This window comes from Corylus avellana, chromosome 6, assembly GCF_965113065.1.
Source record: "Corylus avellana chromosome 6, dhCorAvel1.hap1.2, whole genome shotgun sequence".
NCBI lineage: Eukaryota > Viridiplantae > Streptophyta > Magnoliopsida > Fagales > Betulaceae > Corylus > Corylus avellana.
Window position 1 is genome coordinate 18,369,756 of NC_142495.1, and position 71,476 is coordinate 18,441,231.

At 34.3% G+C, this 71,476-nt stretch overlaps 5 protein-coding genes, 1 long non-coding RNA gene and 1 pseudogene across 9 annotated transcripts; 4 read left to right on the forward strand and 3 right to left on the reverse strand.

Moving 5' to 3' along the window:
* Positions 1–12,501: 12,501 nt before the first annotated feature.
* LOC132188710 (uncharacterized) lies at positions 12,502–13,058 on the forward strand. The gene is made up of 2 exons (XR_009440910.2): positions 12,502–12,621; positions 12,740–13,058. It is a non-coding gene; the product is annotated as an uncharacterized LOC132188710 (long non-coding RNA).
* Positions 13,059–24,181: 11,123 nt separating this feature from the next.
* LOC132188425 (Regulator of Vps4 activity in the MVB pathway protein) lies at positions 24,182–29,833 on the forward strand. The gene is made up of 6 exons (XM_059602870.2): positions 24,182–24,481; positions 24,618–24,750; positions 26,781–26,884; positions 28,191–28,335; positions 28,472–28,609; positions 28,933–29,833. Exons 1-6 carry the CDS (start codon positions 24,441–24,443, stop codon positions 29,809–29,811), a joined length of 1,440 nt encoding a protein of 479 aa, XP_059458853.2. The 5' UTR covers positions 24,182–24,440; the 3' UTR covers positions 29,812–29,833.
* An 849-nt stretch (positions 29,834–30,682) lies between these two features.
* Positions 30,683–33,899, forward strand: LOC132188844 (Putative methyltransferase family protein). 3 transcript variants are annotated; one of them, XM_059603410.2, is made up of 8 exons: positions 30,683–31,075; positions 31,192–31,265; positions 31,355–31,457; positions 31,718–31,768; positions 32,611–32,764; positions 33,021–33,159; positions 33,454–33,559; positions 33,656–33,899. In XM_059603410.2, exons 1-8 carry the CDS (start codon positions 30,865–30,867, stop codon positions 33,826–33,828), a joined length of 1,011 nt encoding a protein of 336 aa, XP_059459393.2. In that variant the 5' UTR covers positions 30,683–30,864; the 3' UTR covers positions 33,829–33,899. The 3 variants fall into 3 exon arrangements, with proteins under 3 accessions (XP_059459393.2, XP_059459392.2, XP_059459394.2); XM_059603409.2 differs by having other exon boundaries at positions 30,685–31,102; XM_059603411.2 differs by lacking the exon at positions 31,718–31,768 and having other exon boundaries at positions 30,685–31,102.
* An 8,779-nt stretch (positions 33,900–42,678) lies between these two features.
* LOC148584968 (uncharacterized) lies at positions 42,679–43,826 on the reverse strand (annotated as a pseudogene).
* A 3,978-nt stretch (positions 43,827–47,804) lies between these two features.
* Positions 47,805–49,820, reverse strand: LOC148584969 (uncharacterized). Its single transcript, XM_088517614.1, has one exon. It carries the CDS (start codon positions 49,818–49,820, stop codon positions 47,805–47,807), a length of 2,016 nt encoding a protein of 671 aa, XP_088373740.1.
* A 12,355-nt stretch (positions 49,821–62,175) lies between these two features.
* Positions 62,176–67,183, forward strand: LOC148584970 (protein ALTERED PHOSPHATE STARVATION RESPONSE 1-like). The gene is made up of 4 exons (XM_088517769.1): positions 62,176–63,291; positions 63,722–63,900; positions 65,169–65,392; positions 66,172–67,183. The coding sequence occupies exons 1-4, from the start codon at positions 62,307–62,309 to the stop codon at positions 66,971–66,973; spliced, it is 2,190 nt and encodes a 729-aa protein (XP_088373895.1). The 5' UTR covers positions 62,176–62,306; the 3' UTR covers positions 66,974–67,183.
* Positions 67,184–67,948: 765 nt separating this feature from the next.
* Positions 67,949–71,346, reverse strand: LOC148584971 (ras-related protein RHN1-like). 2 transcript variants are annotated; one of them, XM_088517280.1, is made up of 7 exons: positions 71,177–71,346; positions 70,554–70,631; positions 70,287–70,454; positions 69,640–69,688; positions 68,982–69,055; positions 68,578–68,671; positions 67,949–68,250 (listed from the first exon to the last, which is right to left on the reverse strand). In XM_088517280.1, exons 1-7 carry the CDS (start codon positions 71,213–71,215, stop codon positions 68,150–68,152), a joined length of 603 nt encoding a protein of 200 aa, XP_088373406.1. In that variant the 5' UTR covers positions 71,216–71,346; the 3' UTR covers positions 67,949–68,149. The 2 variants fall into 2 exon arrangements, with proteins under 2 accessions (XP_088373406.1, XP_088373407.1); XM_088517281.1 differs by having other exon boundaries at positions 71,173–71,345.
* Positions 71,347–71,476: the final 130 nt, after the last annotated feature.

Below are 71,476 nucleotides of genomic sequence, written 5' to 3' on the forward strand. Positions count from 1 at the left end.
GAGTAGTGGTGCTAGTGGCAATAACCTAATTATTGCTAAGTATTCTGAAAAAATTATTAGGGAGACACTTTGTGAAATGATCATTGTTGATGAATTTCTATTTTCAGTTGTGGAGAAGAGGGGTGTTAGGAAAATGTTTAGGGTTCTTGAGCCTCGATTTACGCTTCCTTCTCACTATACAGTGGTGAAGGATTGTGTTAAGTTGTTTATGACCAAAAGGGACCTAATCAAAAAAAAGTTGTTGATAGCTGGTCAAAGGATTTGTTTGACTACGGACACTTGGACTTCGATTCAGAATATGAATTATATGGTTGTAACTAGACATTTCATTGATCCTTCTTGGAAATATCACAAAAGAATATTGGCATTTCGCCAAGTGTCGGATCACAAGGCAATAACGATTACCAAGGAAATAGAGCAATGCTTGGTGGAATGGGGGATTAAAAATTTGTTGGTAATAACACTTGACAATGCAACTGCTAATGACAAGGCAATGACTGAGTTTCAAAAAAGAAATATGTCCAATACAAATGTTATTTGTCGCCATGACTTTGTCCATATAAGGTGTTGTGCGCATGTTTTAAATTTAATTGTGCAAGCAGGTACAAAGGATGTACATGATTCAATTGAAAGGATCCGAAATATGGTGAAGTATGTGAAGGGATCCCCCCAAAGATTGGCCCTCTTTAAGTCTTGTGTAGAAAGGAAGCAACTTGGGTGTAAATCTTCATTGAAACTTGATGTTTCCACTAGATGGAACTCTACTTATACCATGTTGGAGGTAGCACAAAAGTACGAAAGGGCATTTGATCTTATGTTAGATGAAGATTCGAATTTTTTCAACTATTTGAATGATGATGAGTTGGGGACTCCGACTCAAGATGATTGGAAGAAGGTTCGACACTTTGTTAAATTTTTGCATGTGTTTTATGAGGAGACAATAAGAATGTCGGGTTCCTCGTACTCAACCTCTAACTTGTTTTTTGATACACTCCAAAATGTTTATCATTGTTTGATGGAGTATTGTGAAAGTGATGATTATTCGTTGAGTAGCATGGCAACTAGGGCTGTAAACGAGCCGAGCTTGGGCGAGCTTTGCCTGTCCAAGCTCGGCTCATATAAGTTTAAGACAAGCTCGAGCTCGAGCCAAGCTCAAACACGAGCCTAACAATTGTGTTCGAGCTCGGCTCGCCAAGGAGTTACCCTTGCTCGAGCTCGACTCGCCAGCTCGCTTATTCAGCAAGTCGAGCCCCTCAAGCCAAGCTGACTCGACAAATTTAAACCTTTATTTTTCTATTGTAAAATTTATATTTTAAGCCACCTTGCCCAAGCTACTAGCTTAGGCAAGCTCCAACTAAGTGAGCCAAAAAGGCTCAACAAGTATTGTAAAGTGTGAAGGTGGGACCCTCACAAGCAATGCTTCACGTAAGCCAATGCTTTTGTTTTAATAATTATCTTCTTGTGAGGGGGATGCCCTTTTATAGATAACTGAAGGTGGGATTTCTGCTTTCTTGTCTATGTGGGATGGATGAGCTTCAATTCTTTCACCTTTTTTTCCCTTCTCATAAATTCTACTTCACAAGAATCACAACTCTCTTTCCCTCCGTGGACTCACACTGGACCATGGCAATTGTAGATTGCTTATTTCTTTTACTTATTTCCTCTATTCCATCCATCCCAGGTGTTCCAATCTGCAGTAAATCAAACAAAAGAATATATCTCAAAGAATATCTAGATATGAATTTGATTCAAGAAGGAAAATGGGAAGTGTGTAATGTGAAAAAAAAAAAACAAAAAATTGAGCCTTGGGGCTTTTCTTCTTCTTTTTTTCTTGTAGCAAAAATGAATTAATGTGAAAAAAAATCAGAATGTTTGGTATGAAAAAGATTAAAAAAAAAAACATTGTTTTATAATGAGAGCCCACAAGTTTTTTTTACCAAACAGAGGCCACAAAGTCTTTTTTTTTTTTTTTTGTTCCTCCTCTTGTTGTTTGACAAATTAGAGCTTAGAAAAATTTGTCATTCATCTCATATAAACTAAGAATAATTCTAGAAGTATTTTTGTGTCTTTCTTGTTTCCCTTCAAAAACAATTGTATAGAATATATAATTGTAGTTACTTGATATTATGAAGAACAACAATAAACGTAATAATTATTTTTTAGATCATTATCATTATTTATATGAATATGATCATATGATTTAAATTCAAATTGTTAAGTTTTTACTTACTGTAAATTGTGATTATAATGTATAAATTATAAGAAACATATTAGTTACTTAATTATTAATCATTTAATCTAATAGTAATACTCAAACTCTAAGTAATAAATTCATATGATCTAATGGTCGTATACTCATACTTAAATTTTATGATCATATTATCTTACAATTAATATTAATATTATCTTAGATCTAAGATCATGTGATACATCATATATGTTTTATAAGAATAAAGTATATAATTATAATGTATTGATTAAATAACACAATAACTTATGCAAATATACCATATGATTATATAATGATTAATGATTATGTGATATATACGATTCCAATTTCCAAAGTATAAACTATCTAATTATAATATTTGTATTAAATGACACAATAACTTGTGCGGTTGTACTATATGATTATATCATATGATAAAATGATTAATGATAATATCATATATTTCTTATATATATATATATATATATATATATATATATGTTTTTATATTAATATATGCATATATTATATATATAATATATATACACACATATACATGAATAACAAAAAAAAAACAAAGGTATATAATATATTTGTTATTATTGAATAAATGAGTAATGTTGATTATATATTGTTATTTGTTACTTAATAAAAAATATACGAACCGAGCTTAATAAGCGAGGCGAGCCTTAAACGAGCCAAGCTCACGAGCTGCACACGAGTTAGCCGAGTTGAGCCGAGCTTGCTTCGTTTAATATTCTAGCTAGGATTTGTGTTCACGAAATGTTTCATTTAATATTCGAGTCGAGCACGAGCCGAGCTTATGCGAGCCGAGCCCGAGCTTACTCGCGAGACGCTTCGCTCACTTAACAGCCCTAATGGCAACAAGTATGAAAGAGAAATATGATAAGTATTGGGGAGACTTTGAGGCTATTAACCCCCTGTTGTTTCTTGCTGCTGTGCTTGATCCACGTTACAAGATATCCGTCTTGGAATTTTGATTGCAGACAAATGTGGGTACATCAAAAGCATCAAGAATTATTATCAACTTAAAGAAGGTCTTGGACCAGTTTTATCAACATTATGCTAAAAATGTTGAAGGAAGTGGGAGTAGGGTTTCAAATGAGGGTGTGGATGTCGGTACAAGTTCCGAAGGTGTGGGTACTAATAAGAAAGATGCTTTAGCTATTTACCATTCCTTTCGAGCGTCCAAAAATGTGATGATGTGTCGGACAGAGATAGAGCAATATTGTACGGAGGAGGTCGAGTCACCAAGTAAGACCTTTGATATTTTAATGTGGTGGAGGGTAAATAAGTCGAAGTTTTCGGTTCTCGCCGAGATAGCACGGGATGTCCTTGCAATTCCACTTACCTCTGTTGCCTCTGAGTTGGCGTTTAGCACCGGAGGTCGCATCATAGATCATTTTCGGAGTTCTTTGGCTCCGAAAACAGTGGAAGCTCTTATTTGTTGTCAGAATTGGTTGAGATCTTCTCCCAATTTTGAGTGTGGTGAGCAACTCTTGCCTGATATTGAAGATGAAGAAAGCTACAAGCTTGAGTCGGGTAATATTTGTTAATTTCAAATTTGTTCATTGTTCTAATTATTTGATTAAATTATTTTTATTTTTTACTAATCCTTTAAAAATTTAATTGTAGTAGAAATTTTGTCTAATTCCCTCACATTTGATGAGGATTAAAGGTTTGATGGATGAACTTTGCGAGGTGATGTTTTGTTTAAAGTATTTGGTAAGTTTTTTGTATCATATATTTTTTTCTTACTTGATATTTATTTCTTACTATTTAATATTAATCACTAATAGCGATTAACTATGTTTATGTTTTGTCTATTGAATGAAGCAAATTTAAAGAATTGAAGATGATCCATGTTTGAGGTGGATCATGGAATTGGAAATTATTGTGTAACCTTGTTTATGTTTATCCATATTGATTACTATCTTTATGTTTTCTTTCTACTTTTGATATTTGTGTAATCGGTGTTGCCCTTTGTGTGGGTTAAACTTATTTTCTTTTTACTAAGTGACTTATTAACTTTACTTAGTTAATACTTTGTTTATTATTCTTGGATGGATTTCAATTTGGGTTTGAGTATGTTTGATTTTTTTTTTGAATTTTGTTAATTTGAGATTGCTTATTATCCACTGATCACTGTATGTAGGTTGAAGAGAGCCCCTGATACAAAATGTTTAAGGTCTTGAATTGGTTCAATGCTTTGAGTCTTTAACTACTAGATTTTGCATTTGTTAATTTTGTTTTATTGTGAGTGACTGCATTATATAATTTATATTTATGGGTAGAAATGTTGAATTTCCTTTCAATGAAGAATTTCAATTTTGCCTTTTTGAATCAGATAAAGCCCAATTTGTTGGTTGACAAGGACATATTTCTTTCATTGGAAATTTGGAACAAAATGAGCTTCCACTTCCAGAAGCTAGCTTGGCTAGAACCGATTATGCTCAAATATGCTCATGGTCCATGGAGCAATCTCATATGATTATTAATTTATTATATATCTATATTGGTCCATCCGTCCATGGAGCAAGCCTAGTAAGAGAAATTAGAAAGAGTTTATTAATTATTATATTAATACAAACTAAAAAAAAAAAGCTCAATAAAAAGCCCACAAAACTCAATCTGGCAATCTCAAATTAATTTTTGGCCCAATTAACAATCAGTAAAAGCCCAATTAAAAGCCCACAAAAGCCTAAACCGATTTAGCCGACCGGTTAACCGATTACCGATATGACCGATAATTTTCGGTTAATACTTCTTATCGGTCGGTAATCGGTTAAGACTTGGTTAACCGATAGCTTATCGGTTAACCGACCGATATGTCCATTAACCGGTTTAACCGACCGATACCCACCCCTAACACCGAGTTATACACTCCAGGAGGCACGAATCAACTTTTAAGGACAACGCTCTTGTGTGATTTTATAGCATTGTGAAATCTTTCCATACTTTACTTTTCATCTCTTGTAATGTATTTATTTTTATTGTTAATTTTCATAATGGTATTATTTTATATTAATGAGAATTTGTGCACCATCCAAAATTATTTCCAACAATCTTAAAGGTTGATTATGATTGTTGCACAAATATTTGGATTAGAGCATAATAATACTGTTTACACTTATGAGAAGTCAAATACTATAAGAGTTTGTAGTATGCAATTCGCATATAAGAAAGATGAAATCAAATCTTGAGTGGAAAGATTTTGTTGTGAATCTGATAATTGATTCATTTATCAAAATAAGAGTTTAATTTCATGTGTAGGTATTGAAAGTGAAAATATTTTGATTGAAAGAGTTTTCATTTATTTGAAATCAAATTTGTTGATTGTCAAATAATTTTTTTTATTGTTGGGTTATGAATCTTGAAACAAAAAGAGTTAAGCGTTTTATGGATTTTTAGAACTTAGCAATTTCTATTGTGATGTATTGAGTTTGTTAGAGATCATTCATGATGATTAATAAAAACAAAAGTGAGTGGTTACTCATGTTGTGATGGAGAAAATACATAGACATTGCTAATTGTGTGCATAGAATACCACTTTGCTAAAAATTCTTGCAGGATAGCACATGATAGGAAAAAAAGATGTGGTGCGCATATTGAGTCGATTGGTTCTCACGACACCTAATTAGTGTGTAATGGCAACAATCTATTTTTGGAGGATCTTGAGTAAAATCGTTAGCTCCACTGTGAGTTCTTAAATTATGATTCATAGGTCTTAATTTATTTTTTTCAAGACATGATATACGATTTCATTATTAAAAGCAAAAAAAAAAAAAAAATCAAGTGATGAAGGTACTACTTGATTGAATTGAAATTTATATTACATGAATATTGTAATTTGATAAGTGATGAATCTCTTTTGATTACTCTATTTCAAAATTGAAATAGCATCTAGCATTTTTATTAGCAATAGCATGCTAGATTAGCATAAATACTTTAAAAGAATTTGGTAATTCTTCATATATATCATTCAGCTTTCAAATTTATTTGACATAATAGTTCAGAATAAAATATATGTGATTATTGATGTTCTTATTGAGGTTCATTTGGTATTTGAGAAATTTATCATGTCATAAGAATGATACCAATGACACATTTATGACAGTGAGTCAATAATAGTTGATTGTTATATGATTGAGCTTGATACTTTACATATTTACTGAGATTTTAGTTGAGAGGATTTTCTTTTAATATCTTGATAGAGCTTGTAATATGCAACTTCTATTTATAAGAATAATGTTTAAACATCACAAGTGGTGATTTCTATTTTTTTAAAACAACTTTAGAAAACTGTCAATTGATAGAAAAGAAATAAGAGTAAATGACATATCACACTTAAAGAAAAATGAGCTCATAGAAGTCATTTCTTAAAGCATTTGTGTGCAATTATTGAAAATTTATTTTCTTGTGACTATTTGATTTATTCCATTAATATTTAGCGTAATAGATTTATACATGTAAATCTTGGTTACATCAAGAGAATGAAGAGAAATTAGAATACTGGAATAAATTATGAATGCTATGATTGTCAATTTTTAGGCTATCTACCAAAGTGTGGGGAGAAGCCATTATTTTTTTTTGTCACATTCATAAGCATTGTTTGAAATACCTCGAAGTGTAGGAGTATTTGACAAATGTTATATTACTCGAGCCTAAAAGGAGAAAACTTGGTTTTAAAACTTATGATTGCATTTTATTGGTTTTGCATGTAATAGTTCATGCTATAGATTCCTTATTATCAATAGTGATGTTTTAGATTACAATACTAGTATTAAATCTAAAAATGTTATTTTCCTTAAGCATGTGTTTCCTTTGAAAGGAAAAATTATTTTATGAACTTTCTGTTGCTTCTAATAAATTGTTGATGGTGTGGAAGAAGTGAGAAGAAGCAAGCGAGCTAGAACGAAAGGAATCTTGGTAATGATTTTATTGCTTATATTATTGATGATGGTCTAATGTGTTATAGTGAAGCAATTAAATCTATTTGATGCATTTTTTGGTTAGAAGCTATAAATAATGATTTGGAATAAATTATGTCTAACCATTATTGGGAACTTGTTGAGTTACCTTCTAAGACCAAACCAATTGGTTATAAATAGATGTTTAAGAAGAAGCTTAAACCGGATAATACAATAGATAAGTACATGGTAGACTTGGTAGCTAAAAGCTACAAATAAATGCAAAATGTTGATTATTTGATACTTATTTTCCGGTTACTAAAATTGCATCTATTGGAATGTTATTTGCCATTGCTTATATTTATAAACTTGTTGTACATCAAATGGATGTCAAAGTTATTTTTCTAAATGATGAAGAGATTTATATGGAGCAGCCCGAGGGACTAGTAATCCCCGGTCAAGAACATAAAGTGTGCAAACTAACGAAATCTTTGTATGGATTAAAGCAAACTCCTAAACAATGGCGTTTGACAAGGTGATATTGTCTAATTTATATTTAATTATTGGTACAAGTAAATGCATAGCAAGTTTTACAATAATGAATGTGTCATTATTTGTTTATATATATATTGACAACTAGCTTATTTTATTTTTTGTTTAGCTAGCATTGATGTTATGCATGATACTAAAATATTTCTTGCATCTAATTTTGATATGTAAGACATAGGTAAAGTTAATGTCATATTGGACATTAAAGTTATTAGAAATAATGATTGCAGTATTTTATCTCGGATATATTATGTCGAAAAGATGCTTAAAAGATTTAAACACTTTTATTATACACCTATGTCTACAGACTCTACACCATATGATTCAAAAATACACTTGGTTAAGAATCATGGTGATGGTGTTTTTGCAAGAAAAATATGCACAAATCATTGGTAGCTTGATGTTTCGACAAACTATATATGCCTTGGTATTACATATACTGTTAGTAAATGAGTATATATACTCATAATCATGGTATTGAGCCATTGTGATGCTATCTCTAAATTGTTGAGATTTTCAAAAGGCACAATTAATTTTGGTTTGTCTTATTGTGATTATCCTGCTATATTGAAAGGAATGCAACTGTATTATTGATTTAGATGAGCAAATCATACTAATGGCTATTATGTGTTTACTCTGGCTGGATGAGCTATCTCTTGAAAGTCCTCAAAAAGACTTGCATAGCAAAGTTTACTATGGAGTCAGAGTTAATTACCTTGGAGAAGACATGAATTGAAGATGAATGGCTAAAGAACCTATTGGTTAATTTATTTAATTTTCCTTTTATATGCTAACATAGCTAGATCTATATGTTTATTGTGATATTCATGCTACCAAAGCTCGAGCAAAGAATTTATAATGAGAAAGTGCACAATATTATGAGGCAGCTTATTGAGACCGGTATATGTCCATGGACTTTGTGAGGTCATAAAGAATTCTGCAGATTCTTTGACCAAGCCACTAGCAAGAAGGCTAGTGAGAAGAGCATCGAGGGGGATATGACTGATACCTAAATTATGATACTGTGATTGATACCCAACCTTTGTGATTGGAGATCCCATGAATGAGGTTTAATGGGAAACGAAGTCACATGTGATCACGGTATGGTACTGTCAATTTATGTTTATTAACTATCTTGTTGAGAATATTAGTTATGAGTCCATCCCAATGATGTAAGACAGTACAAGATACATAGTGATTAATGATGAGCTTAAAGCTCTTAATGGATCCATAGTCCCTACCTATTGGGATGGGGTGTTCCCTGCACATACTCTTGATAGATACCACCTATATGAGTGTGGAAGTGCTATCTCCTATGAGACTTGGGTAGGTCTCTAGAGCGCTCATGAAAGCCATTTTATAGTGTAACAACAAAAGATGCAGAGTGAGTAAGGATGAGTTTAAAAACTCTTAAGGGGTCCATCGTCCCTACTTGTTGGGATGTGATGTTCTCTGCACACATTCTTGATGGACGCCACCTATGTGAGTGTGGGGGTGGTGCCGCTTCCTATGAGACTTTGGTAAGTCTCTAGAACACTCATGAAATCCAGAGGCGCATGGCCTGTATAAGGCACTAACCCGCTATAGAACAACCCAATTTTCTTGATTTGATTTTATTGTTTGGAGAAAGTTATGTGGGTGATATGTTTGGTCAACTTGTGAATTTGGTTAAAAGAATTTAACCCTACCACGATTCATTAAGTTCCTACTTATTTATTCTAGATGCGGTTAAAACTTTCGGGTACCACATCGATGCATGCTTTTAATCTCAATTTTTTTAGTGTTTGTAACATGTGGGAGATTGTTGTACTATTACAAACACTTTTTTATTTGGTGGTCGTTAAAATTGCTTCAAACATTTTCCCCTTTGATATTAATTTTTTTTTTTTCTATGAGTTTTAATGAAGAAGAACAAAACTCTACTCTAATTTGTTTCATGGCTTTGACCGTTGGGTCATTAAACTTATTTTACAAACCGATTATCATTAAAGGTTTTCTTACAAGTCACATATTGATTTATGTTATATATGACCGTTGGTCATTAAATATTTTCATGACAGTTTTGTTTCTTCTAATTCATGACAGTTACAAGATCTTGTATATTCATGCGACAATTTAATAGCATGAATCAATAGCCACCAAAGAACACTGCAAAAATATATTCATATATATTTTTCCTGATTTGATTATTTAGATATATATACATTATAGCTGCATAGAATAAGGGGCAATGTCTACCTATTGTCTTCTATTCTTTGTATTTTCTCTATGTGGTTTTTTCATCAAGAAGATCAAAGGGTTGTTCTATTAGTTTTCGTTATTGGAAGTGCGTCCTTAACGAAGTTAGACGCTATAGTCTAATCTTGGGAGGTTGCGTGTTAAAAGATCCGATCGCACCGAGTTATACACTCCGGGAGGCACGAATTAACCTTTAAGGACAACATTCTTGCGTGATTCTATAGTATTGTGAGATCTTTCCATACTTTATTTTTCATCTCTTGTAATGTATTTATTTTTATTGTTAATTTTCATAATGGTATTATTTTATATCAATGAGAATTTGTGCACCATTCAAAATTATTTCCAACAGTTACAACTACACCTTAGGCTCTAAACAAGTTCATACCAACATAGTGAAGCATAATATACAAAAATACAACAAGTGCTTCTACCAAACATAATAGCTTTTGTTTAGCACAACTTTTTAGGTATTAAAAGTACTTTTTAAGCTCTCAAATACAATTTCAAATAGACTATTAATGATGAACAGTGTAAATATTTATGTTTTGTGATTGTTTATTTTTTATGTTCTTCTTATTTTCCGTATCTTACCGATTCTAAAAAAATAAAATAAATTTCATAACAATTATTTCAGCAACAGATCACTTATAATCATGTTGCTAATCAGTGTATTCCTCGATATTGGATCCTTGATAGAAAAAGAGTAGAAAACAAACTCAATCAAAAACTTGACTGTCTCGGGTAAACTGACTAATAGTAATTAAATTCTTATGAATTTGTGGAGCATGCACAATTTTATAGAGATGAAAATTTTTCTAAAGGTGAGAATAAATTCTAAGAGCCAATGTGAGATATTTTCAAACCTTGATCGTTGCCCACTCTTATGTGTACATTACTACTATATTGTTTAGCTTATAAATTGTTGTAAAAATATTTTCAAAATTAATAGTTATTAAATATTATTTTGTGTCTATATTTTAAAATAGAAGGTTTTAAAGAGCATTGAATGAAAAGAGTCCCATATTAAAAAGAGAGAAAGTGAAGTTGGCATTTATAAGGCTTAACAAACTTTAAACTATTAAAAAAGCTTGTGTGTACACTAGTATACACTAGCACTTAACGCACGGTCAAGATCGTCAAGATCGTAGGATGCTTCTAGGTAGATCCAGTGGTTGATTTATTGAACTATAAGGTTTAATGGTTGAGATTAAATAGTAACAGTCAGAATTAAGTTTGAAATTATTTGAGCAGTTGAGTGGATAATTTATTTTAATATTATCAGAGTTTTGTCTCTTGATTGGATGAAAAATTCGAAGGTATTTTTGGGTTTAATTTCGTTTTGTGTAGCAATTAAATACATGAGTTTTATGGGCTCTATTGTATCTTGGAGGAATATTTGTTGTTACCCTCTTGTATACCATATTTGGTGGGAGCAAACACACCTTAAGAGCAATTTCGTTTTCTGTATTTCTCCTATTTCTTTTACAGTTGAGATTGCCCAAATCTACTGTGAGATGATTGGTAGAGACCCATGTCTAGGTACCAATTGTTAAATCACCACTTGTTCTAAAAGCTTGAAGTAATACGAAAAGGTAAATTTAATCATTTAATTTATACTTTAACACTCTCCCTCATGTGTGGGTTCAAACTCCATTTTAATAAGGGAAGACCAACATATGAAATATTTAATTTAAATAAGAGGTGAATTGATGTAATTAGGCTTCAAAATCAGGACATGTGACTTTAATACCATGTAAAATTATTACTTATTCTAAAAATTTAAACTAATAAAAAAAAAATTAATCATTTATATCGTACAATTTTTAACTAGAAAAAAAAAAAAAAAATCCTGAAGCTTCCATCCTTTTTGCCAATTAATGCGCTTGAAAGAATTTTGTCACTGTGCTTTGACTATGGCGTTTACTTTTACCCTTCAACTCCAGTCAATGGTACCATATTTTCTTGCTTTCTGTGGGCTTATGTCGTATTGCCATTCACCCTCCCCACAGTTTACCCCCAGATTTTGTACAATTAATTAATTAATTTTTTTTTTTGAAGTGATTTTTTAGACCTAATTAGGGCAACAGAAACCCACCAAAATCATTATAAAATTTTCAACTCAACATTGAGTTGTTTTAATGCGTCATTTTAAAGAGATTTCAGTCGGTGTATCTTGTCAAACAAGTAACTTTCTTGTTCTTCAAAAAAAAAAAAAAAAAGTAACTTTCTTGTTCAAAAAGTAACAAAAATATATACATATATTTTCTAGATTTCCTGTAATTTAATAGGAAAGATGTAATAAGTAATTAATTATAAGGGGAAGCACACAACATATATTAATTCTCTAGATTTCGTCCAATTTTCTTGTACCTATTTTTCCCTTATTTTGTCTACGTGCTTTGGGGGGCGGCCGAAAATCAAAAGTACAAGTTCTCCGATAGGCCCATTGTTGGGGCCCAACAACAACGCCTTCATCTCCCAGTCTTTCTCTCTCTCTCTCTCTCTCTCCCCTGAATTTTGCAATTCTTCCATTGAAGGTTAGGTAGGTAGCTCTGAAGAACAACAGCTTAAGATTGACAGTTACCAGCATTCTGAAAATCCTTTTTTCCCTTTTTTTATTTATCAGGAAGAAAAAAGAAGCTCATTATTTCCAACCCAAAAAACAAAAACTATCCATAGCTACTAGCCATGGTATGCTCTCTCTCCCTCTCTGTTTCTCTCTGTTTCTGTCTACGTGCATGAGAAACAGAGACAGAAGAATCCTAAGAAGTGTTTGTTTCTGGGTGTTAATGATTTTTATTGCATGCAGATGTTTTTCCCAATGATGCTTCGATCACTGGCGAGGTTGGTGATACCGCTAGTGGATGAACCGGCGGTGTCGGTGACCAGCATACTGTATTACAGTCGTCTTCTTCCGCGAAATCCCAACATGGAGAGACTGGTTCGCCCTGAATTTCTCCACCCAGAAAACCATCTGTTCCACTTTCTCGTCAACATCTTGACTTGCTTCTGGTAGGAGAGTTTGGAAAAAGGCATGTATTTGGCCGCTTCTAGTGTACTGGCGGAGATTTTGAGAACAGACCATGCTCTACTTTATCATGGTATATATATATAAATCACCTTATTACTATTTTTGTTAAGGTTTTTCTTTTTCTTTTTTTTCTTTTTTTTTTTAAATGATTTAATTAATACTGCAATGCTTTGGCCCTCTATCTTCCATTTTTTTTTTTTTTTTTCTCTTTCATGTACATAGAAAAAAGGGCTAAAAACATTGATTTATTCAAAAGAGGCCGCGAAAGTCATTAGGTTCGAATCTCCCTCTCATTCAGACATGCAAAAAAAAAAAAAAAAAAAACCACTGATTTAAGCGACGACAAGCTTGTTCGGAATTACGTTTTTTAATTTTTTACCAAACGGACACATTTTTATTTAATACAACTTTTTATTCTAAAAATGTCTTTTAAATTTTTTAACGCAAGACCGACAATCTGGTACTTGTTTTTAGTTGTTAAGTCGGCAGGTAATGCCCAATTGGGCCTGAATAGTACCAGCCCACTGGAGATGTGAAGAGTTTACTGGACTCATCCAACATTTCTTATGTCGATTCCAAAATTTGTAAAAAGGAGCCCATCCTACAAATTGGGCTTTTTTAGAAGAAAAAAAAAAAAAAAAAGTACTTCATTTATGTCAGAATATATGACCGTAACAAAATTTACCATTGAATTTGTGAGATCACATGTAAGTTCTATGAATTTAATGTAAACCTCCAAAAAGCATATATTTTCTACCCCATTTTTATTTTGTTGGGAATAATCCTCCTCAACTGGCCCAACAAAAGAGTATGGGCCTTATTGCTAATACCGGCTCACGAAGAACTACTTGTACAATGCTCTCGAAATTGATATATCCAAGGAAAGTAATGATAATGGAGACATTGGCCTGAGTCAACAGTCACACCGGTTTATTTTATAATATAATTTTTTTAATATTAATATTCATAAATTTTTTTAATAATATTTTATATTAGCGTCTCCATTGTCACTACTCATCCAAGAAAGGAGGCAAGGAGGACGCTTATTTTTGGGAAGTGAGTTATCTTGGGAATAAACGGTAGGTGAACTAGGTCTGGGGATTGAGCATTACTCAGGACCAAGATTCAATTACCAAGTATCAACCCCGGGACAAGCATTTCCTGGAAGAGTTAGACAACCAATTCTCAATAGGGAGGGTTTGAAATATCATTATCTCTTAAGATCAAGCAGGGTGGAGTTGGGCCTCAACCTCTAGATAATTGGGAAAGATGTATCCCATGATATCTATTTCAAGTTGAAGTGAAGTAAGAGTCTCAATCTGGGTGTGATTAGGACTTTCTGGCTGTGTTTGGGAATGGAATGAAAAAAGGAAGTAAAATGGTACTGTAGCGGATTTAATTAATATGAAAGAAAAAAGTAAGAATGTTTTGTATGAAAAAATGAAAAAAATTGTTTTGTAGTGATTTTTTTTTATTTGAATAGTAATAAAAAGTTATTGATGTAATGTAAAAAGTAAGAATGTTGGAGTTGATTTTGATAAGAATTTTTTGAGTTTTTGGATCCGGTCCGGCCCTTTGCCAAACACAGCCCCTAAGAATCCTACCAGCAGTCCAACTCCAAATTGAATTAGAGTTGGACTTCAGGTTCAAATCAAACTCTCAACGTTCCCATCACGTTGAAATAATACTGAATTATTGTGCATTAAACGTATATTTCTCAGAAATATTGATTTAGCCTAACATATTTCCTAATATCTCTTCCCTACAGTTTCTTTCAAGACCAAAACCCCTCTTTAATATATATATATATATATATATATATATATATATATATATTATTTTTCGCTGTGAGTTTTTAATAAAGAAAGATAACTGTGATAATTATAATAATGTTTAAGAGACATGCTATATATACATTTTTACCGATCCTTCTCTCATGTGTATTCTATGCATGGGCTCTATAGATTTAATAATAATTTTGAAAAAAAAAACTAACCGACGAGAGAAACCCTAAGCCTTGTGAAACCCTAAGCTCCCTTCCAGAGCGCCTCCGCCTCAGGAGAGGAGGGATGCCCATTGCCTGCATCCCTCCTCCCTTCTTTGCTTCCCGGTTTTTGTTTTAGGCTTGTTTCTATCTTTGGTGTTTTCTATTCTGTTGTGCTTGTGTTCTCTCTTGGTGGGTACTGCTTTTGGGGGTTTTCACTCAAACTCTCACCCTCCCTGTTTGTTTGTGTGTGCCGCCGATCTCTTCCGCGCCCGCTTCGCTGCTTACCGCTCGTTGTCGGGTCTTTTCACGCGCCCCTCCCGCGCCAAGCTTTTTGTGCCACCTTCCACGGCGGTTTCCGGCCAGCTCGCGATCGGCCTCCTCCGGCAGCCGTGACCCGCTTTGAGTATTTTTCACGTTTATTTCCCTGTATTGTTGTTTTTCTGTTTTGTATTTCCTTTGAGTTTTCCTGTATTTGGTTTTCTTTGCTATAATTTCTTTTCCTGTATTAATTTTTTTGTTCCCTTTATTTCCCTGTATGATTTTATTTATGCTTGAAATAAGGCTCTCTCCTCCTGCTTTGTTGCGTCCGGTTGCTGCCCGTTATTATTGGTCCAAACCCTTGGGTTGTGGATGTGAACTTTATCCTGGCTTTCGAGTTGAGGAGGATGAGTATCGGCTTGGGAGTTTTGCTCTCAAGGCTGAGGAATAAGCGCTACCTATGCATTAGATGGTGTCTGTTTGATGCAGATTTGAGTTTTAAACCTGATATTTAGTCATAGGTTAGCGGATGTTGTGTTTTGGTTGATTTGGTCTGTTGTTGATGACTGTATCTTTAGCTTCGACTATGATTTACTTCAAAGCTTTTTGCTCTGTTTGTAAGAGCTTTAGGATCACAACTTTTATCAATGAATGAATATAATATGTTTTAAAATAATAATAATAATAATAATAATAATTTTGAAAAATAAGAGAATGGGAGAAGAAATAGAAAAAAAAATGAATCATTTTCTGTTTAATTATCGCAGGGGATTATAGCCTGTTGTCGTTTGTTCCTATAGTAGGATGGAATGGGATCCTCTCCAGTCCATTTTGAACTGGAGGGGATCCAGTTCTTGGCCAGGATCTCTTTAAAGAGATCCAACGACTACAAAGATGTCATGTGTCCCACTTATTAAAAAATAATAAAATATTATTTAATATTTTTCGGGCCTGGGGTGGCCAAAGCCACCCTCAGGCCAAACAGTGGCCCTTGGGGCCACCCCCAAGGGCCATATCAAATATATATATATATATATATATATAACGAGATCTGACCATGAACTGGATCTCCTTCAGTCTAAAACGGACTGGAGAGGATCCCATTCCCAGTAAGATATGCACCAGCAAGTTAAGGTCGTGGCCTAATTTTTAGCCTTAGAATAATGGGACAGCTTGCATTGGCTGTGTTTGGCAAAGGGCCGGGCCGGACCGGACCCAAAAACCCAAAAAATTATTCTCAAAATCAACCCCAACATTCTTACTTTTTACATCATATTAATTACTTTTTATTACTATTCAAATAAAAAAAAATCACTACAAAATAATTTTTTTCACGTTTTTTATACAAAACATTCTTACTTTTTTTTTTTTTTTTTTTTTTTTTTTTTTTTTCATATCAATCAAATATGCAACAGTACCATTACACTCCATTTTTCCATTCCATTGCCACACACAGCCATGCATGGCTGCAGGAAGAGATCCTCCACAACTTCTTCCATTTGTCATTCTGAGTAACGGGGGTGTGGCTAGGCCTTATTTCCATCTTCCTCTCAACCATCTTTCAACTATCTTAGTATAGTAAATAGGTAAATCTACGTACCATTAAATTTTTGTAGGACCCACATGAATTTACAAATTTAATGGTGAATTTATTAGATTTGCAAAAAGAGATGGTTAAGAGAATAGTGCATAACATGTCTCACACTCTCTGTGGTCTGAAACATGTAGTCAAATTAGTAAGGTGGATCTTATAACTGAAATAAAATAAAGAGAAATAACTGGTGTCAATAATTTGCTCATATATATATATATATATATATATATATATATATTTTACAAGTTTAATAAATCAATTATTAAATTTATGGGTCCATAAATTTAATAATTGATTTATAAGTTGAGGTGGAAAAAATATGAAAAAAAGTATATATTAATACCAATGATTTCTCTAAGATAAATTAGATAGCCGCCAAAGTACATGTGTCCAATGTGTTGGCGGTTTCCCTTATTTATGCTCCAACTGGATCCTATTTGTAGTCGGTGATGAAGCTTGTATTATAATAAGTATTTATTATGCGAGAGAATGTTGGGTGTGATTTGCCCTACTTGACTCACAAGCTACCTTGGTAACCAACCAACTCACGAAATCACTTCCAGCTTGATACTCATTCTTTTCCCATTTCTTCATCAACCAACTCACTGCTAGCTGCCCTTCTCAATCTTTCTTTCTCTCTCTCACATATATATATATATATATATATATATATATATATATATATGTGAGAGAGAGAAAGAAAGATTGAGAAGGGCAGCTATATATATATATGTGAGAGAGAGAAAGAAAGATTGAGAAGGGCAGCTAGCAGTGAGTTGGTTGATGAAGAAATGGGAAAAGAATGAGTATCAAGCTGGAAGTATATATATATATATATATATATATATATATATAACAGTTTTCCATCAGGTGAATACATGAGCTAAAAAAAAATAATACAAGAAAGAAAAAATTAGACAAAAGAAATTGTCGAGATGTGCTGCTGGAAGATAGCTTTGATGCCTAAGTTAACAAATTGTTTTTGAATGATAATAACAACTTTTAAATTGCACAAAGTCGACTCCGTTTACTTGGATAGAAGCCTCATTATATAGGAGGAAGTGGAAGTTAGCATCGGATCTGATCCGGGGATTGAGGCATTATCCCAAATATTTATGCTTATTCTTGGAACGGCTTTGATTTTCTCTGTATAGATTATCCAAGATTTCCTACAATGCTTCCCGAAGTATCCGTATCATGAGTTATTCAAACAATAGGCCCGATTTTGGGCATGGTTCATCTCTAAGACTTTCATTCCGGCCCATCTCAATAATTGAATTTTTCGACCGGCCAAATTCCCAATATTTTTCATTATTGAAAAAAATGTAAGAATGACAATTAGGGTGGTTGTTCTATTTGGACGTAATCATAAAAGCATATATTTGTTGAGAATCAATGACAAGAGAGGTTTAGACGATGATCTCCACACTCACTCTCTCCAATCCAATTGAACCATAATCTAATCCAACATCACGTACCCACAACCTGCTTCTCTCTCTTGTTTAGAGAGAGAGAGGCTCTGAAGGGGGGGAAAAAAAAAAAAACCTAGCCGCCTCCTTAGTGAGGTCTTTTTCGCTGCCTCGCGCGGTCTTTCCGGGGAGGGGGAGCCTTTTCCTTTCTCTCCTCTCTTTTTCCTTGTTTTCTTGCTCGTTCTTGTTTGGATTTTTTGTGTTTTGTTCCGTTCTGTGCAGTTGCGCCACCTGTCGCTGTTCTGCTCTACCATCGCCGTCCTTTTGGACCTGATCTAGAATTTGTTACTGTATTTATACTGTGTTTACCTTTTGAATTTTGTTGTTGAGGTGTCTACCTCTTTTGTTGTGGATTAATTCTGAACCCGCTTTTTCTTATTTGATCAATAATATAAAATAATAATAATAATAATAATAATAATAATAAAAAAAAAACCAACTTCACGTACTTACTTGCCTATAATAGATATAATAGGTGTCCATGTATTCCTAGAGAGAGACAGCATTTTTTTTACTTTTTGCCAAAAAAGTTTGCTTTTATTTGGTATATTCCTAGTATATCCTTTATTGGTAGTTGTCATGATTTAGTTTGATCAAAGAAATCTCTTTCTCCCACACACACAGTAGAGACCACTTTCTCTGCCTTTTTTCTTTTTTTTTTTAATCCAATTTTTATTTTCTTAAAAAAAAAAACAAAACCATTTATTAGATTGTAAGGCCCATTTAAAAAGATTGAATAAAAATAAAAGTCAGAAAAAAGATAAATAACCATTATCATTTGTTACACATGCAGTAGCCCATTTGCAAATGATTTGGTTGATAAGGTTTTGATGGTTATCCCTATTATCCATTGAAGGTTTTAGGTGTAAAAGCAATTATTATAGAGCACGTGATTTGGTGGTCCAACAAACATCTCATGACCATAATTGAAAAGACAAGGTGGTCACTGATCAGTCACACCAACTTCAGACAATTAAAAATGCCTTAGACTTCCCACGTTCGAATGTGCCTTATTCATCCTTAATCCTAAATGCTGCACTCATCACCTCCTCACTTATCTTCTTAATTTTATTTGGGTATACCCAAATAAGTCCATCTTCATTATATAAAATTGTTGAAGCTTTGAGAGACCATCTCTTGAGTTTCATTGCAAAAATCTCGTATAAATTTAATTTACTGTATAGAATGTCATATAGTCACGAATTTTGAGCTTCTATATTTGAGTGGTAGTGGTTCAGTGATCCAAGAAAATTACTAAAGGGTTAGGCACGTATTAGGGTAAGGGTTCAAAAATCTCCGTAATGAAAAATCACCCGATTAGTATTATCTACTTTGGTTCCCACAGATATCTTGGTGGGGCTGGATTAAGCTATGACTCGGCTGATCTTGAGAGTGTGCTTGTGGTTCCCTTCGTTTAGGTCACTCCTGAGCAATGCCCAGCGTGTATGTGATATTATGGTCATGCGTCAAGTATGATAGCCATAGTTAGTCTCTCTGGCCCTACCATTTTGCTTAGGGAAAAAAAAAAAAAAAATTCAGCATTGAGATGCACTCTAATTCTCTTAAAATTGTAACTACGGACCATAACTCTTTTGATTCAGGGTTTTCATTGAAAATCAATGAACAGTCAAAATGAAAACCAAAAAAAATTAAAGAATAATCACACCACCCTTCAAAGGGTAGCCAATCAACCCGTCAAAGAGTAATAACCACCCTCTTGGAGTGAGAGGGTGGTCGGATCACTCTAATAACCACTTTCAAGAGGACGAAGAGCGGCCGACCATCCTCTCAAATGGGGAGGGATGTGCTAACACCAGAAAGGGTGATGTTATTTATTTATTTTAATGCTTGTGTTGTTTAATTCAATTTTTTAGTGTTTAATTGACTTAATTCAGACTATTCATTGAAAATGAAACGAGAGACTTGAATTAAAGAAATTATATTAGGTCCCTCTATATATATATATATATATATATATGTATATATTTTATATTTTTTAATTATTAGGTCCCTGGTTGCTTAAAGTCACCAAAAGAGAATTGACTTTTTGTAGTCCTGGTTTGCATAAAGTAAGCCACAAAAAATCAGCCTTTCCATGATTCTTGTGACATGGCATTATTGTATAGCAACCTAACAAAGCTTAAAGCCTAGAATCAAGCTGTAAAATGTACACTTTTTTCTCCATTTGAAGTACAGCTGGCCTTTTTCCTTATAATCTATACGAATTCAGAAGACTTTTGCATTACCCATGGCGACCAAGTAAGCTAGAAAGAAAGAAACAAAGAATAAATATTTTATGCCAACCTCCTAAACTACCTTAAACCCTAGTTCATCAGCCTCAAACTTTTTCTCTAGCTTCTTCATGAACAGCTGGCTTCTTCTTTTTTATTCTATTGGACTATAAGGCTATAACCCAAAAAAAAAAAGGAAAAAATACTTTAGCTCTCTCTCTCTCTAAAACCCATAATTTTCCTGTAACACCCCGAACTCATTAGTGTTAAAACTTGTTAACCTAGAAGCATAGAACATTAAATGCATGAGTTTGAAAAGCCTTTATTAAAAATAATTGCATAAATATAAAGGTCTTAAACATAACATCATAAATTAGTTCAGAAAATAATTATATCTCGCTTGTGCTCGTAGGCACTTATCGAAAACGAGTAAACTTAAAACTCGTCACGTCTGTTTTTGATACTTTTTGTCTTTCAATATTTGAAGGGGCGTCCATGACAACTTGTTCCGTCTTTTCTTGGACTCATCCACTCTTTTAGTAGTTGGACCAAAACTAAGAAGCTTTGAGTACCCTTCGAATGCATTCACAACACCCTACCATGGGCCGCTATAGCCAGCTATGCTAACAGCTTTCTTTCACGCTTTTCACCATCTCAAGGATTCTCTCGAGAGCTATGGAAAGGACCTGCTTGAATTTTTGTTGTTATTTTCCATTAGGAAAAAAAAAAAAAAAAACAAATATTTCAACCGGGTCACAAGGATGCTCGACTCGGTATTTTCACGTTAATATTAGTAGACAATTATAAAATAAAAATATAAACGCACCTCTTTTTGCCTAGCTACCACGCAAAATTGTTGAAAATAAAACTATAGGAATATATATATATTTTTTTAATCTATGTTTGACAACATCAAACAACCAGGCGGCTAATGGAGCAATTCATCATGCTAAACTAGTTTAATATTCTTCGAAGCTTCCAAATAATAGAGATTAATTATGTAAATTAATACCATTCTTAGATTTTGAGGTCGGCATCATGTTTAATCTATACATTTTAATTAATCTTTAACTTTATATCCCTAACGAATCAATCATTCTGTTATAATTTTCTCCTTAGAAAATATTAAATCATTGCATTTTCTTATGATGATGTAATTCATGTTTTCATTTGTCATCATCTTGAATGAGTTCTGATCAGGACAACTATAAAGTTATTAACGTTAATTTAATCAACGTTTTAGTGAGCATTTGAAGCGCTGGCATCTCATAAAATCGTTGACAGAAGAACCATCTTTTGCTATTAATTCTTTTTTGTTTTTTGTTTTTTTGTTTTTGCTCTAAAATTGAAGCTAATGAGTTCTTGCGATTTTTCTCATAAATATTAAATATGTTTAATGTCAATAAAACATAAACATGCCCTTCATATATGGAACTCATTTCTCTATATGTATATGGTGGCCTTTATAGGAAGTCGACATTAATTTATTATAGGATAAAATGGGACGAGAATTCTCTCTTATTAGATAGTCTGAAATTCATAGGAATTCGGACAACTTAAAAAAGGGCGGCGCTAGCTAGATTCGGGCTGGCTATGATGTAAAGCCCACCTATTCGATAATCCATTGATGTGGAAGCCAATCTCGTTGCCTTTTCCATAATTTGTCCAAATTTTTATAAATTTTTTAAAATAATATTAGAAGCTTTATTTTTATCTTATAATTACTCACACCACTAACGTAGCAGTCCAAATCAACCACTGGCACCGTCCCTGTAAAAAAAAATAATTCAAGAATTTATTGACACTGTCATATCATCTTCATGAAATAATTAAAAAATAAAAATATAATATATAACATTTCTCAAATTTTTAAATAACCTAATAACAAAAACAAAAAAAAAAAATCTCTAAAAAATAAACTCCCAATTGTTATTACACATTTGGGAGGACATTGTTGTCATAATGGAAAATTTGTCTGCAGGCCCGTCAAGTTAGGCTAGCTTTTAACAGGTAACCAAAATTTTCTGGTTTATTTATTTATTTATTTTTTATTTTTCTTCATTTTCTTTTATTTTTTTCTTTTAATTTTCTAATTTGTTATAAGGTATGCTGTCAACCCAAATGGACGAAAAATATTTATTTTTTTTTTAAAAAGTGATACCAGCTACACATCTTTTGTTCATGTGAGTCCCATGGATTTAATAATAAATTAAAAAAGAAACAATAAAAAAATATATATTTTTGAAGTCAAATATTTTTCAATTCATAAAGATTATTGGAAGATTATTCATACTAGTTCTAAACTGCCAAGTCTAACCGCTAGAGGGCGGCATTGGCATATGTGGATGGGGGAATGTTATTGAGACAAGACAGCTGTTCAACTTCCTTAAAAAAAAAACATTAAAAAATGGAATTTCAGGCAATAAAAGATTATCAATTTATCATCATCTTTTCATTTATTTAATTGGATTACAAAGTTAATAAAATCTCTTATTTAAATAAATGAGTAGGGTTGTATCAAACAGTCGGCTGCCAGTACCATGATTCATAAACTAATATATATATATATATATATATATATATATATTTCGGTAATTATCCGTTCGAGTCGGTAAGTAATGTGAGAGAGTTTACATTTATTTTGGCATGCGGGTGAGTTTTAGATACGCTCTCTCATATTATTTATTTGATTTATTAATAATTTGAATAGATAATTGCTGTAAATCTTAATTCGGTCCGTATTATTTAATTTGATTAGTGGCTTAGAGCACAATCCAACCTAAATGGTTAAGTGAATAGATAATTGCTGTAAATCTTAATTCGGTCCGTTTTATTTGATTTGATTAGTGGCTTAGAGCACAATCCAACCTAAATGGTTAAGTGAATAGATAATTGCTGTAAATCTTAATTCGGTCCGTATTATTTGATTTGATTAGTGGCTTAGAGCACAATCCAACCTAAATGGTTAAGTGAATAGATAATTGCTGTAAATCTTAATTTGGTCCGTATTATTTGATTTGATTAGTGGCTTAGAGCACAATACAACCTAAATGGTTAAGTGCACAGGTGAGGTGGGTTTAGTGTCTAACAAGTAACCCACTTCCTGCTTCCTGTCCAAGAAACGAATAATTAGCTTGGGACAGCCTGTTATTTGTAAATGGTGAACAAAATTTGCTAAAAATTGTGGGTTACTTTTTTTTTTTTTTACAAGTTTAATAAAAAATATATATTTTTAAATTACTTAAAATGGGATTAATTATCTAATTCTCTCTGTATGAGAAAGTTTGGAAGCTAAACACCACACCCCTCCCACCCTCCCCCCCCTTCTTCCCTAAATTCATGACCTCTATTTGTGCCTTGTTTTAAGTCTTGGCCTGTAAATTTGTGCTTTCAATTTTATTTACCTAAACTACCCCTCCATTAATATCAAGCCTACCTCAAGAGAACGTAATTTCATCCCCTTACTATTAACCAACTTGGGTTGGGAAAACGCGCGCGCAAATACTTTCCAGCGGGAGAGAACTCGTCCTGAGTCCGACGTGGCAAATCTCTCTCTCTCTCACAGCTTTCCTCTTGAGCTTCCCTGTTTTCCAACTGTTTTCCAATTTGTATAGATTCTGCTTGACCATTCCTCTCTCTCTCTCTCTCTCTCTCTCTCTCGTATATATGAACAAATGGATGGATACATACGTTTCTGTCTCTCCATCTTTCTAATCATGTGGGTCTTTGCATCTCTCTCCCTTAAGCACCCCCATTGCTTTTCTTCTGGTTTTCTCTAACGCTGAATCTTGGCAACACCCGAATCCCATTTTCGCTGTCTCTTCTTTTCTTTACCTTTGCAGCACATTTCTATAACCATTATACAATCGTTCTCTTTCTCCATCAACCCCCATCTTTCATCTTCTTCTTTTTCTTTTCTCCAAAACTCTTGGTGTTCAACATGTTTGACGGATTGTTGAAGTCGAAATTCTACTCCAAATGGTTCGACGAAAACCCATTTTGTTTTCTTCCTTTTGTCTTTGTAATTTTGGGGTGTTTTTTGTTTCTTTTATTTCTTTAGATTGTTGGGTATGTTTTGATTTCCGTTGATTTGATTTTTTGGGCTTTGTTGATATAGCAAATCAAATATCAATCTGTTGAAGAAGCGGCTGGAGGTGATAAGGAAGAAGAAAGCCGTGGTGCTGAAGTATTTGAAGAATGATATTGCTGATCTTCTTAGGAGTGGCCTTGACATCAATGCCTATGGCAGGGTAAGTTTCAGGTTCATTTGGGTTTCAGCTGTTTCATATTCCTGCTTTGTCCTAGTTTTTTGGATTGATGTGGTAAATAAGCTGAGATTCAGGATTAGTTTTATTTTTTTTGATCGTTTTGGATGATCTTGTGGCCTCAATTTGTTGAAAAAGTCTTTGCATATTTTAGTTTAATTCGGGTTCATGGATTTCGCTTTTGCATGATCTGTTTTAGCATTTCTGGTGTGTGATCATGGAAATCAGTAGCTGTTACATAACTTGATGCTGTTCATTACTGATTTTCAATTGTTATTTTCTTTCCTAGTGTTTCATATTTCTCTTAGGTATGGAATCTTGCAGTTATTTGCATCCAAACAAAGCTTTATATTTCTCTATTTGTTTAATACCCTCCGCCGATCTTGAAAGTCCTCATGATTTCCTGTGTCCAGTTCCGAGTCGGTTCGTATTAAAATGTGTGACATTGACTTTTTGCAGAAATTTGTTTCATGGGTTTTATTCTTTTATTAGTTATAGAAAAAGGGAATTATAATAATTTTTTAGTGGGACCCAATTTTTGTCATTGCCACAAAATGGCATCACATGCATCTCCCATCTCCCATGAAATGCGGCTTCAAATGTTCATGCATGTGTTCATCTCCGTTATGATTGCCAATTTTTTTTTACTCGAGCTCAACACATATCATTGAGAACTTTAATGGGCCTAATTAAATAGGTCAGATTATGATTGATTTATATAACCTTATACTTATTTTTCGATACGACGTGAGCCGACACGCAACATTTATAGCAAACAATTTTGGAAAATGTTAGGCTTACAAACACATTTTACAATTTTTTTTTTACAAATTGATGTGGCACAACATGATTGGGTTTCTCAAAATTTAAATTTATTTTATATCCAATCATGTTGTGTCACATTAGTTTGTAAAAGTTTTTTTTGTAAAATGTGGTTGTAAGCCTAGCATTCCTCAACAATTTTTTAATACGACTGGCAAACCCGACATAAATCCAATATAAAATTAGCGGATTATAATTAAGAGGTTTGATATGTTTAATAAAATAAGTCGAGTTATAATTGACTTATATAGTATTGTACTCGTGGCTTAACACTATCCTAAATCATTTTTTAACCATGAAATTATTCTTTATATGGTCGCATGAACTGTGTCGCTTGATATAGTATTGTCCCGGGGCATGTGAGAGAATTGTGGCAAAGTGAAAGATTTTAACAAAAGATGAAGAATAATGCTACACTTAGAAGATAAAATGACGAAGGAGAAGAAATAGGAGAGGGAAATTGCTCCAGAGAGAGGTTTTTTAAAGGTGAAAGATTTTGGCTTCTCATGGTTTTTGGAGAGCTCTGAGCCATTTTAGTGGGAACAGTTGCAGGCTTCGTAAAATAGTGTTTTTAGATTTTGGTTGGATATTTTCTTTCAGAAGGTGGCATTGGAACAAACCCTTACGGGGTGTAGCGCTTCCTTTGCATTCCACAGAGAAATGCATGTATATATATATACTGTGTACGAGGATTTGATAATACTTGCTACAATTTTGTCCCCTGGATTGAGTTATATAGAATGTAGAGAAGGACAATAACAATACAAGCATAAACATAAAGGCATCAAAAGTCTCATGTTGAAAGAATATGACCAGAGTCAGGACAGATAGGAACTTGAAAAGAGAAGATGGGGCTTGTGATAAGATGCATGGGGATATGGGTCCATAATAATATTTCTCACTAAACTGAGTAATTTGGTCCTATAAATTATTGTTTCCTTTTGCTAGATATGAATTTTTGCGTATCCATTTCATAGGACTGCTGGATTAATGTAGTAAATATGACTGATGAATGATTATATATATGTCTGTGTATGAATAATTGAAAGAGATTATGCTTTCTTGAACACTAAACTAGAGCAGTGAAACACAGCTTACATCCTTATTTTGCTTATATTGATTCAGAAATTACCACACACAGACTCTATATTATTTTTAGCTAAAGCTTTTAACACTATGTAAATGGTGAACAGGCAGAAGGGCTTCTGGTCGAGCAAAACATGTCATCCTGTTACGAATTCATTGAAAAGTTCTGTGGGTGTATCTCCACTCATCTCTCTGCCATGCATAAACAGAGGTACATGTGACTGCCTAACCAATAGTGATTTTGCATGCTCTATCAAATAGCATTCTTGGCCCAAGTATTCATGTCATCTCTCTTTTGCTCTCTTGTTCTCTGTCTCACTGATATGGGATTTGGACTTGAAACAAAAATGCATTTTTCCGGGGAATTTCCGTTGATCTTACTGAAAGAAACTTTTCCCTATTGCCAAAAGAAGAAGAAGAAACTAGATGAGTAGATTCGAGGCCACATGAAGTAATATATCTGCGTATCTAGACATATGAGAAGTATTGTTTTGAAATTACCATCTAAGTATGCCGATACCATGTTATCATGCATACAGGCACTTTTTCAGTTTAAATTTTTATTTTTTCTCAAATGCATTCAATCTTTTTACCTTATTATGTTTTAACTGGAGATGGAAGCAAATACTTGTATGCTGCTTCTTGTTTTCTCTCTCTTTCAATTTTCACTATGATTAGGAGTTAAGAGAGAAGGGAAAGGATAGGTATGGAGAAGAAAGGATATTTTCTCTTGTTTGGATGTGTACAAGAGAACAGAGGTATATACTTTTGCAGTTTACCATTAGATCCTTTGTCGGACCAATTTAATTGCATATTCAGTTGGGGGTATCTCGTATTACGAAGATAAATCATTAAGATGTTTTGTTCTCCTTCCAAACTCGGCCAGATTGAAAAGTGAGCCAAAAATGAGGGGGGGTTTTCCCCTCAAATCCTCTCCTCTCCCTTTATTCTCCCAGTCAAAGGATTATTCCTATCCCTTCTTCTTCCTTTCCTCATCCCAAAAATCCTCCATCCGATCTGGGTGTTAACATTTTATTAAGTTTCTTGTGCAGTTGAAGCTTGCCGTACTGAGTGGTCATGAACGAAAATCTTAGACTGAGCTGCTACTTTTCAATTGAATTGAATTGATTCAGTACATTTGCTTAATCATTAAGGTTCACAAATTAAGCACTTTCATTTGGAGTTTGAGCATGCTACTCATACATCTTACCTTATTTCTATTGAGGCCTACTGAAGAGTCCTAACTTTTATCAGATTACTAACTGAGTAGAGAGGATAACGCTTAACATACAGTTAGCCATTTGGATATAGTCATAGGAACTTCTTTGAGAGCTAGATGTTGAGGACTTGGAGCTCATTTTTCGGCTTTAATCTTCAAAATATTGATTTTAATCTACATATCAGTTTATACTTAAATGAGGCCTGAAAAAAAGGCTATACTTTCTTATTAAAATTTAACTGTTCTGATCCTGAGATTCATATCTTTCCCTACACCTTCTGTTTTATCCTTTATATAGCGGTTGCCCTGAGGAGTGCAAGGAAGCTGTTCCATCTTTGATGTATGCAGCCGCAAGATTCTCTGATTTGCCTGAGCTCCGAGACCTGAGATCTATGTTTACCGAGAGATATGGAAATTCCCTTGAATCTTATATAAATAAAGAGGTAGATTCATATATAGGTTCCTTAATAACTCGTCTCTACTATTCCCAGCTCCAGTCCATTAATAATATATATATTGCTTCTTTTGTGAATATCTTTGTTTGCGGTACTGACCAAGCTAATGGCTTTGATTAATCAGTTTGTTGAGAGGTTGAGGTCAAATCCTCCTACAAAGGAGATGAAGATTCAGTTACTGCAAGACATAGCACAAGAATCCAATATAGGATGGAATAGCAAGGGTTTAGAACAGAAATTGTATACTACTGCACCAAAACAAGTAAGCTTCACTCTCTATTACTATAGTTACCTCCAAAATTGTTAGACAAAGATATCAGAAGGGAAATGGAAAACAACTCGGAGATGGGGGGTTATAAAAAGATATCTTTTACCTTTAGAAGGAAGGATGGGGACGTCTTTGAGACAATGGAAGCCATATCTACAAAAGGCCTGCTTTTAGCTCACAATTTTTATATATACCAATATAACCTTATTGCTCACAAGTTCGAGGCCGGCCCTCCACTTTAATTTAGTTCTACTTGTCATAATTGATCTCCCTTTCTACTTCTGATTACTTTTTGCAACATGTATGACTTCTTCCAGGACCATCCTGAATGTGTTTCTTTAAGCAATATTGAGGATGAGAAATGGCAGAAAAACAAGGATGATGCAGTCCCAGAAAGAGACAACCAGAATGCTGGGAACAGACCGAGCAATGGGAAGGGTTCTATTACAAAAAGAAAGGAAAATGACCGTAATTTTCATGGAAGAAAGGATGACGTCATTCATGATAGGCACAGGATGCCTAGCAGTAGTGAAGAAGAGAGGACTAAAGATATATCCCAAGATGGCCTAAAAACTTCTTCAAGAACGGTTGGAAGTGCTTCTGCAGATGAAGTAGAAAAGGAGACACCATTTCACTATAAACTTACCCCTCCACCTTACCTCAAAAAGAAGGCTGACAAAAACAAAAGCAGTCCAGAGGAACCCCCCACAAAATTAGAAGTTAATGTTGATATGGAAGCAGCTCATCAACATATTGGTGGTCCTGTTGTTGAAGATAAGCCAAAGCCAAGGTCGGTTAGGAGGAGAAACTTGAAACCACAGCCGGATGCGGTTGATAATGATCCAAGGGATGCCGAGGAAAGGAAGCTAGATGGCCATCTGATGCAATACAATAAGAAGCAGTCACCCTTAGAAGCCGGCAAAACAAAAACATATCTGAAACCTCCTCCTTCACAACAAAGAAGAGATCACGAGTATGATGAATATAGTAGGAATAGAATGAAATCTGATTCGGATGTTCCACCTGTTAGAACAGCATCTTTTCCACTGGAACCAACTCTACCGGAGGCAACGAAAAAGCATGTTCGAACCACTTCCTTACAACCAGAGATGCTGAGCATGGCAGGGCATGTGCATCCTAAGCTACCAGAGTATGATGATTTGGCAGCTCGGATTGCAGCTCTTAAGGGAAGATGAAAGTATTAGATACTTAGAAACCAATTCTTTCTATTCTTTTTTTACAAAAAAAAAAAAAAAAAAAAAAAAATCTTAAATTCTATACATTCTAAATGTGTGATACGGATTTCTGTAGTTACTTTGAGTACATTAGTTTGTGTAGGGCATGCTCTACCAGTTTCTTCACAAGCTGACATGCTGAACATGTTGGTGCATGCCCATATCCTAAGCTACTAGATTTGTAATGAATGTTCATGAGCTTGGACTGCAACAGAAACTTTGGAGGCAGATTCCTTCTTTTTTTTTTTTCTTTTTTTTTTTGGTTTTTCCTCCAACACAAAATCTTTATATGTTACACACCCATTGTGGGGTTTGTCTATTTTCTATTACATTACATGCAGGCATATGTATAAAATTACATCAGCTTTTTCCATAGAGATTTACAAGGAATACTAAAAAAAAAAAAAAAAAAAAAAAAAAAAAATCAGTGGAAGCGAATATATAAGAGAAAAAAACACAAAATTTGAGTGGTTCAGTGTTAACACCTACATATAAGACTATAATCGAGCAAATTTCTACGAGCGGATTCGTACAGTATCGAACTCGAGTTCAGGTCGAGCTAAATCGAGCAGGTTGTCAAACAGACTAGTTTATTTATAGTCCTAACTACATCTACCACATCTAATCACCCAAGGGCTACATTTTACTGAAACTGACTTAATTTCTCTTTACAATACGAAGGCTATATAGCACAGCACCTGACCAATTCTATGGACTATCCAAGATGTAAAGCCGTAAAGGTGGTTCATAAAGTAGCAAAAAATTTTGAGGCGAACATCTGAACGACTTGTCGCGCATGTCGAGAACGTAGTGTCGTTCATAAGATGGCAAAACGTGGCTCTGCCGTTTTGCTCCTCTTCTTGATTTCGTGCAATTTCAAAAACAGGACAAGAATGGAAAGCAGAGTGAAATTGGGGATTTAGGGTTTGCTTTTAGAATCGAATACTCCAACCACCACCACCACCATCATCTGAAGAAGAAGAAAAAGAAGAAGAAGGAACGGCGCAGATATCGATGCAAATGAACAGCAGAGATCCACCACCGGCAGAGGAGGAGGAGCAAGATCAGGTGATGAGCGAGGTCCACCTGGGATGCCCACCTGGCATCTCTGGGCCCCACATTTCCCACTTCGCCATTTCTCTTCCACCTACCACATACACTGATGCTTCTGAATATGACGACGAAGAGGCTTCTACAGATCAAACGATCAGCGTGGACCAAGACGGTGATTTGGTTCTTAGTAGACGCAACAGTCAGTTTATTTCACTTGCTCTGTGCATTTGCGAGCTTCAATGTCTTTTCGTTTGATGTGAATGAATATTTCTTACTATCAATTTGCAGAACCATGTTTGGACAGTTATAGCTTGAGCATTCAGCACAATATCACATCATCGATTCCGAGCGTGGGTTTGCAGGTGGTGGTTATTGGGTTTCTTATTTGATGTTTCTCTCGGATTTTATGTGCTTTGTTTTTTATGTCCCTCCTCAACCCTCCCCATTTCAGGTGTGGAGAGCGGAGCTTGTGTTATCTGATTTTGTGTTGCATAAGATGTTTACTTCATCTGAGTTTGATGGAATTGTTGCATTAGAGCTTGGTGCTGGAACAGGTATTGCTTTGATTTTCATGCTGCTTTTTACCATGTTTGAAACCCACAACCAAAAATGAATATGATATGAACGTGTTGAATCTCATTAGGAACTATAATAAATCTACATGTTATGGATTATTTAAGGGATATCATTTTTATGCTTTCCATTGACACTTTCTAGCCATTTATTAATATTTTTGAAGATTATAAAATTATATCGTCTATCTCAAACATTAAGGCATCTTGGATGACAAGATTTATCCTACGGTTTTCACCAGGATTGGCGGGTATATTACTTGCACGTTTTGCGGAAACAGTGTTTCTGACCGGTATGGTACCTTGCCTATACTAGAATATCATTCTTTATTCATATCTGAAATGATTCGTTATTTCAACAGTTTAGGAATTATATCCTCAATAAGTTGCCTGAAATATTGCCCAAAATATTTTATTCTGATGGATGGATGGATGCCTAATCAGTTATGTCTCATATATGGTTTACTGATATATGACTATTTGCAGCTGTGGATATATCAAATTAAATGCTTGGTTTCTACTTCCTCTGATTTTTTCCCCGGCCTGTTTTCCCTTATTTTTACTTATGGTTTTTATGTTGTTGGAACGGAGGGCTGTTGAAAAGCACAAGTTTTGCAGATATTTTACAAGAACGATATCCATTTTTGAAGTGATATTGTGAAATAGATGGAAGGAGCTTATACTTAATGGAGCCAATAAGCATGACTCTTTCTCTCTCTCTCACACACACACACACACACATACATGTCCATGCTTGCAGACTTTCATGTAGACTATTGTTAACTAGAGAAGTAGATACTATAGAAGGCAATGTCAAATAGAGCGCATGAAATTAGGTTATCTTATTAGAACACTATATTAGAAGGGAAAATCAGTACACCTGATTATTATGAACCAATAATGCTTTTTAACTGAAAAAACTTATACTGATTGTATTTATAACCCCTTTCTGTCACAATATTCTTAATAAAAGATTGAAATCCTTCACTTACATCCTCCACTGTCAGATTGCTCATAACTTATGGAGTTCTATCTTTGGCCTTTATGGATTAAAGTGGGTCATGTTACTTCACTTTGTTATGCAGAATCTGAATTAATTATGCTTTTCTCAATAGGCCTCTTTATTTGTTGACAGACCATGGTGAAGAAATTCTCAACAACTGTGCTAAGAATGTTGACCTTAATTCTGAACTGTTAAACTATCGAGCTGCAGTTCACATACGTGAACTTGATTGGATGAGTCCCTGGCCTCCTAGAGTAAGCGCAGGAGAGACTTCTCTGCATAAAAGGTGAGATTTATTACTTTTGTTGATAATGCAAAGAAAGCTAAAGAATCTAAAGATAACTTTAAAGATGGTTGGTCCAACAAGAATTTGACTTTTGATATGGTTCCAGCATCATATACCCTTTAAATAAATTTTTTTTTTTCTTTTTCTTTTTTGCAATTTTTAAAAACCCATTTTCTTGCTTTTTCCAACAATTCTGTCATACCTTAATGTCAATAACTTGGGAACATATATCATTTTGTGTAGTAGTGTCATCCAGGTATACATGGACCTTTTCAGAAGTTGAAGAAGTCCAGGGAGCTTCTGTGATTGTAGCTGCTGATGTAATTTACAGCGATGACTTGACTGATGCCTTTTTTGGTGTTCTACAGAGATTGATGTCACTGGGTTCTGAGAAGGTATACAAATCAAACATGGTAGTATGGCCAGCAATATGGAATAGCAAATATCACATCACGAGAGAATTGTGAGAATCTGTCCTCATTTTGGACTGAAAGATAAAAGATGCTTAAGATTCTGGACTAGGGCTTGATGGACCTTCCAGATGTAGTTAAAATGAATAGTTTTTCCCATGTGGGTGAAAGATACCCTCTCATTCAATTGTTGACATCTCTTGTCTGTTTAAATAGAAATTTTCTAATTTTCTCATATGGTGATCAAATAAATGACAACAACCTTCTTATCTTTCTCAGGTGCTATACTTAGCATTGGAAAAGCGCTACAACTTCAGTCTCATTGATCTTGATGTTGCTGCAAATGGTTATTCACATTTCTGTAGCTATCTGAGGGATGAAGAGGGTAAGCATCTTACCATTTAGGATGTGCTTATTACTATGAGATCTCCGTTTACAGCCTTGTTATGTGTTATTATCTGGTTTTGTAATGGTGATGCAGATTGTGAGGAAGTCAAAAATGGATGTCTCCCTTGTTTTGTTGGGAAGGTCATAGATCTCACACAAATTCCAAAATATGTGAAGGAGTACGAGAGAGGAAATGATGTTGAGATTTGGCAGATTAGGTACGAGAAAAGATCCCAATTCAGGGACTCCTGTGACAATGAGACTTAAGTTATGTAAACCTTGTGTTTGTAAAAATCCATTTAGTTTGTTATAAATGTCTCAACCAATCCTGTCCTCAATTCTATTTTTATAGTGGAAAATCCTTGAAAAGGTCATCTTATGCTCATCTAATTCAGAGTTTTACTTATTAGAAAGCCAGATTTCTTTTATCTTTTCTAGAATTGGCATTGCCTCTCCATTTTAAGTTTCTTTTCTTTCGGGTGCCCCAAAAGTCCATGAGTTTTGCTTATGCAACAATGGCATCACAAATGTTGTCAACTAATAGTAAATCTAAAAAAAAAAAAATCCTAATTAAAAAATCAGGAGGGAACGATCAGAGTAGCTACTCTACCTAAGTGTGATTATAGTAGTATCTACTTGCTTAGAAACTGCACTGAATGGGCCTAGACGATGAGAACTGTAGGTTTTTCCTCAATTCTGATTGAATTATAACTTGACATAATCCCACCAGGACATCATTAGAACCCAATACAACTAATCCTAAACAAGTTTAAATAAAATAAAATAATAATAATAATAATAATAATAAAAAGAAACTCTAAAATGATATTCCAGCACTAGCAGAAGAGTTGACATTCTTAAAAATTGGCCCTTTCCCAGTATCAAAGTTCCATTAACCGATCATTAAGTTAACATGTATTAATCTTTTGGAAACAAACTCCTTTCATAGTAGCTTATATTATATATGAAGCAAAAGAGATATATTAGTTAGTTTAGGGATAAAATGTTTTATAGCATAGCATAAATTTGGCCAAATGCACAGCAAATGATAACTAATTCTATCTACATTATTACACGTGGTTCGTTCTTCAAAATATTGATGAAAAAAAGATTAAAAAAAAAAAAAAAAGGAGTTGATACTATGCGTACGGTACTTGAAAAATGAAGTAGACGGGAATTGTAACAGATTTGATTGATGTGAGAAAAAGTAAGAATGTTTTGTATGAAAAAGTGAAAGAAATTTATTTTGTTGTGATTTTTTTATTTGAATAGTAATAAAAAGTGATTGATGTGATATAAAAAGTAAAAATGTTGTGGTTGATTTTGAGAGGAATAGTAGGGGCTTTTTTTTTTTGAGTTTATTGCCAAAAGACTAGAAAGATAAAGTGGACGGGAACTGTAACAGATTTAATTGATGTGATAAAAAAAGTAATGTTTTGTATGAAAAAGTGAAAGAAATTTGTTTTGTAGTAATTTATTTTTATTTGAATAGTAATAAAAAGTGATTGATGTGATATAACAAGTAAGAATGTTAAGGTTGATTTTGAGAGGAATAGTATGGGCTTTTTTTTGAGTTCATTTCCAAAAAACTTGAAAAATGAAGTGGACGGGAACTGTGGTAGATTTGATTGATGTGAGAAAAAAAAGTAAGAATGCTTTGTATGAAAAGTGAAAGAATTTTATTTTGTTGTGATTTTTTTTATTTGAATAGTAATAAAAAGTGATTGATGTGATTTAAAAAGTAAGAATGTTGGGGTTCATTTTGAAAGAAATAGTAGAGGCTTTATTTTTAGTCCTTTGCCAAAAAAATTTGGACTGTGTGTTGCCAAAAGAATTGAAAAATGAAGTTGATAGGAACTGTAAAATATTTGATTTATGTGAGAAAAAAAGTAAGAATGTTTTGTATGAAAAAGTGAATTAAAAAAAAAAATTTTGTAGTGATTTTTTTATTTGAATAGTAATAAAAAATAATTGATGCATGTAAAAAGTATGAATATTGAGATTGATTTTGAGAGAAATAGTAGGGGCTTTTTTTTTAGTCCTTTGCCAAAAAAATTTAGGCTGTGTTTGCTAAAAGACTTGAAAAATGAAGTGGACGGGAATTATAACAGATTTGATTGATGTGAGAAAAAAAGTAAGAATGTTTTGTATGAAAAAGTGAAAGAAATTTGTTTTGTTGTGATTTTTTTATTTGAATAGTAATAAAAAGTGATTGATGTGATATAAAAAGTAAAAATGTTGTGGTTGATTTTGAGAGGAATAGTAGGGGCTTTTTTTTTTTGAGTCCATTGCCAAAAGACTAGAAAGATAAAGTGGACGGAAATTGTAACAGATTTAATTATTGTGATAAAAAAAGTAATGTTTTGTATGAAAAAGTGAAAGAAATTTGTTTTGTAGTAATTTATTTTTATTTGAATAGTAATAAAAAGTGATTGATGTGATATAACAAGTAAGAATGTTGAGGTTGATTTTGAGAGGAATAGTATGGGCTTTTTTTTGAGTTGATTTCCAAAAAACTTGAAAAATGAAGTGGACGAGAACTGTGGTAGATTTGATTGATGTGAGAAAAAAAAGTAAGAATGCTTTGTGTGAAAAGTGAAAGAATTTTATTTTGTTGTGATTTTTTTTTATTTGAATAGTAATAAAAAGTGATTGATGTGATTTAAAAAGTAAGAATGTTGGGGTTCATTTTGAAAGAAATAGTAGAGGCTTTATTTTTAGTCCTTTGCCAAAAAAATTTGGACTGTGTTTGCCAAAAGACTTGAAAAATGAAGTTGATAGGAACTGTAAAATATTTGATTTATGTGAGAAAAAAAGTAAGAATGTTTTGTATGAAAAAGTGAATTAGAAAATTTTTTTTGTAGTGATTTTTTTATTTGAATAGTAATAAAAAATAATTGATGCATGTAAAAAGTATGAATATTGAGATTGATTTTGAGATAAATAGTAGGGGCTTTTTTTTTAGTCCTTTGCCAAAAAAATTTTGGCTGTGTTTGCCAAAAGACTTGAAAAATGAAGTGGACGGGAATTATAACAGATTTGATTGATGTGAGAAAAAAAGTAAGAATCTTTTGTATGAAAAAGTGAAGATATTTGTTTTGTATTGATTTTTTTTATTTGAATAGAAATAAAAAGTGATTGATGTTATGTAAAAAGTAAGAATGTTGGGGTTGATTTTGAAAGGAATAGTAGGGGCTTTTTTTTTAGTCCTTTGCCAAAAAAATTTGGGCTTTGTTTGCTAAAAGACTTGAAAAATGAATTGGACGGGAACTGTAACTGATCTTATTGATGTTGAAGTAATTTTTTTATTTGAATAGAAATAAAAAGTGATTGATGTGATGCAAAAAGTAAGAATGTTGAGATTGATTTTGAGAGAAATAGTCGGGGGTTTTTTTTGAGTCATTTGCCAAAAAACATTTGAGCTATGTTTGCCAAAAGACTTGAAAACTAAAGTGGACGGGAACTGTAGCACATTTGATTGATACGAAGAAAAGAAAAAAAAAAAAGAGAGAATGTTTTGTATGAAAAAGTGAAAGAAATTTGTTTTGTAGTGATTTTTTTATTTGAATAGCATTAAAAAATGATTGTTGTGATATAAAAAGTAGAAATGTTGGGGCTGATTTTGAGAGGAATAGTAGGAGCTTTTTTTTGAGTCTTTGCCAAAAGACTTGAAAAATGAAGTGGACAAGACCTGTAACAGATTTGATTGATGTGAGAAAAAAAAGTAAAAATGTTTTAAATGAGAAAATGAAAGAAATTTGTTTTGTATTGATTTTTTTTATTTGAATAGTAATAAAAAATGATTGTTGTGATGTAAAAAGTTGAAATGTTATGGTTGATTTTGAGAAGAATAGTAAGGACTTTTTTTTAGTCCTTTATCAGCAAAATTTAGGCTGTGTTTGCCAGAAGACTTTAAAAATGAAGTGGACGGGAACTGTTCCAAATTTGATTGATGTAAGAAAAAAAGTAAGAATGTTTTGTATGAAAAAGTGAAAGAAATTTGATTTGTAATAATTTTTTTATTTGAATAGTAATAAAAAGTGATTGCTGTGATGTAAAAAGTAAGAATGTTGGGATTGATTTTGAGAGGAATAGTATGAGCTTTTTTTTTAGTCCTTTGCCAAAAAAATTTGGGCTGTGTTTCCCAGAAGACTTGAAAACTGAAGTGGACGGAAATTGTAGCAGATTTGATTGATGTGAGAAAATAAATAAGAATGTTTTGTATGAAAAAGTGAAAGAAATTTGTTTTGTTGTGATTTTTTTATTTGAATAGTAATTAAAATAAATTGATGTGATGTAAAAAGTAAGAATGTCGGGGTTGATTTTGAGAGGAATAGTAGGGGCATTTTTTTTTTTTAGTCCTTTGCCAAAAGACTTTAAAAATGAAGTGGTTGGGACTGTAGTAGATTTGATTGATGTGAGAAAATAAGTAAGAATATTATGTATGAAAAAGTGAAATAAATTTGTTTTGTAGTAATTTTTTTTATTTGAATAAGAATAAAAAGTTATTGATGTGATGTAAAATATAAGAATGTTGAAGTTGATTTTGAGATGAATAGTATGGGCTTTTTTTTTTTAGGTCATTGCCAAAAGACTTGAAAAATGAAATGGACGTGAACTGTAGCAGATTTGATTGATGTAAGAAAAAAATTAAAAACGTGGAGGAAATTTGTTTTGTAGTGGTTTTTTTATTTGAATAGTAATAAAAAATTATTGATATGATGTAAAATGTAGAAATGTTGGAGTTGATTTTGAGAGGAATAATATGGGCTTTTTTTTTAGTCATTTGCCTAAAAAATTTGGGCTGTGTTTGCCAAAAGATTTGAAAAATGAAATAGACGAAAACTGTAGTAGATTTGATTGATGTTGTAGTAATTTTTTTTTTTGAATAATAATAAAAAGTGATTGATGTGATGTAAAAAGTAAAAATGTTGAGGTTTATTTTTAGATAAATAGTAGGGGCTTTCTTTTTTTTTTTCTTTTTTTTTTGAGTCATTTGCCAAAAAAAAATTGGGCAGTTTTTTTCCAAAAGACGTGAAAAATGAAGTAGACGGGAACTGTAACAGATTTGATTGATGTGTGAAAAAAAGTAAGAATGTTTTGTATGAAAATGTGAATTAGAAAATTTTTTTGTAGTAATTTTTTTATTTGAACAGTAATAAAAAATGATTGATGTGATGTAAAAAGTAGGAATATTGTGATTGATTTTAAGAAGGGGCTCTTTTTTTTAGTCCTTTGCCAAAAGACTTGAAAAAAATGAAGTGGATGGGAACTGCAGCTGATTTGATTGATGTGCGAAAAAAGTGAAAGAAATTTGTTTTGTAGTGATTTTTTTTATTTGAATAGTAATAAAAGTGGTTGATGTAATGTAAAAAGTAAGAATGTTGAGGTTGATTTTGAGAGGAATTGTGGGAGCTTTTTTTTTTTAGTCCTTTGCCAAAAGACTTGGAAATTGAAGTGGACGGGAACTGTAGCAAATTTGATTGATGTGAAAAAAAAAAAAAAATGTTTTGTATGAAAAAATGAAAGAAATTTGTTTTGTAGTGATTTTTGTATTTGAATAGTAATAGAAAGTGATTGGTGTGATGTAAAAAGTAAGAACGTTGGGGTTGATTTTGAGAGAAATAGTAGGGGCTTTTTTTTGAATCCTTTGCCAAAAAAAATTTAGGCTGTGTTTGCCAAAAGACTTAAAAAATGAAGTAGACACGAACTTTTGCAAATTTGATTGATGTGAGAGCATTCACATCTGTCTCAACAAAATAGCACTTTTTGCTATTTTGTTGAGCCAAATAGCAAAAAACGCTTCCCATTCAGCTCAACAATGGGGTCATCAAATTGTTGAGCACTTACAGTGCTCAGCAAGTGCTCAGCAAGTTTGCTGAGCACTATTGCTCAACAATGCATATTATATATTAATAAAAAATTCTTTCATTTATCTCTCCTCTAATAAAAAAACTATTTTATCATATCTCTCTTCTTTCTCTTCATGCCTCCTTCTCCCTCTTTCTCTTCCCGCGTTCATCTCTTTGTCGCACAGTCGCTGTTCAACTCAGGCTCCTGTTGCAAGGTACCCTTTTTATCTCTCTCTCAAACAAACCCATGATCTGGATGTTAGATTTTGTGTTTTGCTTTTCACTTTGTTTACATGGATTGAGCCAGGGTGTGGATCATAGGTATGTAGTAAATTTGGGTTCTTTTACTTTTCTCCTTCATCTTCTTGCTCAGCTGCCATACGAAATTGCATTTCATCTAGCACTTTCTAATTTTAGTTTTGTTTTGTTTTTGGGAAAAATGCTTTTGGATAGTAGAAAAGAGATAACTTGACAAATCACACTCACTCACAGTCTAAAATACTATAATACCCATCCCTTCCGTGCACCGCTTCTTTTCTCTGCCCTTTTGTCATCAAAACCAATGGTCTTTGAGCTTAGAAACCGTTCCAGTAGGTAAAATCATCTTCTCTTTAGCTTTTTTATCTTGATTCTCGGTTGGGTTTGGAATGGGTTTGTGTTTTTGGGTGTTCTTGGCGATTTTTGGGTTGTTCGGTTAACTAACGGGTTGAGATTAGGAGTTTGTTTCTGGGTTATTTTGATGGCTGGTTGATGTTCTGTTTTTGGGTGTCAATTTTCTGGGTTGATTCACGGCTGTAGCGAAGTTTAATTTTGGGTTTTTCTTCTCTTGTTATTTCGGTTTGGGGTGTTCTTGGAGTTGGATTTTTGGGCGTAAATTCCAAATAGTGGTAACCAAAATTTTTTTTGATGAATTTGGGGATTAGAAAACAGGAATATGCTTAGAAACTACATGGATTGTGGAGGGTTTGTAATTTGCAATTTTGGTTCAATCTTTTGGTTTCTTGGTATAGGTTGCCTAAAGTCAAAAAGCTGTTCAAGTTCTGCAATTCCTCTTTGATGTGTACTAATTTTTTTTCCATAACCCAATATCCATGAACCGATTAGGACTATTTTTTTAGAGTATTTTTTGAAAATTCTTTATATATTTGTGTTGATTTTCTTTGTCAAATTTGCAATTTTATGGTTCTCATTGAATATGCTATAATCTTCAAAATGTGTTAATATACATATGTTGGAAGTTGCTGGAGAAGCATAACACAAATTTGCTTTTAGTTGATGAATTTGGGGATTAGAAAACAGGAATATGCTCAGAAACTACATGGATTGTCGAGGGTTTGCAATTTGCAATTTTGATAACATGTTCTATACAAATTTATTTTCTATGCAATTTTGGTAACATGTTCTACGCAATTTGCAATTTTGTTAACATTTTGGTAACATGTTCTACATGTATTGTGGAGGATTTTTTTTTGTAATGTGTATTTGTACTTTTAGGATGGATTCCCAAGATCAAGGGAACATGTTCTACACAAATCTCTTGCAGGCAAATTCTGACATTGGGAATTTATTTTTGGGTGAATCTCAACATGCTGCAATATCCATCGAAGACTTTCAACTCCAAGTTGAAGTGATAAGTACTAAGAAATCACAACGGGGTAACAACTTCTTTGTAGAGGAGGACATTTGTCTTGTATTGTCTTTGATACATGTTAGCCAAGATCCAGTGCAAGGGACGGACCAAAGACATACGACATTATGGGAAATAATCCACGCTAATTTCCAAGAACAAAAGTCTTTCTTATCTACACGTTCTCCTACCTCTCGAATGAATCGATGGTCAACAATTGAACAATCAATTAATAAGTTTTCTAGGTAGCTCACTCAAGTTGAAGGTTAGAATCAAAGCGGTACCACCGTGCATGACAAGGTATAGCTTATATTTAAAGTGGTGTCAATGCATCAAATTACCAATAGTTTCAAGATACTAATTTCTTTTCTATGTACTTCAATTATTCAGTTTGCCAAGGTGAAGGCTATGTACCAAAAATTTAAGACTACCTCTTTTCCACTTGAACATTGCTGGAATTTGTTGAAGGGCCAACAAAAATGGTTGCTTCATGGCTCCAATGAAAAATCAAGAAGAAGATCATTGGCAACATCTTCTAATAATCTCAACCTGAAGTTGATAAGTGAAGTTGTTAGGGAGGATGCATTGCATGATAACAATGGAGACGTTGAGAGACCAATAGGCAGGAAAGCCGAAAAGGCAAAAAGAAAGAGAATTGAGTGTTTCTCTAAAGATGTTGTGGTATTCATGAAGAAGAAAATAGAAATCCTCGGGGAAATGCGTGTTCTAGGAGAAGAGTTTTTTAACTTTGAAAGGGAAAGCTTCGCTTGGATTAGTTGGACCAAGAACATAGATATAATATTGAGGAGGAGAAATTGAATATAGAAAGGAAAAAGTTTCAATTACAACAACTAGATCGGGAGGACAAAATATTAAAACAGGAGGAGGAAATAATATTGATTGATACAAGTGGCATGTCTGTAGTACAAAAAAAATATTAGAATCAACGCCAATTGGAAATCCTTAAGAAGCAAGAATTAAGCAGCCAGTCACCATTTTTTGGAAAAGCTTTGCTTGTAACTTTATTTTGGCTGTAGCTTCTTTATGCCTTTACTCATGTTTTGGTAGTAAGAAGTTTAGTGCAAACTATAAAAGATTGGTAGTCACCATGTTTTGGTAGTGACAAATTTAGTGCAAACTGTAAAGATTGGTAGTTACCATGTTTTGGTGAGACAAATTTAGTGCAGATTGTGAAAGATTGGTAGTCACCATGTTCTTACGCTTCATTCCACAACATTCCTGTAGTTAACCATATATATTGCAGCCAAGGTAACAACTGCCCCAACTAGTTGCACGAGTGAGAAGGTCTGACCGAGATATATAAACCTGAAAAACAAATCAAATGAGCACAAACAATTCTAACAAATATAATTCATAAAATACCAAAAAGAAAATGAAAATTAAAAATAAACATTTTTTAGATAAACATTTGATAGCCTTACAATTTCCTCTTCCTTTAATGGTTAGATGGCCTTACCCAAAAATTGATGCAAACATTGTTAAATAATGGAATTTCAAATTACAATGAAGAGTTCAAATCACCTGTAAAACGTGTGATTTTTGGAAAGTCACAATGAAGAGTACAATAATGGAATTTCAAATTACAACTTAATATAAATAATACATGTTACAAAGTTCCTATGATTGGCCATGTCGTTACCATAAGTGCCCGACAAGGTTTGATTGGAGATGAGAATGAGTTTCTCGGTCTCTAATGCGAAAGTGGTTTTGAATGAACTCTCTAAAATTATTTGTTTGATCACGTGATAGTGGTTCGGGAGGATTTTCATCGCTTTGTTCATAATCGAAGTCTAGCATGTCTTGCTCATCTCGCTCAACTTCAACAATCATGTTATGGAGAATTATGCATGTTGTCATAATTTATTTGAGTTCGGAGAGTTTAAACATTTGTGCAGGTTGACGGACCATCGCAAATCATGCTTGCAACACTTCGAATGCACGCTCTACATCCTTCCTTGTCGACTCTTGTACTGCAACAAATGTTTGTTCTTAGCTCCTTGTGGAGCTGAGATTGTTTTCACAAATGTTGACCACTTTTGATATATACCATCAGCAAGGTAGCATCCCATTATGTAATCATGACCATTAATAGAAAATTGACTCGAGGAGCACGCCCTTGAGTGAACTCAGAAAATATAAATGACATTTCTAGCACATTTATATCATTATGAGATCCAGGTAACCCGAAAAAAAGCATGCCATATCCAAAGATCATTTGATGCAACTACTTCCAAAATAATGGTTGGTTCATGGATATGACTAGAATACATACATTTCCATCCTACTGGGCAATTCTTCCATTTCTAGTGCATGCAGTCAATGCTCCCCAACATCCCTGGAAAGCCACGACTTTGCCCAACCGCTAGCAATCTTGCAATGTTGTGATTTGTTGGTGACCTCAAGTACTCATCAGAAAAAATAGAAACCACAGCTTTAACAAATAATTTTAGACTCATCATTGCGGTGGTTTCTCCAATCTTCAGATATTCGTCCACAAAATCACCTGTTATTCCATATGTTAGCATCCAAAGGATAGCGGTAATCTTTCGAAATGAAGTTAAACCAAGTCTTCCAGCATTATCTCTTCTTTGGACAAAATATGGCTCATGAACTTCAACCGCAGATAAAATACGGTGAAAAAGAAGAAGCCTCATTCGAAACCTCTTCCAAAACATTTTTGGGGGATATACGGGTGATTTAGCAAAATAATCGAGAAAAAGTCCTTTGTGGGTTTGCAAATGATTACATCTAATATATCTTCGACGTTGGGTCGCACGACGATGTAATAATGATTCTTCTTTCATAGCACCAATTATCTCTAAATCATCCTCAGAGTCATCAAGAAGCATTTTGCGAAGCGAAGAACGACCCTTGAAAAAATTAAGAGCCAGAAGTGAAAAAAATAGAGAATGAATATTGGAAATAAAATCGAGTTGAGATGAATGAAAGTATATGTTACAATGTTGTTGGGTTGATGACCATTTGAAGACAGTATATTATTGGGTTGATGACCTTTTGAAGACAATATATGCTACAATGTTGTTGATGATCATTGGATGCCTTTAAATGCTGTTGATATCCAATGTTACTGTTGGATGCATTTAATTTTGGGAGCAAAAGTGGTTTAATGCTTGCTGTTGATGGCAGTTTGAAGAAAAAGTGAATGCTACTAGAATTTAAATGATTTGATGACCATTTGAAGGAAAAAATGAATAAAGAAAGAAAGAATAAAAAAAGAATAAAGAAATAATAGATAAATAATATTTAAATGATAGAGAAAGAATATTTAAATGAGTGTAAAGTTAAAATGCTGAGCTAGATATGTGTGCTTTAAAAATGTGGGTGGGTAGCTGAAATAGATAAAAGTTGACTTTTAGCTAAAATTTAGCCAAACATTTGCTTAGCTGGATGTGAATGCTCTGAGAAATAAAGTAAAAATGTTTTGTATGAAAAAGTGAAAAAAAAAAAATTGTTTTGTAATGATTTTTTTATTTGAATAGAAATAAAAAGTGATTGATGTGATGTAAAAAGTAAGAATGTTGGAGTTGATTTTGAGAGGAATAGTAGAGGCTTTTTTTTTAGTCATTTGCCAAAAAAATTTGGACTATGTTTGCCAAAAGACTTGAAAAATGAAGTAGACGAGAATTGTAATAGATTTGATTGATGTGAGAAAAAAAGTAAGAATGTGAAAGAAATTGTTTTGTAGTGATTTTTTTATTTGAATAGTAATAAAAAATGATTGATGTGATGTAAAAAGTAAGAATGTTATGATTGATTTTGAGAGTAATAGTAGGGATTTTTTTTTTTGAGTCCTTTGCCAAAAGACTGGGAAAATGAAGTGGACGGGAACTGTAGCAGATTTGATTGATGTGAGAAAAAAAGTAAGAATGCTTTGTATGAAAAAGTCAAAGAAATTTGTTTTGTAGGAATTTTTTTTATTTGAATAGTAATAAAAAGTGATTGATGTAATGTATAAAGTAAGAATGTTGGGGTTGATTTTGAGAGGAACAGTAGGAGCTTTTTTTTGAGTCTTTTGACAAAAGACTTGAAAAATGAAGTGGAATGAAGCTATTGATGTTGAAGTAGATTTGATTGATGTGAGAATAAAAGTAAGAATGTTTTGTATGAAAAAGTCAAAAAAAATTGTTTTATAGTGAATTTTATATTTGAATAGTAATAAAAGGTGATTGATGTGATATAAAAAGTAAGAATGTTGGAGTTGACTTTGAGATGAATAGTAGTGGCTCTTTTTATTTTTTATTTTTTTTGATTCATTTGCCAAAAGATTTGAAAAATGAAGTGAACAGGAACTGTAGTAGATTTAATTGATGTGAGAAAAAAAGTAAGAATGTTTTATATGATAAAGTGAAATAATTTTTTTTTTGTAGTGTTTTTTTATTTGAATAGTAATAAAAATGATTGATGTGACGTAAAAACTAAGAATATTGGGTTTGATTTTCAGAGGAATAGTAGGGGATTTTTTTTAGTCCTCTGCGAAAAGACTTGAAAAATGAAGTGGACAAGAACTGTAGCAGATTTGATTGATGTGAGAAAATAAAATAAGAATGTTTTGTATAAAAAAATGAAAGAAATTTGTTTTGTAGTGATTTTTTTTATTTAAATAGTAATAAAAAGTGATTGATGTGATGAAGATCTTGGAATTGATTTTGAGAGGAATAGTAGTTTTTTCTTTTTGTCATTTCCCAAGAATACCACATACAAATTTAGGCCTTATTTGGATGGCACTTTTTGTTTTTGTTTTGAAATTGGGATTTTTTGATTTTGTAAAAATTTTTGGTTCAAAAATTTGAAAAGCCAAAATTTGCATGTTGATTAGCAAGTACAATTTCCATTTTGAAAACCTAATTTTAGTGTATTCCAAAATTGTAGGTAGCCATAAATGCCTATTATTGGTCTTTGATTTCCACCAAATTGAATGATTGTATTGTCCTGAAATACAAAGAAAAAAAATGAAAGGGTGAGATCTACTTCGGTATTTTGGTTTTGAGACTCAAAACCGACATTAACAAGGGTTTTTTTTTTTTTTTTTTTTTTTTTTTTTTGTGTTACATGTAAACTAGCAATTAGTAAAACTGGACAGGGGTACTGCTATTCATTACTAGCAAAAAAGAGCATGCTACTTCATACCATCATCCACCTCACCTACTTCATTCAAGTTTGCTTCTACCAACAGTAAATCATCTCACAACATAAACAACATGATTTCATAAAATGTCTTGTTTGCAAAAGACAATCCCCAAGCTTGTATAATGGAAACAAGTGAAAACCAAAAACAAATTCAGGCAAAGAAGATGACTAACAGTAGGACTACTCCCAGGCAATATAGTACGTAAAGGACTGAATGAAAACAATATCGTATAGCCGTCTTTTGCCATTGTTTGTCCAATGCGCCACTATTACCGTGGACTCCCACTTCTTTGACATCAGCCGATGGTGTTGACATATTTAGCAGCAACTCATCTTCCCAATAGAAACTGCCTCGATAATTCTGCATTAAAACCAGTGAAAAAATGTATACAAGTAAGGTCCACCTCGACAAAAATACATATTAAAAATTGTATTTTCATGTAACAATGCATTTGATATCAATACCACGAGTTCATAATGTACGTACTATATGTGAACATCAACTAGCGCATAATTGTCAAGGCCAAAACGTGCAATGTGAGCAGCAAAAACTAAATTGCCATTTACACAACATTCACACTTGGTGAACATGATATAGTTAATCAATTAAGTTGATTGGTATACATGAATTGAACATGAGCATTTTTTGTCATACCTGAAAAAGGGGACACTTGTAAAAGCGCCTCATGTAGTTCCTATCCGTCTTAGAAATGAGTAGTCTCATCGGTCCCACACTACATGAGCACTCCATCTCCAGATCCATACTTAAACTTTTTCAAAACATTGATGAAGCCAAGCAAAATGACATGCATATAAAACTAATGTAGTCCAACCACCGACATAATTCGACATAGAAAGTTCGTTCATTAAACATAAATTAAACAAGAAAAGATAATAAAACAAAAACAACAAAAAATTAACAATAGGTTCAACATCTGACATAATTATACATGACACATAACACAATGTCATGCATATGTTCAGTGGCGGAGCCAAGAATTCAGTATACCAGGGGCGTCAATAAAATAATAAAATAATTTTTTTTTTGTTCTCTTTATATATTATATTTTTATTATAATATGGTAAATTCAATCAAAAGAAATTATACCACAATATATGTATCACAAAAAGCATATTTATGTGACTTCATAAATATATGCTAAATTCATATATCAGTTACCATATAGGCACTAGTACAAAAGTAAAGCAAAATACAAAATACAAAGTGCCTAAAATTGCATTCTACGAGGTCTTAGAGAAACAAAATCTTCAAGTATCAAATCTGAATCGAAGCTTTTAGCAATTTCTCTTTCAATGTAGATAAGTAAACTATCTCCAAGAAACTCATCTTCCATTTTGTTACGAAGTCTTGTTTTAACAATTTTCATTGCTGAAAATGCTCGTTCGGTAGTTGCTGTAGACACTGGAAGAGTTAAAACAAGACGAACCAATCTATCAATAAGATAATATGTATCTGATTTTCCTGCCTCTATCAATCCTCGACATAATTCCGCAATGGAAGACAATTTTTGTAGTTTCGGATGATTAAGCATATCAACTTCAAAATGCTTCAACTGAAATCTCAAAATAATTTTTTACTGCTCAGAAAAATCAAGAGAATAGTACTTTTCTGCAAGACTACATATATCATCAATATTAAATGATTTATAAGCATCATTTGGATCCAAAGCTGAACTAAGTGTCAAGAGTTCCATTGCCCTTTCACCAAATCTACAATCAAGCTCTTGCAATTGATAGTCTATAGCAGCATTAAATACATCAAAATGATAATAATGTTCCACCGTAATGTGATCCCGTGGAAGACGACCTCGGCCTTTAACATAACGAGCACCAAAATCTGGAATGTCTATTTCAAATTTCTTAGAGAAAGAGACTACTTTCTCAAGAAAATTATCCCAATCTTCATTTCTCAATTTTTGGAGGAGTACTTTTGTATTAGAAACTAATTGCATAGCATTCAAGATGTCTTGAGATTTTTGTTGCAAATGTTGACAAAGACAATCAGTGGTACCCATGATTTCCCTCATCAAATGTAAAATGAATATAAATCTGAATGATGTAATCATTTCATAAGCAACTTCAGCATCCCCACGTTGAGAGTAAGTGGATCCTTCTTTTATAATCTTCTCAAGCACTGAACAAGCAGGATTAAACAGCCTTAGTAGGCTACAAATAGAATAAAAATGAGAACCCCAACGAGAATCACCAGCTCGTTTCAAAGTGCCAATTTGATTAGCTCCTTTTCCAGTTTCAAGTTCCTCAATAGCTATCAAATATGCGATATCTGCTTCTTGAGCATCTTGCAAATCACGATGACGTTTACATGAAGAACTAACCACATTAATAATGAAATTCAAATTTGAGAAGAAATCATGAACAACCGTTACCTCTCGAGATGCAGCAACTAATGCTAATTGTAATCGATGTGCAAAACAATGAACATAGTATGCACAAGAACATTCATTAAGAAATAATGCTTGCAATCCTTTCCATTCACCACGCATATTGCTAGCACCATCATACCCTTGTCCACGAATACTTTGAATATCAAGACAATTTTGAGAAAGAACATCAGATATTTTATCCTTTAAAGTCAATGTAGATGTATCTTTAACTTGGACAATATCAAAGAAGCGTTCTTGTATAAAACCATCTTTGTTAACAAATCTCAAAACAATAGCCATTTGTTCTCTCTTAGACTCATCTCGTGCCTCATCAACAATAATGCAAAATTTTGAATCACCAATTTCTTCACGAATTGCATCTCGCACTCTTTTTGCCAAGACATGTAAAATATCTTTTTGGACTTGAGGTGAAGTATATTTTGCATTTTGTGGAGCATTTTCTAAAACAACCTTAGCAACATCATCGTTGAAATTGGACACAAGTTTTATCAACTCAAGAAAATTGCCGCGATTTTTAGAATCGGGACCTTCATCGTGACCTCTATAAGGACATCCTTGATATGCTAAATACCGAATAGATTCGATTGAAGTCTTCAATCGCAATCGATTGTTCAATTTTTCTTCCGAAGTTTGCTTATCTATCACCTTATCAATATGTTGAGATTGATTTTTCAAATTGTCACAACACTTAACAGCATTATTATGAGGTGAGCATGGCCCATTTCCCATGTGGACCAAAAAAGAACAATGTGTGCCATCATTAACTTTCTTCCATTTGCGAAATCCTTCAATAGTAAATGCACTACCTCCAAACCGTCCCGTTGGCTTTTTAGCAAAAAGAAAGCAGGGTAAACAATAAGCAGCATCTTTGTTCTCAGAATATTCTAACCAATCAAACATCTTAAACCAAGATGATTGAAATCTTCGGCGGTTTTTTTCAGTTCCCGAAAACGGATATCCAGAACTACTAGAAGGAATGAACCTATTCGGACCGACTTTAAGATAAGCACATCTAATTTCATCCTGTTGATTAACAGGATATTCCCATATTTGAGGACGTAACCCGGGATCATGTTGTAGAGTAGAAATGTCAAATGACTCAACTATTTGAGATTCAATTCTTGGCATCTTAGAAGGGCGTTGCTCAGGAGCTAAAGTTTGAGGATTTGATGTCGATGAAGACATTCTAGTATTTGAATCAGCATCTTTTTTCTTAAAAAATGCATCAATTGTTTTTGGCTTGCTCATAATGTAATCTAAGAATTTTCAGAAACCTGAAAAATTATTTATCTATTAGTTTTATTTCTCATACTAAACAATTCATGTCTAATGAAACATACTCTAAGTCTCTAATGATATTATAATAAAATTATTAGCATATTCCGATAGCTATTAGCCTAAAATGAATTTATAAAAAGAACAAACCTGAGATTGGCAATGATCTTCTGAAACTCGTTGATGCTTGACAAAATCCCAAAATATATAAAACACACCTAACAAAAAAAATAACAATATTGTTTTTATTAGAATAAGATAAACAAAATGATGAAAATAAGAGATATATCACAATTAAAAAACTCCATAAATTTCAGTCAATCATATTAGAGTTTGCAAATTGCCCAATTAAAGATACCTAAAAATCTTTATACATTTATCTCACAATGTAATTTAGCAATTTTAAGTTCAATATTGTTCTAGTGGGGAAGGTTTCAAAGGTAGGCGATACTTTTAAAGGATAGAGGTTTTTATCTGCACATGTATTGTAATGATTATTCTGCCAATAGAGTTGAGGATACATGGGTTGGATTGAAGAATAGTTCTGCATACTTTTGATCGCACGTAGAATGGTATGCTTGAAGCCAAAAAAAGAGAGTGGAAAAAGAATAAAAGATAGAAAAAAAAACAACAATTATTCTTTCATCCCCCATTTTTTTCCTAATAGGACAAAAAACAGACTTGAGACTTATACTAATGTTCTGGGTGTTTTTGTGGGCTCTGCTTGTTCTTTGTTGCCTAAATCGTTTTGGGTGATATCATTTGAGGCTATGGATTATTGGTCTTGTTGTATGCAGGTCATGACAACATATCCCTGAATTTATATACTAAAAACAAATTAACTACTGTGAATAATATACAAAGTATCTCTTGAGTTTTATCGTTTTTATGGGTCAAATGTAAATTAATAAAAGTAAGCAAAGCTATCATGTGGTCAGAACTCAGGAGAGTAACAAAAAATAAAAAATAAACAAATAAACAAACAAATTTGATGGCTTAATTATTCAAGTATCTCATGTCTCTAAGAACCAAATATATTTATAAACATAAAGCAAGTTAACTAATACTCATTACTCACAGTCGTCACAGAGTCAGTCAAAAGTGGAGTGTGGAGCCCAATTCAAGTATTGTCTAAAGAGTGTGGTCCAAACATGAAACAGCCTTCTACCTTCCCAAGTGGCAAATTCTGAAGCTCAAGTTCCCATCTTTCCCAACTCCCAAGTCCCCACTAGGGCCACTACGGCACTACCAATGAAGCAATGACCAAGCCTTTATCCTTATCCCTTTGCTTCTCACCACTCTCACACACACACAATCAAACTTTTTTTTTTTCTCTCTGTTTCCCTTCTCCTTCTGAGTTCTAAACTACCAAAAACCAAATCACCATGTTAGACAAATCACAAATGGGTTAAACCAACAAAACCCATAAACCAAAATCAAACAAAGTTCATGAAAATCAATCAAAGAAAACAAAAAACGAAAATCAGTTTGATGGGTTATCACCGTAGGCGGCTGTGGCGTGAAAATGTCGGTGGTGCACTGGTGCGGACTCGATGGCCCGATGGGCAGTGGCGTACTGCACAGTCCAGTGAGTCTCAGTCCACGTCCACGCTTGAGCAGCACTGCAGCAGGACAAATTCAAGTTGGAGTCTGGAAGAGCTGAAGAGGGATTTGAGATTTTTTTTTTTTTTTTTTTTTTTTTAATTTTTTTTTTTCGTTTTTTAAGTGTATAAGTGATTAGTGTCGGTGCTGCTCAGCTGTTGAGATTTTTTTATTTTTTTATTTTTTTATTTTTTGCTGCTCAGCTGTTGATCGAGACTTTTGAGATTTTTTTTACTTTTTCTATTTTTTTTATTTGCTGCTCAGCCTACTATTGAGACTTTTGAGATTTTTTTTATTTTATTTTTTTTTAATTGTCGGTGCTGCTCAGCCTGCTATTGAGACTTTTGAGATTTTTTTTTTTTTTTTTTAAGTGTCGGTGCTGCTTACCTGCTGTTGAGACTTGAGAATTTTTTTTTTTTTTTTTTTCTTTTCTTTTCTTTAGTGTATAAGTGTATTGCCGTTTGTGTTGAGACTTAAGTTTTTTTTTTTTTTTTTTTTTTTTTTTTTTTTAAGGTGATAAAAATATTTTGGAGGGGCATTAAAATTTTTTACTAGGGGCTTTCTCCAATTTTGGCTTAAAATTACTCTATTTTTTTTTCTTTTTTTTTTTTACCGGGGGCGACCGCCCCTGGGTCGCCCCCCTGTCCCTCCGCCACTGCATATGTTATAAAACTGACATAATTATACATAGTAGGTTCAAAATACAACAACCACATACGCCATGTCATCCACAGTGATAACGCATGAAAACGATCATAGCAGTCAAGCACTATTCAAAGTGCTAATTGCAAGCCATACAAATAAAAAAATGTCTAAAAACCCATCACATAGCATAGGATAGCATACGATACTGGCGGTATTGTATCAAAACTTGAACTATATGACTATAGTTCCATTGCAATGCCCAACCCCACTTTAGTTTGGCGGGTGGATATTGTCCCACATCATCTGTGCATTCTCATCCTTAGTGTTGGCCAGGGCTAGAGCTGCTTCCTTAGAAAAGTCATAATGGTTTGGCTGCGCCGCATCATTGCCAAGAACCACAAGAGGGACATGTTAAAAAACCATGTCACCACAGTCAGCCTAACGAAGGAAGTTGTGCTGTGTGCAGCATGCGTTAACTACGAGGGGCTAAAGACAAACTTTGTACTTAAGCATGCCGTTCAAAACATGAAGCGTGTTTTCAGCACTCCAAAGCATTGTTCAATCACCATTCAGAGTGAGAAATGACAGTAGTTGAACAATTCCTTGAACCCCTGCGGGTCTCCACCACTACGAAAATCTTGTAAGTGATATCTCTCCCCACGATAGGGCGGGAGATAATCCATAGAGCATGGAAACCCCGAATCAACTAAGTAGTAGTTACATGTATATTACCAAACAATAAGGTGTCATGATTGAGACCAAAGTTCACAATATAAAAATAGTTAATAGAGTTGGTTCCTGAAGTGAGGAATATTCACCTTCAGGCGCTACAGGAAATTCATTTTCAGGTCTTGTTACAGCATCATAGGAGACCCTCAAGTCATTAGCGATTCCCTCCCAGTCGGAATACACAAACGTGAACATCATGTCAAAGTCACATGCGCACACCACATTTTGAGACACGACCCCCTTCCTCCCCATGAAGGCGTTTTGTTTCTTCGTCGGGACCCAAGCTTTGATATGGGTGCCATCAATAACTCCAACAGAATTCTACTATAAAAGTAATTGTCAAACTGTGTAAATGATAAGGTATGACTCCAAATATAAACATATAATTGAAATTATATATAAATATTGTTTCATACCTCAAACCTTGGATAGTATTTCGGATTTTCCTAGATGTATGGATGCACACCGTCAACATTCCTAGGCCTTATAAGGGTCTTGCCCAGGTTTCATAAACCCCTCATGACACACTTGAAATGATGTGAAATAGTCTCGGTGGAGTGTTAGAACCTATCCGCCGCAACCCTCATCCCTTGGTAGTGCCCAACTATCAATCAAAATATGGCAAGCAATTCTTCCCAACTAATGACGCGTGTATCTTATAGATAGTTCGCCCTAAAGACATCTGCTAAGGAGATAAAAAGTATCTCTTTTCATTCGAAATAGCTTGTAGCTAGTGCCCGGATGCCCATGTAACACCTCATGCACGAATGCAGCACTAGTGAGGGTTGACGTGCGTTGGGGTATCCTGTCCACTTCGTCCGCTTCATCAAACAAGGTCTCAATGTGAAGTAGATACAAGAACATCTCCCCAAACCAGTTATTATCATCCATGACATGGTCAACAACACCATAGAAAACGAAGTTGTGGACATTTGGGTCCATTTTGTTTGGAAAATATATAACATGGCAATGTCAAACAAAAATGATCATAATTACATGGTCATTACCAAATAGTGGTATATACATGACATTGGTACTCACGTAATGACCAAACAATATTCATAATAACAAGATGCATGGAGAGAAGGACATGCACAAAAATGGCCAAAAAAAATATGTAGGATTGAATTGGGTTCCTTTAAAGTATTTTGGCTTTTTAAAAAAATGGTTCTTATTTGGGCAATCTATAAAGAGTCTTCCATTTTATTTTTTTTGACAAATCTATGTAGTTTTTTTTTTTTTTTTTTTTTATTATTTTTTTATTTTTATAAAGAATGGGTAGAATGGATATTATCTCCAAATATTCCATTTGACCGACATGTATGTCATATACATATATTTTTCATATGCATATACATGTGAATAGAGTTGGGACCACTTCCTTTTACATTCAAATAATCTCATATTCTAAGACAATATAGTTAATAGAAAATACAAGCTGACATATATTACTAGTACCAAAAATTGCATTGTCATACGTTTTAGAAATGGAACTCTAGTTGGCCTCAGGTAACGAAAATGAAAATGTTTTGTTTATCAAATAATAACAACACTGATAAGGGTTTATACTCTAGATTGTGTAAATGGTCATTTGCATGATTTGCAAGAAGGCAGATATAAAATTTTCTATTAACTATATTCTAAGACAATATAGTTAATAGAAAATACAAGCTGACATATATTACTAGCACCAAAACTTGCATTGTCTCTTTTTTTTAAAAAAAAAAAAAAAATTGCAATGTCATACATTTTAGACATGGAACTTTAGTTGGCCTCAGGTAACGAAAATGAAAAGATTTTGTTTATCAAATAATAATAACACTGATAAGGGTTTATATTCTAGACGTAAATGGTCATTTGCAAGAAGACGGCTATAAAATTTTCAAACGCATTAACTTACACCAATCATTCTCAAACTTCACCCACTCCATTCTGGCGCAAGAAAGCCTTTAGAAGCAGTTACATATAAATGATCACGTACATTGACTCCGGGTTGACAGAAATATTTTTTTTAAACAAAAAAATAATATTCATATGACATAATGTTTAGAATATAAACCCTATAATATTTTTTTAACCTATGTTTTTCTGTTTAAAAAAAAACTATTAACACTTGGTTCAATCCAGACCAATTACCCATTTACATAGCAGAAAAAAAAATTCCTAGAACATAGACATATGAGAGATGAAATGCAAAATGCCATGGGATACTATAGTGAACATCAGTGTTCGTCAATATGTTCCATTAGAAGAACATGTTGCACAAAAATTAGCTATGGGACCTAAATTGCTAGAAGGCATATTCATTCTTGAATATTCATGCCATTCTATTTTGTGAAAAGGTTTTTCAGTATTAACATTAATTTATATTTTTACGAACAATACATTGACTATTACACTTGTGCTGAAGTTGACATTTGAAGAGGTGTGTTTTCCAAATAATTCAACAGATAATGGCAAATTGGCAAGGAATATTCGTACTATTGAGGGATTCGTTAATGTACTAAAAATAAGTGCTTGCAAAAAGGCATTCCCATAGAAAAAATAAAAATAAAAAAATCGTGAAAAAATGTCATTTGCTTAAAATAATTTTTCTTTGGGAGTGTAGCGTATTATAGAATAATAACTACACCATTAAATTTTCTACTACCCAACAGTTTTAGTATATACAAAGGCAGTAGATGAGCACAAATGTTTGCAGCCACCTCTTAATGCTAGAAAGTGTCTCTCTATCTGTGTGTATGTATATAGATATAAAATCCTCAATAATGGTGGACAAGGATATCTAAAGTATGTAAGCAGTTTTGGAATAAAATAATTATCTCCAGCTGAAAATGTTCCTTCTAATATTAATACAATGTAGTAGTAGATACAAGTTAGAAGATTAATCATAGGATTTTTAATCAGATAAACTAGCAAACCACAATAAATGCAGGAATTTGAGGATAGAGCATGAGCTAAACAACAATTAGGGTAGAGAAGATAAAGCAAACAAGTTACATAATAAGTGAAATTAGAGTGCCGAAAGTACCACAAATATAAAAAGGTGCCAGTGGCACAAATACTACATGCCAATTGTTCTTGCAAATAAAAGGACATAAGAACATTACAAAAAAAAATAGAAACAAATAATGCCACAAGTAACATTAGAAACGGTCCAACACCGGACATAGTAGTTAGCATGCATACAAACTAAAACCACAAGTGCAGCAACATAGTTACAGCTTCTCAATCCAGGACTTCTTCCTTGCTAGAGGTAGTGCAATAAAACCATTGTGGATGCTCTCATCCCTAAAGAGCTCAAATGCCCTTAAATGCCTTTCATCATCTAGGTTGGGGGCAATCTCATCCAATATGCCAATAGTCGTACTCATGGTATTGAAAAACGATACACCACTACCTCTAGCACTTGCACTACCTTCCCCACTACTCAATCACCATTGGTCTTGTAACAAGATTTCTTTCTTCAAACGGTTAACCCCAGTAAACTCTTTTAAGGCATCACTTTGAAGAGAGTCTATAGGAGATATACCCTTACCCTTCCTCTTGTTTTTTTTCTATGCTAGGTCAAAAACTATCAACTGGACGCTTACCACGACCATTACCCCCAATGATTATACCCCAATTTTGGGGAGGAGGTTGGCCAATCCCTTGACTCGAACCACCCCCAAAACCAAGACCATCCAGTAGGGCTGGCAAAACGGGTAATCGGGTAGACTTGATTAGGACCCGTTAAGACCTGCAACCCGATTACCCGAAACACGAACACGACCCGTTTAACTAAACGGGTTAACGAGTCTGACACGATTATAACACGAAAAATATCCGAGTAACCCGACACGACCCGCTTAACCCGTTTAACATAACCAAGTCATATCGGGTAGACCCGACCCGACCCAACCCGACTCGTGCGCTAAACAGGCAACACGACCCGACCCGACCCGTCCAAAAAAAAAAACCCTTAATCAAAATTGGAAAAAATAATTTAATAAAGGGATCTCTTAGGCCAAAGGACTAGTCAAATTTATCCTAACCATCCAAGAAGAATAAAAATTTTTAATAGAGAATGTTTTAATATATAAATAATGATTTAAAAGATAATGTTTTAATATATAGACCCACATAGAAAAAGTAACGGAAAAACAAGGAATAGGCCAGTGAAATGAAGACTGTGAAGTCGAGAAGTGAAGAGTGAAATAAAGCTGTGAGTGAGTCGGTAGGTGTTAGGGTTAACTTAGTTAGGACTTAGACATAGGTTTTTTTTTTTTTTTTTTTAAAAAAAAATTAAATGGGTTTGGCGGGTCACCCGAGACCTGCTTGATCCGATTGACCTACCAGACCCAGTTGACCAGCCAAACCCGACTGACCCGCTAGACACATTTATTAAACGTGTCTAGCGGGTTGACCCGTGGACCCGCCAGACACGAATTTAATCGTGTCTTAATCGGGTAGACCCGATTAAGACCCGAACCCGATAAGCCCAAATCCAATACCTGTTAACTTCGTGTCGGGTTCGCGGGTCGTGTCAAAATTGCCAGCCCTACCATCCAGACCCATATTGTCACCAACAGCTGCATTGGTTCCTTTACTAACATGCATTCTAAATCACAAGAGTGCATCGTTCAACTCTTCCTCTTCATCACTATCTGGTGGTGTCCTAGCGGATGAATGGCGGAGGACCCCAGTGGCTATTGAGCTATTGAAGAGTAGACCCAACATTTTGCAGTTTGGAGACCCCTTCCTTCAGAAACGACTAGCCTTCGTCTTGATCTAGGACAGACACAAAAAAAATAAAATAAAAATAGAAGAAATAAAACATTTGTAGGTTATCTAAAATTAGAGAGTGGGTATTGCTGAAATTAGACAAGGGTTTGATGAAATTTACCCTAAGATACTACTGTCACTGGGTCTCCGTCCCCTGGATTGTGTTTGATACTGGGTCCTAACCAAATCCAATTTTGTGATGGAGGAGGTCGGAGAACTCACGATGGTTCATCCTAAGTCTGGAAAATTTAGTCCGACACTAGGAGGTAGTGTAAGTCTGACCAATCATGCTAGAAGGTTGGGAAGCAATAGGTGACCACAAGTTTAAATGGACCACCCCATTGACTATTCTCCCTGTATTGACCAGTTGAACCAACATTTGCACAAATAAATGTTCAAACTCAGGGGACCAAAGTGATGGTTCCTTGCCTTTAGCAGGTTCCATCTATGCACAAATATACCAATGTAAAATTTTTTTCATGTCTACATGTTATGAATGTGTTTCACAACCAAACAACCAACATGAATTGTTTAGAAGGTTTGAGGCATACCTTATGCCTTTCGCAGGAGATGGGTGACTCTGGATCCCGAGATCGCTTGCAACTCCTTGTCTAATACGCTTGCACAATTATGGGTAATCAGCCAGAAAATGAGAAATAAACTAGACAAATTGAATATAATATATGAAGTTGAGAGGTAGTGACGACAACACCTTCCAAGATCGTGTCTTCGAAGGGGTGCCCATGTCCATAGATGCTGAAATGATATAGGGTTGTCGTTGCTCACAATGTGATTGCGAAATAGTTGCAATGGAGGAGCTCTCGCAGGATTCCATAGACCCCCCTAAAGAAAGGTCTATGGCGATAGGGTTCTTCATGTGTGTGTGGAGGGCGATTATAATAAAGGGTTGTTCCTATTCACATATCAGTTCAACTCTAGGGGACGTGTACCAAGCTATTGATGGAGAGTCCAGTAGCGCGTGGCTCAGATTTGAAGGAGTTGAGGGTATACGGACTGCAGTGGAGGATGGTGTTCGTTATGGAGAAGATGGGTTAAACAGTGCACAGTGAGAAAATTTCATCATGCAACACGTGTTTGTGGAGATAAGCTAAGGCAATTACTCGCGTTTACAAGTGAGGAAGACAATAGAATTAAGATCAGATGGGCTAAGAGCATGATACGCCCATTTGATATCATCCCAAATCAACGGTGATGGAAGCGGCCACGTTGTGTGCACATATCCACTGGACGGTCTACTTTTGTTCAAAAACAATTAAGGAAAAGATCAAGATGCCACAAGACATCAGCTACGAGGTTCACAATTTACCGAATTAAGAGTTTGATTAAGTGCGGTGTAGGTGCACGGCAACAATCTATGTGGATAGATCCCATACGTTAATTATAGTACCTTTACTTGATGGTTGAGGTGGCATCCATCTAGTGTCTTAATGATAAACAACTTCATGACTTTAACATGAGTGCGATTTCATCTTGAAATTGTTTGATGCTGAAAACAGACGGTGTGTTGAGTTTTGGAAGAAATCAGACGGTGGTTAAAGCATGTTGGAATTCCCCCACTTCAATTTTGCATAAACCCAAGGACGTCAGCTTTCGCGGCAACCAACGCATGAAGAGCGTGATGAAGTAGCCGTTGCAAATCTGGCGTAGAATTTGATTCCCTTTTATTAACCCAAGGAAGCATAGCTATATGATTTGGTGCATCTTCGCATGGAATGGATCACACGGAGCTGCCACATGTCAGCTACAAGACTATGGAATAACAAGATTGAATGTTAGGATTGATCTACGTTTTTGTTTTGAATGCGTCTCTTTTCCCAAGGCGAGTTGGGTGCGACTCTAGATGCAGACGAGCTTATTCTCATTGCTGCAGTGTTATCAAGGCAGCCTAACTTTAGTTGACAATGGTGGTCTTCACGCCAATTAAGTAGCATTAAACAAATCCATTGTAGTGGGTTAGTGGGTGGGTATTAATTGCTCAAGGGATCTGAGCCCCAAAAAACTGGGCCTTAAAATCAGGGCCTGTTGCTTATACATTGGGGTTCAGGTGTGCAAAAATGGTCAACATGAATTTCGCCTTGGATCAGATTTCTGAAGGAAATTCCGGTTGGATTTTGGGACAAACGGGCCAAACAGAACATCAGCTTGGGTTTATTAAAAAATACAAAACAAAAATAAAATTTGGCCCATCCAAACGAGGCATAAAAAATGTTTTGCATTAAAAAAGTGAAAAAAATTTGTTTATAGTGATTTTTTTATTTAAATAATAATAAAAAGTGATTGATATGATGTAAAAAGTAAAAATCTTATAATTAATTTTGAGAAGAACGCTAGATGTTTTTTTTTTTTTTTTTGTTCCAAGAATACCTCATACAAATTGAATTACTATCTTTCGTTTTTTAACTTTACTTATGGGCATTCGTACCTTTTTTTTATTTATTATTATTATTATTATTATTATTATTTTATGAAAAACACTGCCACCTCTAACGGTATAAAATAATAAAAAATTAAAAGTAATCATTTTTAAAATGACTCAAAAAGCAACGAAAATCTGATTTCCGACAGCCCATGACAAGTTGGCAGGCAGAAGCACCGTATAAAGAGGAGAAGGCAATCTAAGAAGAATCAGAAAGTGGTGGGTCCCAATCCAATGTTCTCTGCTGTTTCTGCATCAACTGGGACTCACGCTGTTTCTTCTTCAGTGAAACGAAAGAGAATGTTCCTTCTCGTTCAATCTTCATGCTCCTCCAAGCGCGTGTGCTTTTCTATTTTTCTTTTTTCTTTTTTTTATAGAGATTTTTATTATTTTGCATTTGGTAAAAACTAAAACAAAAATAAAATTATTAAATAGACTTGTTCACCAAAACAATGTCTTTTTGTCCGTGGTATCCTTTTGATTTATGTCAATTTTGTAGGTTTAAATTTCACCAATCCCATAATACCCTGATCTAATAGGAGTGAGATTCTTTACAATTTTCTTTAAATTTAAAATTTTTAAATTCATAAATTTTAACCGTTGATGTTTTTTAAGTGTCTAAAATAAGTCATGTTTTAGTATTTATACGAGTAATGCTACAAGTCCCTCTTGTATCACTCTTGAATCCATCCAAGAATAATGTGATTATTAAAATCAATATTGGGTTTGTGATTGATCATTATTAGATTTTAATCAAATTATGATTTTAATAGCCACATTATTCTTGGAGAAATTTAAGAGCGATTTTTAAAATTACTCGGAAGCTACTCTCAAGGAATTTAATAAGCCATGTTTACTCATTAAATGCTGAAACATGGTTTATTTTAGACACCTAGATGAAATGAACGGTTGAGATTTATGAATTTAAAAATCTCAAATTTAAAGAGAATTTTAAGAAATCTCAATCCGTTCTCATAATATATTTTTTTAAAAAAAAACAGATTAGTCAATTTGAACCGTAAAATAAAATAAATATTTAAATATTGAGCTAGATGTATATATCTATACAAAATTATTATTATCTCTAAGAAGTAGCTCAATTGGTTAGGACCATGCCTAATAAAACATAGGTTACTAATTTAAATTTCTCTTTTTTTTTTTTTTTTTTTTTCGCAAACATGTAATATATATAACTAAATGATGCCTGAACCGTAAAATCTAACAACGTTGTCCAATTATCTATTTTTCCTGTGCTATATCTATCGGCAACCAGACATGAGACAGCGCCTTCCCATTTCTATTATTGCGTTTAATCTGCTCCCTATATGCTTTTTGTAAGCCTGTACACATTAACCCATTTTCATGGGTTTGCGTAGAGCCTACGCTTTTGACATTTTGCAACAAGATTGGCACCAAAACCAAGATAAGATTTGGAGGAAATTTTCAAAAATGACCGCAATTTAATTTTTATTAGAATTAATTTCTTTGAATTTTACGTATGTCTCATTAAATTTTACTCATAAAAGGGAAGAGAGAAAAATAAATTATTTAATCAATAAATAAATAAATAAATAATATTTTTTATATTTGGTGAATACTATTTACTTTATTCATTTTTTTTGGTTAAAGTAGTGAGTCTGAAAAATAGAAATTTAAGCAACTTTTATTAAATTGTTTTACCAAAATAATTCAAAAATAGTTTTGGAGAGGCTGCAAGAAGTACTCTTGGACTATAATTTAGTCAGATTAGAAGAAGTGCATGTAATTTTTTCTGTTTAAGTCTCTTCAGTGTAATTTTCAAAGAGTCAATCAGAAGTCTAATTATAATTTTAATAATCACATTATTCTTAATAAAACACAAATATAATAAAAATAGGCATCTTAAAATTACTCGGTACTAGAGTCACACCCAGATAATAAACTAACTATAATTGATCTCATTCGCCTGTATTTATTGATTGCTATAATAGAAATTACATTAAATTTTCCATATGAAAATGCTCTAAAAATGAAAGAAAAATAAAAAAGTATTTCCTTAAATTAAGAAGTGGGGCAGGGGATTTTTGAAGTTTGTAAGAATAAAACAAAGCTTGGGATTGACTCTTCCACTCCTGGAGATCTGTGATCACCGTTGAATAAACAATTCCTTCCATCTCTGCTACCTCCGAGTCCTGCTAATCCCGAAGCCACTCAATTTCTCTCTCTCTCTCTCTTTGAAAATGGGTTGCAGCCAATCGAAGATCGAGAACGAGGAGGCGGTGTCGCGCTGCAAGGACCGCAAGCTCTACATGAAGGAAGCGGTGTCGTTCCGGAACGCGTTTGCGGCCGCCCACTCCTCCTACACCACCTCTTTGAAGAACACGGGAGCTGCCCTCAGCGACTACGCTCACGGTGAGGTCATCAGCCACTTCTCTTCCTCCGTCTCCGTCTCCCAACCGGCGCTCCCATCCTCCTCCTCCTCCTCCTCCTCCGCCGCCACCGTCGCTGTTTCGTTAGACAATCTCAATCTTCCCCCTCCTCCTCCTCCTCCTCCCACTCTCAACAGTTCGCCTCTCCAGCGCGCTGTAACCATGCCCGAGCTCAAGATCCCCAAGCCAGAGCCGCCAGGGGCGGTGGCGGCCTCAACGATCATGGAAGAGGAGGAGGGCGACGAATCCGATGGAGAGGACCCGCGTACCCGCCTGAAAAGGCGTACAGGTAGCAGCAATAGGAACGCTAGTGTTATGGAGGACGAGGTGGCCCCGCCGCCGGTGACGCGGGTCCCGCAGGAGGAGGTGCCGATGCCGTCGCAACACCACGATACTACGTACGAATACTTCTTCTCGGTGGACAACATGCCCGGGGCGGCCTTGAGCGACCCACCGCCGGTGGAGGAGGTGAACGTGAGGAACGAGGAGACTGAGCGGAATGCGTTCAAGGAAAAGCCTAAGAGAGTGGAAGATGACGGCGGTGGTGGTGCTGAAGTGAGGGGGGTGGAGAAGGTTGAGCTTGCGGCGCCTGCGGCAGGGAAGACTCTGAAGAAGATGAAGCAGGGGAGTGGTGGGGCGGAGGGGAAGAAGATGGTGAAGGGGAGTGTGAATTTGTTGCAGATATTTTTGGAGCTTGATGATCATTTCTTGAAGGCTTCGGAGGGTGCCCACGAGGTTTCGAAGATGCTCGAGGCGACCCGGTTACACTATCACTCTAACTTCGCCGATAATCGAGGTAATGGGCTTGAATTGGTTCATGGTTTGGAGGGTTTTAATCGAGTTGTTGATTTCACTATGTTTTGGGTATGAGTTTTGTTTGTCTTTTTTACTGTAAAATTAGGTTGACAGCTATTGTTTGTGAATTACAAGTTGGTTTGTATTGAAGTGATGGTGTGGCCCTTAATGCTATACATCAGCCCCATCCCCCAAGGATAATGTAGCGTGGTCCCCCAACCAAAAAACCAATCTCTATGCACCAAATGCTGTGAGAGACCACTCCACGGGTGATATATAGCATTACTCTCATAGTAGTAGTATACTTTATGAGAATGAGTGATTGGTCCTTGGTTTGTGATTGTTACCCAAAACGTTGATCTCATTGCTGTCATGTAATCTTTAGCTTCTAATGACGTTTTAGGCGTTTTACATTGCTAATTTCGTGACAGGTCATATTGACCACTCTACTAGAGTGATGCGCGTTATTACATGGAATCGATCATTTAAAGGATTAAATACTGACAATGACGATGGGAAGGATGACTTTGACTCAGAAGAGCAAGAAACTCATGCCACTGTGCTGGATAAGTTGCTAGCATGGGAGAAAAAGCTATATGATGAAGTGAAGGTATCTTGCAGTTATCCTTGATTTTGTTCCCTCGCACTGTCCTCATAACAAATTTTCATTTTGCATGAATTGATCCCTGATATATTTAACCCCTTGTTTTCGGATGACTGAAGGCCTTAAAATGACCAATGATATGATAATTTCTTCTTGGCACATACATTTTGGCAGAATGGCTTTCAGCTCTTGTATTGTATTACAATTATGGTGTTGTTCTCTGCGTGTGCACACATTTGTGTGCAGATGTACGCATGTTTGTGCATGTGTGACGCGCTAAATTCCAGCTTTACTGAGGGAAGATTGCTACTTAGCAATTGAAGTCTGTTTGGGTTGGAGTATTTGACTAGACCTAGAAAATAGTTTGATCTTGGTTCCTGATCTGTGAAATAGACCATAGTAAGCCCCATGCTTGGGGGACCATATTGAACCTCAGTGGCGTCTATAGATGAATCAAAATGACTAGTTGGGTGTATTTTGACTTTCCCCGGAATCATGTTGCCACACAAGCGGTACAGCTCCTCTATATGATGCTTGACATCGTAGTCCTTTCAACTTATGTATAATATCAATGGCAAGCCTTGGCAAGTGGATTACTTGACCCTGTTTGCTGTTTCCATCCTGCCAATTATAGAAGTCCTAGTCCAGAATTATTGGAGGGAAGTGTTTGTTTTTATTGATGTTCTTTGAGTTTAAACAAGTCTAGTGTGATTTAATGTATGGTGCACAATATGAGATGAATGGATAGATAGGTAGGACATCCAAGGTAGGATTTCGGTAAATCTTGTCAAAGGTAGTGTGCATTTTAGGTCATACTGCCCTCTGTGGGAATGAGCACCTTGGTTTAGAACACTGCCTGACACAAATGCATATTTGTGCTTTTCCTCATTGGTTGGGAAAAATGGCTGTAGAGATACAAAGAAAATCATGACTGTGCAGGGCAATGCTACATTATTGAGCTCTTACTTTGATTGGTTTATATAAGTATGTTACTCAAAAGTCAAAAGTTCCATCTCCAGTTGAGCAATTTGGCATCAAGATATCAACCTTGACTTGGCACCCTTGTCTTGGCCAATGTAGAACAGTTAGCTTGGATTTAGCAAAATATAACCCTTTAGTCAATGTAAACCCATACTATGTCATTCTGCAACATTTTATTTTCTTTCTTTCTTTTACTAAAGTGTAGCTGTTGTAGCGCATTTAACTTTTGTTTATATTTCAAAGCAACCATATACATTATTTAGTATTATTTGTGGTTTACCTTTGCTTGTTAGGCAGGTGAGCTTATGAAATTTGAGTACCAAAAAAAGGTTACTTCACTGAACAGGCAAAAGAATCGAGGTACCAACTCTGAAGCATTGGAGAAAGCAAAAGCAGCAGTAAGTCATCTTCACACAAGATACATTGTTGACATGCAATCCATGGATTCTACGGTTTTAGAGATAAACCGTTTACGGGATGAACAATTATACCCAAAACTTGTTCAGCTTGTCGATGGGTGAGTGGCAATGAGGAAAGTAGTGTGAAAGTTCCACTTGACTGGTATCTTATTTGATTTGAGTGAAATAATATATTTTCTTGATAAACACTTGTTATCTCCTATGTCTTGTTATTTAATTCTGAATTCATCAAAAAGAAACGGTAAATTCTTGATGTGTGGGTTTGTAAGACCAGTTTAGACAAGATTTATTGATAGGTAGAACAAGATTTATTGTACAGTCATCACCTTGATCCATGAAAATTGTCTATGTGCTAAGATGATAATAAATGGCTGTCTATGCATAGTTTGCGAACTCCAATTTTTGTTATCTCATATTTTCTGCTTGATTCTGTGGGCAACATTGCTCCACATATTCGTTTAATATTCCTTTGTGGGAAAGGAACTGGTTCTTTTAATTATGTGCTCTTATGATTTACTAGGTTTCTGAATATTGTTCAACTTTTAAGCTTTCAATTTAACACGTTACATTTTATTTTATCCTTCGTTGCCTTTTGGCTGATGTGGTTTGCATGATGTCATGATAAATGCCTTCCCATCCTCAAACCATGATTTTGCAAAAAACCCATAGAGATGTTGTAATAGTGATGCCATTAAGCACTTCTTTGGGGAACTGAATTTGTTGATTCACATCCATATTTGGCTGGTATTGTACCATTTACAGCGTTTTCATTTAGTACCATTTCTCACTTGCATGTGTTTGAACAATTCCCCCACCCCAAAAAAACACCTTAATTATGAATTTGTTATGCCATTAGTAATTATCGTATGAACTGCAGGATGGCTATTATGTGGGAAACCATGCGATTTCACCATGAGAGCCAGTCAAAGATTGTGACTGCCCTGGGATCTGTTGACATCACCCAATCGCCCAAGGAAACAACTGAGCATCACCATGAGCGCACATTCCAGCTGTGGGTTGTTGTGCAGGACTGGCATTCACAATTTCAGAAGCTATTGACCCATCAGAAAGAGTACATTAAGGCCCTCAACAATTGGTTAAAACTAAATCTCATCCCCATTGAAAGCAGCTTGAAAGAGAAGGTTTCTTCACCACCAAGGATTCAAAACCCCCCTATTCTGGGTCTGCTCCATGCTTGGCATCATCATCTGGAGAAACTACCTGATGAACTTGCAAGAACAGCTATATTCAACTTTGCTGGTGCATTAAATACTATATGTCAGCAGCAAGAAGAAGAGCTGAAATTGAAGCAAAAATGTGAGGACACCCAGAAGGACCTTGAACGCAAGAAACGACAATTTAAAGACTGGTATGAAAAGTACATGAAGAGGATGGCACAAGATGAGTCAAATGAAGCGGGGACAGAAGATAACACTCAAAAAGATCTCCTTGTGGAGAAGCAGTTTATGGTGGAATCATTGGAGAAGAAGTTGGAGGACGATGTTGAAGACTACCATAGGCAGTGCATTCAGGTTAGGGAGAAGTCTTTGGCAAGTTTTAAAACCCGCTTGCCGGAGCTCTTTAGAGCAATGTCAGCTTTCGCCGATGCATGTTCAAAAATGTACAGAAACTTGAGTCCCATATCAAAGCCCCACAATTCAAGCCAGAGCTCATCATAAGAATGTTTTGTCAGCCTGGTATTATTTGCTTATTTGTGTGTGTTGTACTGTTACATAATTTACAATCTCTTTGGGAAAAGCCCTGAGAATGATATGCAGTTGTGTCCAAATTGATTTCGGCATATTGTTATTAGTTCCTTACTGCTGTGAGAATGTATATATGCTATTTTTCTTTGGTCTTAATGGCGACTTGGAGGTATCCTTTTTTTCCCCTCATGTCTTGTTGCAAACTTTTGTTGATTAACCTATCTTGCATTGAAGAAATTCAAATGTGGTAGCTGAACTGTGGGCTGTTGCATTGGGCATTTGGCTCCCCATTAGAGGTCTGTCGTTGGCCTGACAAAATCCCACCCGATCATTTGCAGGGTGAATTTGAATTGATGAGATAAATTGCATTCTGATGGTTGAAGATTATGGACCTCTGGGGGTGGCCATTTGGCCACGAACCCATGACAATTTTTTGTTTTGCTGATTTCTGGGAAAATGACTTGCATTGTTTTTTTTCCTCCCATTGTAAACCTCCATGAGGTTTTTGTCGCAATTTTACAAATGCCAAGTTTGATCGATACGGACTCTGATATTTATCTTGAATTTGCCTGCAGCTAGTTCAACATTTTTATTTTTATTTTTTGTTTTCCACTGGATGGTAGGTTTTGAGTACAAAAAGCAGAAAATGAATTACTTTCCAAACATAAATTGTTCAATCATCTTCCTCTTTCTGGGTTTAGAAACAAGGCATCATCTTATTTGATGCAAAAAGGATTTGAAGTTCTTTTCTTATTATCATTTTTCTTAAGTATAGTGTTATTATAATGGATGGCTTTCAGAATTGCCCAATCATGCTGCTACACATATTGATGAGCCTCCTTCAGCCTGTGTCTCAGAATTCCACCAGGCCCCTTCTAAAATTGAATCATAGATTTCTTTTTCTGGGATTTCTGTAAGCATCAATTTCTTGCATGGTCTGTCCAAAAATAACTGTAAAGAGTACAACTTGTCCTTCAACTTTGTTCATTTACATAAAATTTGATTTTGTGTGAGCAATTTCTTTACAGATATTGGAAGCACCTGAATATGGGATTGTAAGAAATGACCTGGCTTTGAAAAATGAGCATGTTATTACAATGAAAATCAAGAGTCATTGGTTACTCAAACACTCCTGAAATGATGGGGATGTCAAACTGAACAACAAAATATTTTTCTTCTTCTATCTTGTGTTTCATTGTTTAGATTCATCCCACTTCGCTTTGGGGGGATTGCTCTTGCCAGTCTTTTTGCTGCAAAAGGTGAAACTAATTGAATGATCCAAGCCTAGCAGATTAATTTCTCAAGAATATAACTCTAGAAGAAAAGCTAAAAATATGAAAAATAGATAACAGAGGGCTTAAGCTGATGCAATAATCTACATGTTATGTGCAGGATGACCCAAGCTAAACATGCCAAATGCTTGTATCCAATGATCATGTAATACTGATTTTAGTCGGAGGGAGTATGTGTGTGTATGTGGGCGTGAGCTATATCCGACGTGTGCTCGTGGACAGGCAGCCAATGCAATGGAGGAGCCATATCCTTCTATTGATATAATGAAATTAAAATTTATTTACCTATTTCAAAGAAGAGCTCATTGATATTCTGTGCGGTTTTTGCAGATGTTTCAATGAAAAACATTCCATTTTCTTGAGAAAATTGCTCTCCATCCTGCAATAAAAAATAAAAAATAAAATAAAATAAATAAATAAAAAAAGGCTTAAGAGAAGCCATTGGTGTACAGTTAAATATATGTGACACATTAGACAGAAATAATCCCAACGAACGAACAAGTGCACTTGGGTTTGACAAATTTAGTATAACCATGGATCTTCATAAAACAGTCATGCAGATGTATTAAAAAGAGAAAAGCTGGAGAATTGTTGATCAGGATAGTATTAGCAAATGAAAATTTGTTGACTGAACAACAATAGTTAAGTTGATCATTAAGAAATAAACATAGCATCAGTCTCTTAGATACCTGAGTCTCAATCTCTCTCTTTGCGTCCAAATCGGACTTGTTTGCAACCAATGCCATCACCAAATTTTGATTTCCTAGAAACAGTGACATGGGAAATGATATAAAGAGCAAAATACCATCAATAGCTTAATAATTATCGTAAAATTTAACTACGCATTCTTTTTAAGTATAATACAGGGTCCACTCATGTGTATACATGAGAAAAGAGCTCAATGATGATTTAAACGAAGAGTTGGAGGCACAATTTTTAATTTCTGACTGCATAGTATAAAGTAAAGAGAGTGAAGGGCCTGGCATGGAAGAAAGATGCAGATTATATAATCTTAAACTAAAAGATACTGATAAATAGGCCAAGTATGTCACTTTTTATGACATATAAATGTGATAACAACAACAAAGCTGAGTCATACATATTACATATCTGATGATAAATTTGCAACATTCACAGAATCAGAAGCTTCTATGAATGGCATACTGGCATTACCAAGTGATGAGTGCTTTTTGCATACAAAGAATATTCAATTGGTCATCATACTGAGTCAAGATAAGCGATAGTAAATGATATAAAATGATTTAAATATCAAGGATCTTTTACTTTAAGGGAAAAATATATATATATATATATACATGTTGAGAGCACCAATTTGGATGACCTCACCTTGTCTTTGCAGTTCTTGAACCCATTTTTTGGCTCGAGTGAATGTATCCTGAGGCCAAAACACCATAAAAAGGGTATAGACTTATTATACAAAGAAGATGAGTAATGGACTGAAAAATGGAAAACATGGCCTTCTTTTAAATCAAAATTAGCTGAAACCTTGACCCACAAGCATAAGAAAGATTGGCAAGCATAGGCAGCCTATATGAAAATAGGACCAGCAGACAGTAGCTTTACAGAAATATTCAATGCTGACACTTGAATGATAGTAACCTCAAAATCCATTGTCTACAAAATAAGGATTGTCTACTAAATGTCAACCTATGCAAAAGAAATGATCATACGAAAAATATTACATAGCCATAGTTCACTGAACATTATGCGCACGGATACTATTTGCCAAAGAGAAGATGGGAGGAATTTTTTCAAAATAACATATCTTAAGGGAGAGAAGTGAATGATATATTGTTCTAAGAGTTGGCTTTCTAAGGGATATGGATCGACTACAGCAACTTTCTGTTCTCTTCAATAGGAAGAACAAAGGAAGGAATCAGAGTCCTATAGAAGAATTACTTGTTAATGACAATTTGCCATGAAGAAATAAATCATATTGCCACAAAAGTTGCAAGAAATTCCATAAATAGTACCGTGCTAGATATGTCATACACCACAACAGCTGCTGCAGCACCACGATAATACATAGGAGCCAAGCTATGATATCGCTCTTGTCCTGCAGTATCCCATATATCAAACTTCACTGTGGCTTCAGCTAAGGACAGAATCTGGGTGAAAAAAGCTGCTCCAATGGTTGGTTCCTGCATTTAGAGAAATGCCAGGGACCCTCAAATTTAAAATATGTAAATGAACACCCATAGAAAAGAACTTGATGGAAGAAACATGTGATAAACATGAACCTGGTGATCAAAAAACTGGCCTTTGACAAATCTTAAGACCAAACTGGTCTTCCCAGTTCCCATGTCCCCTAGAAGCACCTATGGAGAAGAGTTTGCAAGTGTTAGAATGAGAGATGTCATAGTCAGATAAGTCATCAGCTAAAGTTTCTTGCTACACTAAAAATTCAAAATGAGGAGTTACTGGGTATTGTATATTTTAGAAAATCAGGGCAAGAACCACATAGTATGCCAGAAATTGTTCAATTAGCTTGGTCTCAACTTGAAGCAAGCTGCTAAGCAATGGAGATATTAGGGTTCACAACGAATCCAAATATTGATACAACACCATTGAATCCAATTTCCTTGAGCAGCCTGATTCTAAAAGTGTGATTTGGAGCTACAGGGTTTATGGGTAATTGATATGAAACTCAATCAATTACATTATCTATCAAAGATCATTATTTTGCCAACCAAACTACCATATTGAACTTTTAAAAGAATATATAAATTAAAAATCAAATTTTAAAACCTAGCTGCTCATATATGGGCTATGTTAACATAAACACTTTGAGGTGAGGATAAATAACATGAAGAAGAAACATAGAAATACAGAATAACTCAAGAAAAGGGGAAGACATACCCACCAGCTTGGCTTGTATAATCTTGTTGCCAGGCTTGGCCATTTTGACTACTCCGATGAGAACTGTAAGAGTTTATTATAGAAAGAGAGAGGACTTTGAGAGAGAGAGAGGGCCTTGTGGGTTGAAAACAAAATTTATCTGAAGTTTTCAAATAGAGGAAAGCTCAATGGTATGGGGAACAAGAAAGCTGACTGAGAAAAGGGCTCCAGTAAGACTGGTAGTTTGTTGACTGGTAGCCGTACGTTTGTGTTGCACTATTCTCACTAGAGAAATGCTAAATTTTGGCTACTGTGACCAGGCACA

What these genes read in the sequence shown, in the direction of transcription:
- LOC148584971 (XM_088517280.1), bottom strand. Translation starts at nt 71,215, where the DNA reads ATGGCCAAGCCTGGCAACAAGATTATACAAGCCAAGCTG. An exon ending in GCCAGTTTTTTGATCACCAG is followed by an intron (nt 70,455 to 70,553) that starts GTTCATGTTTAT and finishes CTCTAAATGCAG; the next exon opens with GAACCAACCATTGGAGCAGC. An exon ending in TCAAGAACTGCAAAGACAAG is followed by an intron (nt 69,056 to 69,639) that starts GTGAGGTCATCC and finishes CACTGTTTCTAG; the next exon opens with GAAATCAAAATTTGGTGATG.
- LOC148584970 (XM_088517769.1), top strand. Translation starts at nt 62,307, where the DNA reads ATGGGTTGCAGCCAATCGAAGATCGAGAACGAGGAGGCGGTGTCGCGC. An exon ending in TAACTTCGCCGATAATCGAG is followed by an intron (nt 63,292 to 63,721) that starts GTAATGGGCTTG and finishes ATTTCGTGACAG; the next exon opens with GTCATATTGACCACTCTACT. An exon ending in AGCTATATGATGAAGTGAAG is followed by an intron (nt 63,901 to 65,168) that starts GTATCTTGCAGT and finishes TTTGCTTGTTAG; the next exon opens with GCAGGTGAGCTTATGAAATT.
- LOC132188425 (XM_059602870.2), top strand. Translation starts at nt 24,441, where the DNA reads ATGTTTGACGGATTGTTGAAGTCGAAATTCTACTCCAAATG. An exon ending in ACATCAATGCCTATGGCAGG is followed by an intron (nt 24,751 to 26,780) that starts GTAAGTTTCAGG and finishes AATGGTGAACAG; the next exon opens with GCAGAAGGGCTTCTGGTCGA. An exon ending in ATACTACTGCACCAAAACAA is followed by an intron (nt 28,610 to 28,932) that starts GTAAGCTTCACT and finishes GACTTCTTCCAG; the next exon opens with GACCATCCTGAATGTGTTTC.
- LOC148584969 (XM_088517614.1), bottom strand. Translation starts at nt 49,820, where the DNA reads ATGTCTTCATCGACATCAAATCCTCAAACTTTAGCTCCTGAGCAACGC.
- LOC132188844 (XM_059603409.2), top strand. Translation starts at nt 30,865, where the DNA reads ATGCAAATGAACAGCAGAGATCCACCACCGGCAGAGGAGGAGGAGCAA. An exon ending in GGAAACAGTGTTTCTGACCG is followed by an intron (nt 31,769 to 32,610) that starts GTATGGTACCTT and finishes ATTTGTTGACAG; the next exon opens with ACCATGGTGAAGAAATTCTC. An exon ending in GAGACTTCTCTGCATAAAAG is followed by an intron (nt 32,765 to 33,020) that starts GTGAGATTTATT and finishes AGTGTCATCCAG; the next exon opens with GTATACATGGACCTTTTCAG.